Source organism: Sturnira hondurensis, unplaced genomic scaffold (genome assembly GCF_014824575.4).
Source record: "Sturnira hondurensis isolate 20B ecotype Veracruz unplaced genomic scaffold, ASM1482457v3 Scaffold0010581, whole genome shotgun sequence".
NCBI classification, from domain to species: domain Eukaryota; kingdom Metazoa; phylum Chordata; class Mammalia; order Chiroptera; family Phyllostomidae; genus Sturnira; species Sturnira hondurensis.
Genome location: NW_028083212.1, coordinates 38,369 through 110,457, shown reverse-complemented (window position 1 = coordinate 110,457; position 72,089 = coordinate 38,369). Strand labels below are relative to the sequence as shown.

At 42.9% G+C, this 72,089-nt stretch overlaps 1 gene segment (V, D, J or C); it reads left to right on the top strand.

The window, feature by feature from the left end:
• The first annotated feature begins 28,952 nt into the window (after positions 1-28,952).
• LOC118996019 (immunoglobulin heavy variable 3-11-like) lies at positions 28,953-68,659 on the top strand. The segment is given in 2 exon segments: positions 28,953-29,053; positions 68,205-68,659. Coding segments are annotated over 2 exon segments (501 nt in total).
• Positions 68,660-72,089: the final 3,430 nt, after the last annotated feature.

Here is a 72,089-nt window from a genome sequence, read left to right as displayed (position 1 = left end):
AAGGGGAAGAGTTGGTCAGGTATAAAGGACACATGAACAAAAGCAAGGTGGGGCTTGGAAATGGGAGGGAGGTGGAAAGGGCCTGGGGGTTGTAAAAGGCAAAAACCTGCACTTAAACAGCAATTAAATTTAAAATAATAAAAAAGAGCATGTTTTCCTGCAGGTGTGGGGTTGAATCTACATACAGCAGTTTCCCTCTAGGAACCGCACTCCCTTTATGGTTCTGAACTGACCTCTTCAGTATCTGAGTTACAGAGGCTTGTCCTCAGAGGAAAACATTCTCATATTCTCCAAAGTCAGAGTGTCACACACATTTGCTTACCCCTATCCTAATGAATCAGTGAACCAACTGACCCACATCAGCTGAATCCAACCAGAGGCTCTGGTGGGGCTGGAGCCAACAAGGAACCCATCCCCACCCAGCTCAGAGTCCAAGCTGACTAGCAGCAGGACACATGCATGCTGGACAATGGGCACCAAAGTTACAGGAATGCAGTCCCAGAGGGGAAAGCAAAACTTTAATTGTGCATTCATGACATCAATAGCAGTTGACATCATGTGGACATAGAGGGACTCCCCAATATATCTTGTTGTGGATGTCCAGGGTGACAATGTCACACACACAGAGGGGCTGTGAAAATTTCTGTCCCTTCATTGAGGAGTCTATTGAGAGCAGGGTACACTTTTTGGCTGGTCAGGAATCGCTGCACCATGTCAGGTAAAGGAGTCTGGTCAGGGATTTATTGTTCACACCTGAGGAGGGTCCTTCTCACAGGAGGGGTTTGTGTGGTTCTTATCTCCCTCCCACCTGCATAAAACTAGGGAGAATCCCCATTTCCACATCAGATTTCCCACATGTGCAGGAAGAGAGAGAGGGGTGAACCCCAACATGTCAGTATCAGACATCAAACATTAGAGCCTGGCCCCTTATTTCACAGAGCACATAGGGAAAATGAGTGAGAATGCACAGCTACATATTATTATGGATAGAAAATAATTTTAGTCCATAGAAAATAAGAATAATGGCTATATGTATGCAATAAGTGGGGAAATAAAAATTATATGGGCATGTTTGTTCAAAGTGTAGGGTGGAACCTGTGCACTCTACAAGGTCATCAGCTTGTTCTGAAGGATTTGGGTCCACTTCTTGCTTTTCCTGCTTACACAGGTGAGAAGCACCAACCAATTTATGGAGATCCTCAGTTTGGGGAGCTCTACTGAACCATCCTTCCAATTGGGTGGAGTCATAATTGAATTATATTGTTGTTGCTATGATCTGGTGTCACTCCCAAACTCCCAGGTTATTAAAACCTGAAGCTCATGTGATGGTGTAAAGACATGGGGCCTTGGGTCAAGTGATGGCCCTCGGGTAGAGCTGTCATGAATGGGATCAAGTCCTTTATAACAAAGGACAGAGGAAGTTCCCTTGCCCCATCCACCTTCTGAGATTACAGTGAGAGAAGAGTAATATAGGAATCTTTTCTATAACTGACATCAATCTGCCAGCAGCTGTTACTGCATTTCTCACCTCCAGATTATTGATAAATACATTTCTTTTGTGGGCCACTGACCCAGTTCACAGTAGATTGTTACAGCACCAAGAATGCAGTAGGGTTGTAGAGTGGCACGACCACAAGGGCTGCCTCCCTGCAGACTTCAGGCCATATGTGTTGTTAAAAGTACAGCATTGGTGTCTTCCCAGTGATATTCAAGGGTATTTTCTCTCTGGTGTTTTTTATATGCAAAATTTCCTGGTCAAAAGTCATGGGGGGTGGTAAATAGATGTAGTGAGAAGCCAGGATTAGAAGTGGGTATAATACATGAACACTTTTAGTATTAGTGACATCTTCATGGAGGAATGCCCACTATTCATTGGAGGTAAAATCCATAAATGCATGTTTCTTCCAATCACCAGGTCACAGGGACAAGTCTGATGTGCACTTGTAGGTGAGGGCATGAATGCCACCTGCATGTAACATTGAACAAGAAGGACTGAAGGTTTATGTAGGTTTTATGAATTTAACGAAGCATGTCATTTTTGAAATTTCCCAGAGATTGCATATGCCAATGACAGTGTGACATTTGATTATAATTACCCTTTACTGAATAATTATTAATGTGCTGTGTGTGCCTGAGTCTCTGGATGTGACAATTGTCAAGAGATTGGGGGGAGGGGGTGAAGAGGCTGAGCAGAGAGGGTGTCCAGGGCAGTTGAAATGCTCTTTAAGTGTTTGTTTCTTCTTCCCACTCTCTTTCTCTGCAATGATGGACTTTCCATGCACAGATGCACAATGGCCAGGGATTCTGACTTAAAAGCACAAGACGGCAGACATTGCAGTGCACACTGACTTCAGTCAGGAAGTCTGATGATGGGAATTAATGTCTCGGTATGTCCGCAGATGGATAACGTCATACAAAGAATTTATGCTGAGCTGAGTATCCTGAAACATTGTGCATGTTCAATATCACTGTAACTTACATCATGTTAAATTGCCAGATGATATAATTTAGCAATCGCTATAATAGCTCTACAGCACGTGCAGATACCACCCCCTCATAAAACTTTCCCTTGTTAGAATGGTTGTGCTTTGTCCTCCAGTCAAGTGGGGACCTTCACTCAGAGACTTGACTTATCTGTCACTAAGGAAAGAATAACATGTAAATGTACATCAATATGCGCAGATAAACCTAGATTTGCAGCTGTCCCTGACCCTTAGGGAGATCAGTTCCAACCCCAGGGTCTCTGCAGTTTGCAGTCACTGCAGCAGTTAAAACAAATGAAGCACCATGAAGTTTGAGCTGAGCTGGGCACTTGGTCTGAAGTTTTACATGGGAGCATTACAGAGAGACTGAGGTATTCAGTTTGTGTGTGTGTGTGTGTGTGTGTGTGTGTGTGTGTGTGTGTGCCTGCCGCCAATGAAAGTCGTTTGTCCACAGGTGTCAGATGTGAGGTGCAATTGGCAGAGTCTGGTACAGACATGAGGCAGCCTGGAGGGTCTCTGAGACTCTCTTGCAAAGATTCTGGATTCATATTCAGTGCCTGCTATATAAACTGGATCCCTCAGGCGCCAGAAAAGGAAATGGAGTGGATAGGTTTTATTAGAAAGAAAGCTAACAGTCATACAACAGAATATGCTGCATCTGTGAAAGGCAGATTTACCATCTCAAGAAATGATTCCCAAATCACTGCCTATTGCCGCAGCCCGCTGCAGCAAGGGTGGTCGCGAGGTGAGGCGAGGGACTGAAAGAAAGGAGAGGACCAAATGCTCTGCTGGCAAATGGCAACTTTATTCAAGGAACTACTGTCTTATATACGAAACTACAGTGGCCTGAAGCAAGACCGCAAGGAAATGGGAACAATGTTGTTTTTTCAAAAGTTCGTACACTCCCTAGAGTTATCAAGAGGGCTAGATGTTCTCATATCCTTGGAACATTAGCCCGAAGATAATAGTGTCCTCATTACCATCATTTCCTTGGAACATGACGCATATGCTACGATCTTATTATTTCCTTCAAGGCTGAGAACGAGAAGGTCAGGAAAATGTCAAGATACCCGCCGGCTCCAGGGACCAGAAACTAAGTTCCTCCACCATTTTCACAGTGGAGGACTCTGTCCTTGGTCCCCTGCGGCCTGGCGGGCTCCCACAGCCTATCTGCAAATGAACAGCTTGAAAGCTGAGGACTCTTCCCTGTATTACTGTGCAGAAGACACAGAGAGGTGAAATTATTGTGAGCTCAGACACAAGCCTCCTAACAGGTGGCATGACAAATAAGTGGGACATTCAAGGCCCACAAGTTATGCAGGGCATGGGGCACATGGAGGTTCATTAAGGTTTTGCTTCATTTCTGGCAGGGAGCTTCCTCTTCACCTGACATTCAATATTTAGGCACCTGCTGGGAACCACTGTGCCTGGTATGAGAAATTGTAACTACCCTCCATGGCTAAGGATGAGTGAGCAACCTCTGGATTGCAAGCCACAAAGAAGACAAAGCTTGCTTTTGGTAGCTAATGTTGCCTCAGTCTCCTCCCCCTGGCCCCAAAGCATGGCCAATGATTATGACAGATAAGACTCCTCACAGTGAGAGGCAACCTAAGCCAGACTTGAACACTTGGGAGGCCAGCATGGAAGATCTCAGGGGGGCTGTGACAAAGAGGGAGCAATGGACCCTTGCCACCCCAGCTATGTGGCATAGCCCCAGTCCCCATGTCCTCTCAGAGAAGGACTTTCTGGCTCTAATCCACTTAAGCCTGAAAACCTGATGGGGATGGATGCAGCTTTTTGCATTTTTAGAGCAGTATTTGGGAAAAATCTGGCATAAAAATAATTCCTAAAAAATCCTGTGAAACCTGCTTTATTAAGAGTGTTTTCATTCATATGATAAGGGTCCGAGCAGGGAATGAGTATGTCTCCCAAAGTTTTTGCAAACTCCCTTTCCTGACAGACACTGACTCAAAGAAAGCCCTCAGGTTTCTTTGAAATGTTATCTACTGTTTAATCCTTGCCACCCTGTATTCCTGTATATTACAACCCAATAAGGGGCCCTGGAGGAAGGGGCTCCTGGCCTTTTTCCTCTGAGAAACTGGCCACTTCTCCTCCCCAAGCAGAACATGTTTTGTTAAAGTTTACTTTCATCCATGGCAGATGGGGGGACTTGAGGGCAAAGTCGCCCCCACAGGTACCTAGGAAAGCATTCACCACAGTCTAAAGTGGTTGCTTCACACTATCTACATGCATTGGGTAGATGCATATTACCTTTGCCTTGGAACTCTTCCCCTGAATAGCTCTGTTGTGACTGTTGGTTTTGTTTTTGTTTGTGTATATTACAGGGTGCCTAAACATTCATCTGATGGTTAATCATGGGTTTCTTCTGTGTGATTAAAGGTGAACTTACCTTTGAAATGGTGGCTCAGAAAAGCAGATTGTTTTTCCCAATGCAAATGGACACCCTTCACACCACCAAGATACTGATTGAAACAAACTGAAGAGGATAAATTAACCCATTCCTGCCTGTGTGGTAGATTCTAGAGTTGAAGCAGAGATATTCTTCCTCCCTGGGTACCCTGGTCCTCAGCCAGGGTCCTCAGTGATTGATCTTGCAGGCAATTTTCTTCCAACATGATCTTGCAAAACCACCGACTGCAAATTGCCTTCATGTGGAAAAGCTCAGGACTAACATTTACTGAAATGATAGAGATATATCTGATTCCTTAGATTACTGTGAACATTTGCCCAAAAAGAATGCTCGATGCAGGTTCCAAAGTGGTTATACATGGTCATAGCAAGATTGACATAGAGGATAAATATGCAATGACATAAATGCCTTGGGGACACACATAAGTGATACATGCTTGATAAATAGAGCACTGACCCATTGTCCTAAAAAATGGAAACTTTCTCAGTGTTCTCCTCAATAGTAGGCACCTGGGACATTCCTTAGACAGCAAAATCTTAAACAGACATTCTTGTCTGTCCCTGGGACTAAGCAAGTACTCAGTTCCTACTGAACTGATAGCTTTGGAGAACTCAGAGCCCACGAGAGGAACATCACCACAGCTCCTTGGTGACCAGTCCTAGAGAATGTCTCCTTTTAGAGGAAGTCAGAGCAATGACCAGTTGTTTCTGAATTCTACCCATGATGCCTCAACCAGCATGGGCAAGTCCATGAGGATTGAACAAGAAACCCAAGTGCATGAAGACATGGTGATTCCTGAAGGGACTAACCAGTGAAGCTGTGGGTCACTGAACAGTGAGTCTGTCTCCACATGGGATGCAGAGTCTGAGGTATGCTCAGAAGGGAAGATAACCATATGGATATAGCACCGAGAGTAGAGAAAAACTTGGATGACACACACAGAGATGGCCTCACCTAGGAAGACAAACTCTGGCCTAGCATCCACTGGGGGCACTGCCCAGGTGATAAGTACAACAGAGAAAGGATACTTGGAGTGCATTAGCACAAAAATCATCACGGTGTATTTTTGTCATTCATTGAGCAGTAGAAGTGCAGTGGGATTTGGGCCACATGCAGGGACAATCAGATATGACCTTCCACCAGAGAAACCTGAGGACATTAGAGACTCCCAAGGCTCCCAATAGCTTTAGGTCTCAGGGGTGTTGTTTGTGTCAGTGCATCAGGCAGGTCCAGGGAAGGGGCTTCCTGGTGTCTTCACAGAACCCCAGCTATGAGGGCCTGCAGAATCCCTGAGGTTTAGTAAGTTTAGTTCTCTGTGTTCAGAGAATTGAAGCACACAGTGTCCCTGACGGAGTTTCTGGAAGTCAGGAAACATTTAAATCTGGACTAGAGATGCTGAGACATTCATGCTCTGTGATCCCTGACAGGAACCTCCCCACAATGATGCAGAGCTGGCATCAGGGGGAGGGTGGGTCTCACAAGCTCACAGCAGCTGCCCCAGAAGCAGGTGCAGGAGAAGCTGGGACAAGATTCCCTGTTTCCTGTGAGGGCCTGTGTCTTTTTCTTTTCATGAAAACCTCCAAAAGAAGAGTTGGTAATGTGGTTTCTGTAAATATCTTATCTGGGCTTTCGCCGAACTCCATAATACATGAGAAACACAATCAATGGACTTTGTGGGGATTCTGTATATCTGTATTGTGAGGAGCTGTGAATAGGAATGGCTTTATTGACTCACAAGATAGAGAATTTTGTAGACACACTGATCCAGAAATAATATATTCAGGCATTAAGTCCCAGAATTGGGAGCTTTCCATGTCTCTCAAAGTTGGGTTTGCAATGAGGAGCATGTCCTATTGGAGCTTGTTTCTCAGTGGGAGGAGCTATGTCTTCACAGAACTCAGAGATCTGCCAGTGCACCCATATCCTACAACACGGTGTAGGGCTTGAACCCTCAGACTCCTTTGGAGTATTGCCTCTGTGTCCTCTACTTTCTCTCAGGTGGGGTCATGTCTTCAGCTATGGAAAGCTCTTTCCTATGCTTAGGCAAATGAGAAGAAGTAGACTAGTTTGAATGTGGGTCTGTCTGTTCCCTGAGCATCACCCATAAACACCACCACTGATAAATTCCTAATGATATAGTCCCTCACCCTGAACTGAATCAGGAGAGTTTTCTTCCTGGTAGCAATTGCCAGAGGTAAGAGACTTTGAAGTTCCAGGTTTGAGGTGATCAGGTACATTGAAGTGAGATTTTTCTCCCACTCTCAACGCTGTTCATAAGTGTCCACTGCACGGTTCAGCAGGTGCAGGAGGGTGCTGAAGTGAGGACACCTGAGGCCTTAGTGAAGGTCTCCCGCAAGGCTTCTGGACACAACTTCACCAGGTATGCTGTGCACTGGGTGTGACAAATCCAAGAAAAAGAGCTGGATGTATGGGGCAAGTTGACCCTCAATATAGTGTTGCAATCTTTGCACAGAGGATCCAGGGCAGAGTCACCATGACCACAGACACATCCATGAACACAGCATGCACGGAGCTGGCACAGATTGAGAGCTGAGGGCACACCTGTGTATTACTGTACAAGACACATGGTGAAGGGAAGTTAGCACAAGCCTAGGCACACCCCATCCTGTGTGAGGAGCTTCAACCACTAGGAATCCCTCTGGATACCTAAACTCAAGGACCTTTCAGGAGCAGGTGAAGCTGAAGATTTGGGCTGGGTTTCTGCTGGTTTCTTCTTCATTAACAGTTTCCCTTAACAAAATTATCTGGGTCCCTGATTCTGTGTCACTAATGATGTTTCTGGGGTAGAAAATGTGTTGGAAACACAGCATTCTCAGGTGATCAATAGGAAGAGTCTCTTTTGGACACTGTTGTGAACAATTCAGAAGACACATCAAACCTACTGACCCATATCAGCTGAATGTAACCAGATTCAGGGGGTAAAATAATACAGAGACAATTTCCATCATATTTTCTTATCCTAATGCAGTAGGTCAGAGGCCAACTGTGAGTGAAAGTCACTGACTGCATGGTTCTTCCAGTTCCCCTGTCACAGAGGACAATTGATGTGTCTTGAGGGGAGAACAATGGGCCACCAGTGGTAGTGGGAGGACTTTGGGACTCGGCTGTTCAGGTTTCTGAGACTTTAAATAAGTTTTATGTAAAAATGCTGTTTTCAGTCTTTGCAGAGATTGTGAGTGGTGGTGACCTGGCCACATTGCACAGTGCTGGTTTGTGATGATGCTGTACTGTGAGCACCTCCTTCCCTGAATTCACAAGGGGGAAAATGCAAATTCAAGCAGCTTCTATCAGCTGAATGGGCAGTAGGATTTGTCAGGGGATGACCTGCAGGCATCATAGAAACCCCTGCACAAGAAATGCAACATATACACTCCCCATGGACACTGAAGCTGGATGAAATCATCTAAATGGTTCAAAGGGCCCTTGAGGACTGGTCTCTGGTCAGGTATTACCCTCACAGCTGCTGAGGATTAGCTGTTTCTGGTAACACAGGCACAGGAAACAATATCTGCTGTCTTTGGAAATTGTCACTGCAGCAGTGAATGCAGATAAAACCTGTGTGTCTATCCCACATGTGCAGTTTAATAGAGAGTTTAATAGGATTTGTTTGAAATATTCTGATTCCAAAAAGAACATTTCTTGAGGCCTCAAATATGTGAGTGAGATAAACAGCTATAATCTCTTCCATTCCTTTTCTTAATTTTTATTATTATTTAATTCTTGTTCAAGTACAGTGTTGTCTTATATTCCCAGCCCTGCTCCCCCAGTGCTCCCCGCCTCCCTCCAATTTCTGCCCCATCCTTAGTTGTTATCCATGTGTCCTTTATACTTGTTCAATGTGAGTCCATCCCCTTTTCCCCTATGATTCTCTCCCCTCTCCCCTCTGGACCCTGTCAGCCTGTTCTGTATTTGAGAGTCTTTGGATATATTTTGCTCGCTTGTTTGTCTTGTTGTTTAGATTCCTGTTAACAGTGATATCATACGGTATTTGTATTTCACCGCCTGACTTATTTCACTCAGAATAATGCTTTCCAGTTCCATCCATGATGCTGCAAAGGGTAGGGGCTCCTTCTTTAACTAAAATATTGAGCTACACTTTGACCTTTCATAGCACCTGCTTTGGATTTTTTTACATATATCCTTTGAAGTCTCAGATGGGATAATTAACCAGGATAAGTCTGCTCATTTGCACAATGAGTTGTTGCAGCATTTTTTTTTTTTTGCTTACATACTGTGCTTTGTACTTAGTTCCAACCTCACATTATCCCAGTTTCCAGGATGGATGAGTGAGTTCCTCAGGTTCTCACCTGTTGGGGTTTCCCAGAGAGGATAGAACCCACTTTGTAGCAAATAATAGAAATCATACACGGCTCTTCAGACCTGTGTTTCTTTTCTGTTCTCACCCTGATTGACAATACCTGGCATCTGCAGTGTCTTCTGATGTCTGGTCTGATTTTACATCAGGTGGAGAAATGGATGCGACTCAGGTTCTGTTATTATACTAGTCCTGGTCACCGAATTCCAGGTTTAATACTGATGTGTGATCCATCCAGAAATGATATGAGGTTCAGATTATCCATGAGAGTCACAAATAAATTGGAGGTTTGCCATGAATATACCCTGATGGAGACTAAATAATCGTGAGCCCAATCTTGGAAATTAGTCATGACACCTTTCTGTCCAAAATGAACAACAAAGATGCGTGGGCCTCACCTGGAATCTGGAATATGGATACATTTTGAAACCGGTGCTTTTTTACCTGAGTGAGTCTAAATAATATGTGTGGCTATTTCAGAAAAAAAAAAAGTGAAAAACTGAGCTGATTAAATGATGAGGAAAATCACAGTATAGAGGAATGACAATCCTGCATGCATGTTAGTTCAGATGAGCTTCACTCACCATGCATGTTAATGTATCCTCATGAACAGGCTTCCTCTTCCCATTAACACATTTATATACTCAGAACATCAGGTTCAAGTACAGTGGATGTGCATCATGTATGGCCATGGAGGCAGCACTACCAAGGGTCCTATACAGACATGGATAGGGACTGTGATGGAGAGGAGATGGTTCTTCTGAAATTAACTACAGACAAATCAGGGGAGTGAACCCTACTCTGTCTCCTGCTTCCTGATTGCAGCTACATCACATGTGCACAGACACAGATGCTGACCGTGAACTTAAGGCTGAGCCTCCAAGGATAAACAGTTTATACAAACTTAGATCCATCAGCCAGTAATGGAAGGTTACTTGAATAATTTTTCATCCTTTAATCAATGAACAAAGAAAATAATATTCTTATCAATCATATTGTACTGATATCTATTATTTCATATGAAATATTTCCTTGAAGATTCTCCATAGTAAAATTAAAACACAGTTACTCCTCGATTTCTACCTGCATCATCACCTAAGCAGATCTGGTCATGACTGAGTTTATTCTGTTTCCTCAATATCGGTACCTGGCTTTACCTCAGAATCTAGAAAAAAGATGAGGCATTGAGACTGCTGCACATTGAGTACCAAACTCTACTGAGTAAACATGACCTGGGAGCTCTGCCTTCTTCTCTGTAGAATTCACACTTCTCTCTCCTAATGATCTCCACACAGATGTTCCACGTACTCTAACACAGTGTTCCCACGCTCTAGGGTTACATTCTGTTCTCAGTTCACACCCTGATCACTTTGTAGGGGAAAATATTTCAGAAAGAATTTTCCATCTCCTGAACACAAACTTGTTCTGGCCATAAGGGTTAGATTCTCTTGGTGAATTCATTACTGGTGACTTTCAAAGGCATCTCTCATTTTAATCCCCTCCCCACTTATGAATATTTACTCTCCTAGGTTGTGTGTGTATCTCCTGGAAGAGGTGGGTAACTGGAGAGTACACAGGACCAAATGTAGAAAGGCATTATTTTATTTTTATTCCTATTTTTCTTTTCACCAGAATACATTTTTCATTGCTTTTATAGAAAAAAGGGGGGAGAGGAAATGCAGGAGAGAGAGAGAGAGAGAGAGAGAGAGAGAGAGAGAGAGAGAGATCAGCTTCTTCCCATACACACCCAGACAAGGAATCATATGCTCTTGAATATGGGATCAAAACCACATTCTCTTGGTTACAGGACAACACCCCAACCAACTGAACCAAACAGCACAAGGCAGGGAGGGGGTAATTCTTTTTTTAAACAATTCTTGTTCAAGTACAGTTTTCCAGACATGTGTGCTTAGAAATTACATACTCTGGGACCCTGTACTCCATGTCACTGTCCAACTACAGAGCTCCATAGATAGTAGAAATTCATGCAAATTGGGCCCCACTGCTCACAAAAAGAAGAGACAAGACCCTGCAGCATTAGGACCAGAACCCAGCCCAGGATTCCAGGGCTTCCCCAGCCTCTCCTCAGGACAGAACACAGACCACTTACCATGAGGTTTGGGATCAGCTGGGTTTTCCTTTTGTAATTTTAAGAGGCAATTTATGGAGAATGAGAGTCCCTGGGTATTTGTGTTGATGTGGCTGAGAGAAACATGATGGGACGTTCAGTCAAATAGAGAAAATAGTGTGATAAGTTTAAATCTGACTTGGGATTTTAATGCATTGAAGGAGGCTTGTTGCTGCATTTGTCTCATTAACCCTATGGCCAAGTCTGTTTCTTTATTTAAGTCAGTTTGGTGTTTGATACAAATTATGTCAGTCCACAGTGTATCTGAGGCAACTGTGGATAAATAATGGTAGCTGTGAGGTGTCAGAGTAGCCCCCGGGCCCATCATTCATCAGCTGAATTACCACTGCAGTGCACCATCTGCCTGCGTGCCTCTTTATTCATTTTTATGTATCATGTCTGCTGCCAGACACCTGAGATTTCTCTCATTGTGACCTTCTGTACCTGCCCTTCATTCTTCCTCCCATTTTGTCTGTCTATCTGCATACTCTATTTCCTCCTCAAGAATGTGGCTCTGAATCATTTTAGGGAAAAACAGCACCTGATCTTTATTGCAACTGCTGCTGAAGAGGAGTGACATTTCCCTTCAGAAGCAAATGGAGCCCTGTTCTTGGTCAGAGAGGAATTGAGCCCTGGGCACGGAATATGGTGGTCTTGATGCCTAGACATGGTACTTCGTGATTAGGAGTAGGGACTGTGACAGGGAGGAGTAAAATGTGTCACTAACCTCGGTATTATAAAAGAAATTCCAGAAAAAAATTAGGACCCAGTTCTGTTCATAAATGAACACTATTACTTTGCATACAATTCACTGAACTGGACCTTAATGTCCATAACTGTGTAGCACACTGTCTGTTCATATATCATTTCTCCTCATAGAACTACCCTCATTTCTTAACAAAAAGAGAACTTGACACTAATTCATAAACTGCATTAAGTCCAGTTTCAATCAGCCTGATTATTTGCATAAACATAACAGGAATAAAAATTGACTATGATGGTTCTCTCCAATGTGCTTTGCTTGACTCTTATAGAGAATTGCCACTTTGAGCTTTAATTGGCCCCATGATGCAGAGAAGTCAAACCTACATGTTTGCTAGTGGGCGTTACCTGATATACATATAGGTTTGGGTGGGTTTCACAACTTCTCAGGTCCTCCAAAATGTCTTGAGGTTCTTCCTTGCCATTTCCCAGAAAAGCAACCTTCACTCCTTGCCTGTAACTACCTGCATGAATTTCTAAATAAAAAAGGTACTACTCAATTCCTCCAGTCTGGATTTTTTTTTGGCTTAAAATCATTCTTTATTCCTTAAAGTGCTACTAATATCCAGAGTCTAGGAATATATTTCTCAGACATGGAATTACAAAGTCTTGATTAATAAAACCACATTTGGAAATTGGCTTTATGTGTCTTGTTATAAGTGCATTAGGTTCCTACTGGATCTACTCTACTATATTGCCATGGAAATAATAACATTATCCATAAGGGTACCAAAATTCCAGAGTGATCAAAGAAGGATAAAGGGATAATGCCCCAATATTGCTTATGTGAGTATAATATCCAAACTGCTTTAAGAATTATGAAAGCTTTCTTATATATGAAACAAAAAGATTAAAATCTAGCAATCTTTTCATCATAATTCACAAAACTGCAATCACCTTTACTTAATTCTATCTCATGATAAATTTGTTTGTACTTATTATTTTCCAGTATTGTTACAAATCCAGTTATTCCATGAAGTCATAGTAATCTTTATCTCATTAAAAATGGGATATGAAAATGTATTCTCAGAAATAAAAGACTTACAGTAAGTCATAGTTCTCCCCATAGATCTTTCCAAAGATGTAACATGTTTGTTAATGCACTAAGATCAAACAATGACTACCCCTAAACAACAAAGAAAGAAACTTAAAATGACATGGTTATAGTTCTGATTATAATGCAACTGACAAATAAATATGCATTTTAAGATATCTTAAAATCACAAATGAGGTTATACCAGGACTTTATAGACTCTTTGAGATTTTTATATGATCTGTAAATATCCATATTACTAATAAAGTTATGTGTATATAAATAAAACATATTTTTATTTGACAAAGTTTCCAATGCCTTATAACTACATCAAATAGGCATCATTGGCTCAAAATTTCTTCTTTTTTATTTTTTATTCTCATTTATATTTAAAGAAAGAAGAAGGGAAGGAGAGAAACACCAGTGTGTGGCTGCCACTTGTGTACCCCCAAGCAAGGACTTGGCCTGAAACCCAGGCATGTGCCCTGACTTGGAATTGAACCAGCGACACTTTAGTTTGCAACGTGTGCTCAATCCACTGAGCTAAGCCAGCCAGGGCCAAAACTCCTTCTTTATGAGAAGAATGTAAAACCTATGCAGCATTCAAGGAGCCATTGCAATGAACAAAAGCCAATTTTAGGTCTAGAAAAAGTCTCTTAAAAATTAAAAACTGGAAAATTGGTCAAACATGTTTGACCAAAAGGTTGTATACCAGTATGAAACATTATTAAATTACTGGTTATTATTTACATAGTGTAAAAATAAAAATATAAAACAAGAGTACAAGCTAGCACAGTTTTATTTGTTTAAATAAAGTATATCTGTTTGTAAATAAACAACTACCTGATTAACATAATATAACACATCACTCTTTTAAAAAGTACACAATTTCTTCTTTCCAAGAAAAAGTGAAAATGTTTTCCCCTTTTAAGTAACTGAAGAACAACCAAAAAATTCTGATTTAGCTACTTTTGATACTTAGATTCATTTACCTACTTGAATTCATGATTCGGCTGAATTATTTAATTTCCTCTCCAGAGCTTTTTAACATAACTTTAATTTGTGTAAGCTCTCTGTGTTGCATACAGTCCCCTTTATTTATTTTGAAAATTAGTTAAAAGTAATCAACTTTAGAACAAATTACTTTCTTCAACTTCTGTTTTCATACTCTATAGCCTCTACTGTTAAAAAAACAATTTCTTTCCAAATTAATTAGAATTGCTAATTATTAGAAACCATGATTTTTAGTGACAATTGAACATAAGTAATTAGCATTTTTAAATGGTTCTTACATAGACACTATGTAACTTTCAGGAACAGGTATTTTTCCCACTGCCAAACACATTCATATTTTCAAGGAACATATTTCAAATCATGAACAAGATGTATTCACTAACAGATCCAAATCCGGCTAACTTCTCTGCATTAAGAAGCCAAAGTAGGAAAATCAGATCAATTAACATTTAGTTTCCCATTACTTCAAAATATGGAGATATTTAACAATTTCAGCATTAAACTTACTGAAATGGCTATCATAAACAAAGCAATAAACAACAAATGTTGGAGAGGGTGTGGGGAAAAGGGGACTCTGGTCCACTGTTGGTGGGATTGCAGACTGGTACAACCATTATGGAAAACAGTATGGAATGTTCTCAGAAAACTAAAATTGGACTTGCCTTTTGACCCAGCAATTCCACTGCTGGGATTGTATCCTAAGAACCCTAAAACACCAATCCCAAAGAACCTATGCACCCCAATGTTCATAGCAGCACAATTTACAATAGCCAAGAGTTGGAAGCAACCTAGGTGCCCGTCAGTAAATGAATGGATCAAAAAACTATGGTACATATACACAATGGAATTTTATGCTGCAGAAAGAAAGAAGGAGCTCCTACCTTTTGCAACAACATGGATGGAACTGGAAAGCATTATGCTGAGTGAAATAAGCCAGGTGTTGAAGGACAAATACCATATGATCTCACCTCTAACAGGAAGCTAAACAACAAAGCAAACAAGCAAGCAAAATATAACCAAAGACACTGAAATAGAGAACAGGCTGACAGTGACCAGAGGGAAGAGGGGAGGGAATTTCAGGGGAAATAAGGGAGGGATTTAGAGGAACCTATATAAAAGATACATGGACAACAACTGAGAAGGGTGGAAATGGGAGGGAGGGGGGAGGATGGGGGTGGGATGGGATGGGAGTAATAGACAGAAAACTATACTTGGAAAATAATTAAATAAAAAAATTGAAAAAAATAAACTTACTGAAATTTCAAAGTTCCAAGTTACCAAAGGCCATATATATATATATATATTTTATTAAAACTTTTTATTTTAATTACCTCTATTTATTAGATCTTAGCGAGTATGGAAATTTAAAGTCAAATGTTACCAAAGCTCTTACCTTGACAGATTCTGTAACAGAATAAACAGCATGAATCATTATTAAGGTTTTGTTTATTTATTTAATTTTAGAGAGGAGAAGGGAAGAAATGAGAGAGGGAGAAAAACAGCAATGTGTGATTGTCTCTCAAGCACCCTCTACTATGAACATGGCCTGCAACCCATGCATGTGCTCTGAATGGGAATCAAATCCGTGACACTTTGGTTCAGAGGCCAATGCCCAGCCACTGAGCCACACAACCAAGACTGAATTTCTGTTTTTAAAATATATTTTATTGATTATGCCAATACAGTTGTCCCGTTCCCCCCTTCACTCCCCTCCACCCTGCACACCCCTCCCTCACCACCCCCCCTTTCATTCATGTCCATGTGTCACAAGTTCTTTAGATTCTGTTTTTCCCATAGTATTCCTGCCCTCCCCCTTTTTTCTATCTACCATCTATGCTACTTATTTCTTAATATCAATTATTTTTCCAGGCCATATCACACTGAAAAAAATCATTTTAGAGAATTCTCCTTTACCACACATATAAACAATATGATTGGTGATACTGGTTAAAAACAAGATTTCCTTTTTTTTTTCTAGCCTTGCCAATGTTAAGGAGGCTGGAGAAGAGGTGGGGGAGATATCAGGCCTGAATGGAGAGTGACTTGACTTAAAAAATATAAGTTCTTCCTTTTCCCATTGAAATGAGGCTGTTGTCCTTTCTATTTCTGCACCTTCACAGACATTGGGGGATTGAATTTTCTATCCCATTGTTACCTGGGCCACCACTGATCCCACCCCTCCAGGAAGAGGATTAAGAGTGTCTGGAAGATTTATCTTATCATTTCTCTTCTTTCTGAGCTTAGGCTCTGAGAAGGGAGTCAGGCCTTTCTCACCCTCTTTGAACCATTATCTAAATACTTTCTGAGTAGAATCTTTGGGAAAGAACAGCATGAAATCTTGCACCAAAGATATTGTATTCTGATTATTTCATCTTTTGCAAAATAATTATAAGTAGTAATTTCCTTATATCTGTAAGTTGAACAGTCAGCTGAAATGTACTTAATAGATTTTCTGATGGGATCAAGACACAGCCAGCCATTTACAAACAAACAAAAAACAACAAAAATAAGATCCAAATAAAATAAAAACGTAAACCACAAAATATTCTCAAACTAAATCTTCTAAAAGGAGAGACTGTAACATTAGCATGAATGACCTTCACAGTTTTCAATGGCACAACGCCCAGATGAAAATGACATAAATTTTCTGTGTGGACAAAACAGCAAATAGCAAGTGAAATCGTTAAAAGATAAGGAAGTAATCATGGAACCGCTGGAAACAAAGTTTCACCTGAGGGAGATAAATAGATCTCACAGAGGTCTCAACAGAACAGATGAGAGCTTTCACATCGGTCAAATATTCATAAACCAGAAGTCCATTAACCAGAACACCAAAAGTGCCACACATGGGAATCAGGACTTCTGTCAGTCACTGACCCATGTTTTTCACCATGCGACACGTATTGATTCATACAAAGTCGAAGATGGTTCAGAGAACACATATTCTGGGGTTGGAGTCTCATGGCTGTGCACATGAGGCACTGTATCCAGTTTGGAGTCACTCAACTCCCCAGAGATCTATTTCCTTTCTTCATCAGAGCTTTTAAAGTCAGCCGATGACTGGAGAGGGGGAGAAGGAAGGGTCCCTGAGATAAAGAACTATGAACAGCTGTGGGGAAATTGCTGTAACCCTTGCCATGTTGCCAGCCTTTCACAAGCAGCTGGGAGTTCAACCAGGGCCATCTGCACCTTACCAGGGATCCAGATTGTCCTGTCCAGCTTAGCAAAAACTGTAACCAAAGTCAGGTCTTATCTAAATGTCCTTCTTAACATCTCACTGCATGAAGGAGGGCTTAGAAGGAGGGAGAGAGGCAAGGAGACCAAGGGGATCAAGCAGAGAGGCCAGGTATGTGCAGACAGTGTCTTTATTGGTCCCAACATATATCTTTAATTAGAGCATCTTGGATTTGGTTAGCGCCAGCGAAATTCCTGCAGCTTGTTGACAAGTATTACCCAAAATTGTGGTCAAAGCCATTTTTGCATAAGCAGGACTGGAACTACTGGCACTTGCAATATGATTGCAAAAAAACTGTCCATATGAGTTATTTTAATGAGTTGTTTAGTACATCTTCTTGTGATTCTATTTCTTTGTAACACAGAGTAGTGTCAAGTTTATTTCCTGTTACACTAGCTCCTGGAGTCTGGACTTCCAGCTTCCAGGTCTGTGGGTCGTATGTGTTGTTATATACCAACTTCCAAGTCCATGGCACACTGTTACAGCAGCCTGAACAACCTCATATGTTGGAGTCTGTCAGTGTGTCTTTTCCTGCTTCTAGAGATGCATTATCACCCCAAGACCTCTCCCTCCTTCTCTGCATCCTTGAATAGGTCATTTTGGCATCAGTAGTCACATCACTTCCTTCTTGTCCTGTATTCTAATCCTCCTCTGCCTCCTTATGTTATATATACTTATCATACTACAACTCACCCAGATTACCTTGGAATAAACACCGAATCCCATGATCTTTGATGTAATCATACATAACAATGTCCTTTGGTCATAAAATAAGTCACGGTTACAAAAAAAATCAGACAGCCACAGCCAACATGACTGATTGTAGGTATTATGATTCATATTTATTTCAGGAAATATTATGTTCTATTATCTTTAAGATTGCTCTAATATTGATGCAGAAAGGCCTTCTTAAATAGCCTTTCATGTGGTTATAAACCAACAGCTTTCCCACCAGCCTCCTCCATGCATCTCCAACTTCTTAGTGTCTCCCAGTCCCAGTAACAGAAAAGCACATTCTCACCACTCAGTCTGCTTTGTCTGCTCACAGTCCTAGAAACCAGAGAAACCCCTATTAATAAATACCTCTGTATTCTCTAAGATGGTGTAATCTGCCTCATCCATACCCTGCACTTCCTAGAAGAGTCTTTAAACCCATAGGGCTAGTAACAATCTGTTCAAAAAAATCTGGAGTATTCATTTTATGTGACTCATACTATCTCCAGCATCGTCCCATTAGCCATATTCAAAGTCACTCCCAGGTTATGAGTAATTTTTCCAGCAATGATCCCCTCATGGATCCAGAGCCTGTTCTAGTTCTTATGGCCACTGTTACCAATCAGCATGGACAATGGAGGCTTGTCGGGAGGGGTATGCCCACAGAGCCCCCGTCCACCACAGATGAGAATAAGTCTATGAAGACATAATCTGTTTGGAGAGAAAAGGTGCTTGATCTCTCAAATGGGAAGAGCCAGAAGCCCATTCTTGAATGAGCTTTTATTGAGTTTAACTTGTATAAAAATACAGGGCTTCTATATAAAGCTCAACCATGGTCAGGCTGTAATGATCAAACGATAGATAACATTCAAAGAACTATGAGGGCTTATTTTGAATCAGTGTCAGTTGGCTAAAGGGCTATATAACTTTGGGGAAACAAACTCCTTCTGTAATTGGACCCATATCATTTAAATTGAGGGTATCAGCAAAGCAGGTTTCATAGGATTTTATGTATTTTTTTCTTAGGCTTGATCATCCCAGGGAACCACCCATTCCTGCCCAAGGCTGTACTACCATCTATCTTTGTTTAAGGCTTAAGTCCGGAAGGGTAAGTAAGGCAGCCAAGGGATTAGGAGACTTCTTGAAAATAGAATGAGGATGCAGGCTATGTCAAAACCAAGGTGTGAGGATCCATCACTTCCTATTTCTATAGCCCACCCCAGTTCTTCCTTGAGGCCCCCCTTGCAATTGTGACTGTGTTGGGTTTTCTCTCCCTTGCAGAATCTTGCCTGTCATTGGCTAACCAGTCATCTGCTGGGAGCCAAGCTGGGTAAAGTAAAAGGGGGCAGAGATGGCACCCCTACCAGGGAGATAAGCTTTATCTCCTTAGTGGCTTATGATACCAAGGTCTCTTTACTCAGCTATAGCCATGGGGGGTAGCTTCTGAAATCAGGCAGGGCAGTTCCCAAAAATGGCTGACCACTTTCTGAGAAGATTTTTTAACATCATGCAATAAAGAACCATAAAAATAGGGAGTAATTGCTCACTGTATAATTAAAAAATATATGTGCCAGCAAACCGAAAACAATTACATTAAGATAATTAAAAGACAAACTGAGACAGAGAATATATGTCCAAGTAATGTCTGATTGGAAAATGTGAGCATTGTACATTAACAACATTATATGTCCTGTGGGGGAGCCCAGCACCCTCTGACCATAGTGACCATCCCCAGAAACAGGATTCAGAGAGTCTGGAAGAGAGGGTATGATGTCAAGGTTGAAGGTCCCTTTCTTGTACACAAATCTTTGTGAAAATTATCCTCATTAACCTGCCTTTTCACGTTATCACTTACAACTCGATACTGAGAAAACAGATCAGTTAAACTACGCTATAAACGTTTCAACACATAAAAATTCTCCAAGGTTCCCACACATAATTGCTATTGTTATTTCTAATAATTTTTCCATGTAAAAATGTGACTATCTCTCATGTCATTAGTTTAGGATTTCTGTAATATGTCATGGGTGTGCAAAAGGAAAGATATTGCAAAGGAAGATGTGGACACAATCAAAATATTCTAAAAAATAAAAAAAATATTTAGCCTCGTTTGACTTTGATTGAGTTGAAGTGTCTCCGATAAAAAAAAAGTTTCAAATAAAGAAAATACAATATTGAAAACTACTTGCTTTCCTTTTAACTTTATACACCATGGTAGATTTTATTTACATTTCAAATTACTATTATACAATTTTGGGTCAATGGCTGATGTGGCTCAGTGGTGTGGCTCCATGCTGGACTGTGAACAAAAGAGTCACTGGTTTGATTTCCAGTCAGAATGCATGCCTGGGTTGTAAGCCAGGACCCCAGTGGTGGGTGCTCCAGAGGCAACCACACATTGATGTTTTTCTCCCTGTCATTATCTCTCCCTTACCCTCTCTAAAATAAATTAACGAAATATTTTAAAATAAAAAAAATGCTAATGGTACACATGTATCAGTGTTCGATTATATAAACTATCTGAATAAACGGTAATCCCATATGAATCTGTTTAGAGATGCATGAGAATTTAAAAGTGCTTTCTTCTCTACTAGTCAACCATTTCCTCTTATGCTCAGAAAAGTGAGACTGCCTTTCGATCATGTTTCAATGTTTCTCATAACAGAGGGGATCCCCTATCCCTGACACACATGGTGAGTGAGTTCGAGCAAAGTGGTGGCCCCACAGATCTCCAAGAATGACCAGGTACCTGACCTCAGTCTCACCACACTGGTATGGGAAAGACTGTCCCACATGCAAATTTCTCTCCCAGCTCCGGGGTTAGTCCTCCTCTGAGCTGTGGGTGTTCCTAGCTCTCTCCTTTCACATAGCTGAAATTTCTATGGAAGGCAGAGTTTAGTTCTAGAAGAAGGTGAGACTGCTGGGTCTCCTCCTTTGACCAGGACAGCCCACCAGGGTCAGTGTCTAAGATGACACACAGGGGTCTATAGGAAGGTGGTAATTGAATATTACTGACAGAGACCAATGTCCCTTGTCCCCAATGTCCTGTCTTATATGCAGGTGCAGGAGTTGGCCCCAGGTCTGGTGAAGGCCATGCAGACCGTCTCTGGAATCTCTGTATTCTCTTTAAGGAGATATTCTATGCAATGGACTGACAAAGCTCCGAAGGGTGTGCAGTGGGTCAGTGCTATAAATAGTGGTCGAACCACATACTCTAACCCAATTCTGAAATCTCGACTCAGCATCATTAGGGACACCTCCAATACCCAAATTTATTTAACACTGGACAGTCTGAGAAACAAGTCGTGTATTACTGTGTGAGATGCACAGCCAGGAGAAATCAGCATAAACCCAGACTCAAACTTCCTTGCAGGAGACAGGAGGGCTGGGCTGCAGGGTCACTCAGGACATCAGGGGATATGCAGTCCAGTGAACATAGTGAACAACACTAGGGGGAATTGTGTACTTTGGCGATTAAAAAGCTACTTTCTTTGGTAACAGAATTTTCCTCTCAAAACTCTCAACTCCAACTCTTCCCTTCTCTTTCCTCTTATCTGTAAATCTATTTCCACAGATTCTCACTGCAGACAATAAATAAGGAGGTGTGATAGTCCACGTGCAGATGCAAAATAAGCATGACTGTATACCTCTCCTTCATCAAGTCACTCTATGCCCCGTTATTCTTTCTTGACACAGTGAATCACAGTTTCCTGAGAAATTATATTTAACCCGAGTCCTTCATTTACCTCTATGGGTGTTTGCTTTAGAAGAATGACTTTTATGTACACACACACACACACACACACACACACACACACAGAGAGAGAGAGAGAGAGAGAGAGAGAGAGAGAGATATTTAAGCCTCTTTACTTGAATTTGAATCTATAAACAACACAAATGTCCTTATTTTATAGTGAGAAAACTAGGGAATATCTGTGAATATCTGAGTAGAATGTAATTCTACTCAGCAGTGACAATAATGATCAGCGGATGCAGACATCAATGGAGGTGACTCTCAATAATCACTCAGAATTGAAGTGGTCAGGCTCAGAGACTGCATAGTGGTATGTACTGGTGCTCACAGGGCCACTCCGGATAACAGTCATTGACTGAGCTTTCTGTCACTTTCTCATTGTTCTAGGTGGGGAGCTCCACTATGTGAAGACTGACTGTTCCCTGGTTTTCAGCAGGTCTTAAAAAATGAATGGCTCCCCATGGAAACAAACACCTCCAGGCTCCTGTGAATGCACAGTGTCCACCACCAGGTCTGCTGTTGGTAGCACAGCAGCTGTCTCCTCCAGGTACCTCCATCTTTGGTTCTCATACAAGTTCAGGACTCCAGGGCAGCTAACTTTCTTATGTTCCCTGTCACCTGCAAAGACCTACCACCAACCCAGACCTCCAGCACCTCCACTCGTTGGTGGAAGTGACAGCATCTGCATGGGAATAGGTCTGGAATTCCACATGTTTGATGATTACCAACCATTTTTCTGACCTAACGCTAAGGCAGGTTGGTTCACCTGCTGATGGGGACAAAGATGGGTTCTTTCCACACTCAGTAAGGAGCTGGGTGCTCAGATCTGGTTACATGGAAGCTAGTGACTCCATGACCACCTGTTCTGATGGGTGAACCCTGCCAGCAAGTCAGAGTGAGGCAGTCAGTGAACCAGAGTCCCAGGGTTGCTGGGTCCAGGACAAAGCCTCTATCCCAGGAGTGGGGTCAATTGGACAGAAGAAACCCTGTCACTTGGTGGCACCTGTCTGGATCTCAACATCATCAGCCAGCAGCTTGGGCTTGAATGAAGGACTCTTTATCTTTGTGTATGTCGTCCAGCTGTTGCCACTGTTGGTGTCTGCTCTGGTGTAAATCCTTCATCGTCCACATTCCAGTAGGACCATCTTCAGTCATGGTAAAACCTTTAAAAGTAGTTATCTTCATTCTGACTCTGACAGAAGCCCTTGTAACTCTTCATGCCCTCACACTTGAGGTGAAGTCCTGTCTGTCCTTTTGTGTTGTGGTGAGAACTCCATATTAGATATACCTTTGGCACAAACCAAATGCAAATACTTCTTGATAACCCCAGGTGCAGTGATGATCAAATGACCTCTAGAACTTAACCACCTACTTCACAGGATGGTTATTCCCTGGAAAGGCAAATCCCCATGCTCCCCCACAAGTTCTGGCCAACCACCATGCTGTCTTTTTCTGGTGCTTCTGCATTGCCTGCATCTCCAATGCATGAGGAACCATTCGTTGTTTGCTCAACTGTGCTCACTTCACTCAGCATGACTTCCTCAAGGTAGCTCTATGTAGTTGCTTAGAGCAGGATTTCCTTTGAATTATTGTAATGATATTGTAATACAAAAGACAAGTGAGCAGCAACCAGTGTTCATGTGAGATCACAAAGAAATGCCCTTTGGGATGCACAGATAATAAAGAATCCTTAATTCTGCTGTGACTGTTTTGAAGGCATGGGATGTGTGTGAGAAAGGGAGAGATGCAGGTGTAGGAATGATGGGGAGGACATTCTATCACAGCAGACAAGCTTTGTTCGTCTTTACCTCCACATGATGATGATGAAAATTTAGAAAGTTGTTTGCAACTTTCAGTCCCATTGTCAGGTTACCTCCTTCTGTTTTCTGTGCAAACAGTTGTGTGACATGCTGTGTTGGGGACCCAGTGTGAAGGTGACTGTGTTGAGTCTACACCCTGCACAGGATGGACAGCGAAGGTATGCCAAGCGATTTTTCTGTAATGGCTGCTCCCACTCTATTTTAACATGGCCCCTATCCAGACAACTTTTTACAGTAAGAACCCTTCACATGTGATGTGTCCACCACAAATTCCTGACAGTAAAACACACTGTGACTCATTCCATGCTTGAGCTCTACTGCAGACTACCAGCTGTGATTCCACCTCATGATGGAAACTGCCAGCCAGGAAACACCTCCCAATTTCCTCCTCCAACTCTGCAAGCACCACCCTGATGCCTGTGTTCATGAGCTATGCTGACTCAGAAACCTTGCTTAGTGCACATATTAGTGATGTATATTTTCTGAAATGATAGAGATTTATGTGATTTATCAGATTGCTGTGAATACTTCTTTAGAAATACCATTTACTTGATGCAGTTTCCAAGTTTGACAACACATGATGACAGCATCTACATGGAGGATAAACTTGCAGTGCCTGAACTGACTTTCAGATATGCTCCAGGTGGCAAACATACCTGAAACATCCTGGAGCAATCCATCATTGGTCCAAGGTCCTGTGAAAAATGCAGACTTCCTCAGTACACACAGTGAAAAGCAAAACTGATGCTCATGTCTGTCTCTGGAACTATGGAAGAATTCAGTGCCTGCTGGGCTGCTGAATTGGGAGGATGCAGAGACCGAATAGGGAGCATCACCATAGTGCTTCGATTGCCAGGCCTAGAGAATGGATCCTTTGAAAAGGAGTTTGAGTAACAACGGGGGGTGGGTCATAATCCTTTTTTTTTTAAATATAATCAGACAATTGGGAGTAGATTTACTGTTTATTTTTATTTTTTGTAAAAATTTTATTTATTTATCTTTAGAGGGGAAGGGAAGGATAGAGGGAGAGAAATATCAGTGTGTGGTTGCCTCTCATGCGTCCCCTCCTGGGAACTGGCCTACAACCCAGGCATGTGCCCTGACTGGGAATAAAACTGCAATTGTGTGGTTTGCAGGCCTGTGCTTAATCCACTGAGCTACACCAGCCAGGGCCAGTGGTGTCATAATTCTATTCCTGATGCCTTGACCATTGTTGACCTGTCAGGATTTAATCAGGAACCCAGGTGCAGGAGGAGATGGTGATTCCTGCAGGGACCAAGAGGTGCAGATGTGGGTCACTGTGCAGTGAGTCTGTCTCCATGTGGGATGCTGAGTCTGAGGTCCATGGGGTACATGTTCAGAAAGGAATAGAGTCATGTGAATGGAGCACCAAGAATAAATAAACAAACAAACAAACAAACAACTTGGGTGTCTCACACAGAGATAACCTCGAATCAAAAGACACACCGTGAAACCTGGAATCCATTGGGGGTACTTTCCAAGTGATAACTACAACAAAGAAGGAAGACTTGGAGGACATTTTCATGAAAACCAGCACAGTTAGTGTTTGTCATTCATTGAACAGTAGAAGTGCAGTGTGATTTGGACCACATGCAGAAAAACTCAAGTGGGACCTTCTCCCAGAGCAATTGAGAACATCAGAGACCTCCAAACCTCCCAAGAACTTCAAGGCCCAGGGGTGTTGGCTGTTTTAGTGCATCTGGCAGGTACAATAAGGTCAGTTCTTTCTGTACAGAGAATTAAAGCACACAGGGTCACTGAGGGAGTTTCCGGAAGTCAGGGCACAACACTGAATTCTGGACTAGGGATGCTGAGATGTTCATGCTGTTTGAGACTCAACAGGAACTGCCCCAGCATGATGCAAACCTGTCATCAGGGAGTGGGAAGGACCCAGAAGCTGGGATCAGCTGTCCCAGGAGCAGTTGTGGAGGGAGCTGGGAACGACTTTCCTGTGAGGACCTGTGTCTTTCTCTTTTTATGAAGGCCTCTAAAAAATGATTTGGACATGTGGTGACTGTAAATATCCTCTTCTATCAGGGTATTCACTGCACTCCATGATACATGAGAAACGGAGTCTATGGTATTTCTAGGGCTTCTTTACCTTTAAATGGTAAGGTAGTGTGAACAGAGATTGTTTTATTAACTCACTAGGTAGAGAATTTTTGAGATACACTGATCCAGGAAGAAGACATTCAGACAATAAAGCCCAGAATTGGTCCAGAAGTTCTCGATGTCTCTCAAATATGGGTGCACAGTGACAAGCTTGTTCCTCAGTGGGGGGAGTTATACAAGCACAGAGCTCAGAGGTCTGCCAGGGGACCCATATTCTATAACTCCGTGTAGGACGTGGACCCTTAGACTCCCTCAGATCATTGTCCCTGTGTCCTCTACCGTCTCTGAGGTGGGGTTAAGTCTTCAGCTATGAAGCACTCTACTGTCTGCATATGCAAATTAGAAGTAGACTATATTAAATGTGGGTCTTTCTGTACCCTGAGCATCAATTGCAAACACCCTCCCCTACATGAGTCCTGATGGTCCAGCCTCTCACCATAGACAGAAGCTGGAGAGGCTCTTCCTGGTGACAGTGACTACAGATAAAGAGCTCTCCAGTCCATGGATTTAGGGGGATCAGGGACATTCAATGAGCTTTTCTACAAACTCCTGTCTCCTCTTCATAGTTGTTCACTCCAAGGTGCAGTTGGTGTTGTCAGCAGCTGAGTAGATGAAACCTCAGTGCATATTTTCTGGAAGGATTCTGGATACACCTTCATCAGACACTGGATACAGTGGGTGTAAAAGGCCCAAGGACAAGTGCTTGAGTGGATGGGGAGAATCGCCCTCATGATAGTGAAGGAAAGTACACACAGAAGTGCCAGAGCAGAGTCACCAGGACTGCAGACATGTCCATGAGCACAGCCTACATGGGGCTGAGCAATCTCAAAGTCAAGGACTTGGCTGTGTTTTATTGTGTGAGAGACACAGTGTGATGACCCACATGCTGAGTGTGTTACAGACCACGATGCGTGGGATGATTTGGCTGAGCAGGGGAGATGGCAGGACGATTGGCTTCCTGGCTTCATCATATAGAGTGAGGATCTTAGACCAGGGCTGATGCTGCCATGGGCACATCAGAAACTAAGGGAAGGTTTCAGGAGACCAGATACACTGTGGGGAAGAGGCAGAGAAGATGCTGTAGAAAGGCCTCCTGTTGTTTGTTGTGATTGGGCAGGAGACCCACTTAGAGCCTCCTTGTCCTCTGAGTGAAGTGTTTCATTGAGGTGCCTTCTTGGAACCCTTGGTCAGGGTTACTTTTGGGGATTTGGACAAGGTGATGCCTACCAAGTTCTAGAACATTTGCTTATTTGTGAAAACTGGACTTGTGCTTGCGGAAAAGTACATACATGAAAGTAAAGGGAAATTTATGTTCTTGTCTCTGGCCCAGCATCACACATATGACATTCTGGAAGCAAAGTCCAGGTTCTAGCACAGTCTATGACATCACAGCCTTCATTCAGCCCTCCCTCAAGGTGAGATGCCTTTATCTCACCAGAAATGAAAGCCCTGTGAGTGCCCCTGTCTCTGGGCTAATACTCATGTAGTCTCACAGCAGAGAGCAGCATGGGGACACCCCTGACAAGGGAAAATCCATATTCAATCTGTGTTATGTTCCTATGTCAACTGATAGAATTACCAAATGCCTGGCATTGCAATCTACAAACATTTTTTTTTGTATATTCCGGAGGTCAGAATGAAAGAATCAGTTCAAACCAGGTTCACTCGACATCCATGTAATTCACCCTCATGCATGGAGTTTCTTTTTTCATTTTGCACATCTATACTATGAATGCATCAGGTTCAAGTTCAGAGGATGCCCATTATGTGTGGCCATGGTGACAAACTCCCACAGGTCGTGTGTAGACATGAATAGAGACTGTGAGAGAGAGGAGATGGTTCTTATGAAATTAACAATAAAAGAATCAGGGGGCTCCTTTATATCCTGTCCCCTGCTCTCTGATAACAACTATGCTTAACATCCATATAAACACAGATCCTAATAGAGAGAACTAGGCTGAAGCCACAATGAGGAACAGTTTAACATAACGTCAGATCCACAATGTCCCATAATGGGAGGTTATTTGAATGATGTATTCATTCTGTAATCAATAGATAAGTAAAATAATGCACTTCATCTCAATTACGATTATATATATGCTACTTTTTTTAATTTTATTTATTTATCTTTAGAGAGGAAGGGAAGGAGAGAAGGAGAGAAATATCAATGTGTGGTTGCCTCTCGTGAGTCCCCTGCTGGGAACTGGTCTGCAACCCAGGCATGTGCCCTGACTGGGAATCAAACCACAATCGTGTGGTTCGCAGGCCCGCGCTCAATCCACTGAGCTACACCATCCATGGCATATATCTGCTATTTTTATTAGTGGCTTGAAACAAGGTTTCCTATGATCTAATTTATAAAATTTCAACACACTTACTCCCCAATTTCTACATACATCTCCAGCTAATCACATCTAGTCACGAATGACTTTGTTCTGTATCCCAAATATTTGAACCTGGTTTTACCAGAAAATGTGGTAAATGAAAAATGAGGAAGCAATATGCTGCGCATTCAGCACCAAACTCCAGTTAAACAAATAAATAAATAAATAAAAACATGTCCCAAAATCTCTGCCCACTTTTCTATGGAGTTTGATCTCTTGTCTCCTAAAGAACAACCCAGATGCTCCACCTGTTCCAACACTGGGTCCACATGCTCTAGGGTCACGTTGTGTTCTGAGCTCATACTCTGATTGCTCTGTAGAAGAAACAGGACAAACGGAACTCCCTGTGATATGAACAGGATCCTCCTGCACTTTTAATGCTCCCTGTTGTCATGGGTATTGAATTTCCTAGGTGTGGTCATCATTTGAGATTTTCAAAGGCATATATCATTTTGAATACCTCTGATTTATGAAAGTTCACTTTCCTAGTTTATGTATGTACATCATGGAGCAGTTGGGTTACTGGGGATGACACTGGCTCAAATGTGGAGAATAATTGTTAAAGGACATGCACCCTTAGGCATGTCACATTCTGGGACCATGTCCTTCATGTCATCACCCAGTCCCAGGGCTCCGTATATAGTATAGGGCATGGAAATAGGACTCCTCTGCTCATGAAAAGCAGCTGAGCCACAACCCTGCAGGTCTGGAAGAAGAGACCAGACAAGGATTCCCACGTGTTCTCAGATCCTTCTCAGGAAAGAACACAGACCACTCACAATGGAGTTTGGGCTCAGCTGGGTTTTCTTTGTTGCTGTTTTAACAGGTAATCTCTAGAGAATAGGAGACACTGAATATGTGAGAGGGTGCCTCTGAAAGGTAAATGGACAGGCAAGAGTTTTCTGACCTGATATCTTTGTGTTTGCAGGTATCCAGTGTGAAGTGCAGTTGGTGGAGTCTGGGGGAGGCTTGGTGAAGCCTGGGGGTGGTTTCTGAGACACTTCTGTGCATCCTCTGGATTCACCTTCAGTAGCTACTAGATGAGCTGGGTCCACCAGGCTCCAGGGAAGGAGCCGGAGTGGGTCTCAGCAATTATTATTGATGGTGGTAGTACATAGTATGCCAACTCTGTGAAAGGCCAATTCACCATCTCCAGAGACAATGGCAAGAACAAGCTCTACGTGCAAATGAACAACCTGAGAGCTGAGGACAGAGCCGTGTATTACTGTGCAAGAGACACAGTGAGGGGAAGTCATTGTGAGTTCAGACACAAACCTTCCTGAAGAAGAAAAGCAGGTTGGGCTGCAGGGGATGCTCAGGACACCACGGGGCACGCAGGGCACATTGAGTACTGGGTTCAGTACAGGAAAAACTGCAAATGCATATTAACTGTTGGTTTCCTGGCAGGTGTGGGATTAATTCTCCACACAGCAGTTTCTCTCAGGGAGCCTGACTTCCTTCATGATTCCGTGCTTACTTCTTAGCTGTGTGAATTTCAGGGGCTTGCTATAATAGGACGAAAATATTTTCACACACAGGAGGCAGAAAGTCACAACATTTGCTTAATGTTACCCTAATGAATCATAGTTGAATCATCAAATCTTCATGACCCACATCAGTTAAATCCAACCAGATGTTCAGCTGGACTCAACACTGCAGCCCAGCCCCACACAGCTCCAGAGTTCAAGCTGGCCAGCAACATACACATGAATGATGAACAGTGAGCACAAAGGCATATGAGACCAATGAGAGAGGAAAAGTGCTCTGGGGGAGACCAGTGTTGACCCGACTCCATGTTCATGACACCAATAGCAGTTGACATCATGTAGGTGTAGAGTGACACCCTCCCTAACTTGATACAGGTGTCCAGGATGGTGATGTCACACACAAAAAGGGACTATGAAATAATTTGTCACTTTATTGTGGAGTCTGCTGAGAGCAAGGCAGACTTCAGCAAGTCAGGAATGGCTGTTTAACTTCAGGTAAGGATCCTCATTCTGGTTTTTATTGTTCATTCTTGACAAGGTTAAAAAGGATTCTGCTCAAAGGATGGGTTTGTGTGGTTCTGATATCACAACTGCATGGGACTAGAGAGAATCAGCAATTTCCCTACATATGTTCCACCTGTGCACAAGAGGAGAGATAAGGATGAATCTTACCATCTCAGCATCCAACATGAAAAAACTTATCCTTACTTCTTATTCCATAAAATTCCAGGAATTATGAGTGAAAACATGAAGCAAACAACCATCATGAGTAGAAAACAAATTCAGCCCCTAGAAAATGAGAATAGCTGTTATTTGTAAGCAACAAGAGGAAGTAATATTAAATTATATGGGCAACTTAGTTCAATTTTTTTTAAAAGAAATAAATTTAGGCTGGAACCTGTTTACTATACAAGGTATTCAGTTTGCTCTGAAGGACTTGCATCCTTTTTCTGCTCCCAAAGTTGGAAAGTTTCTACAAGACTATAGGGATCCTCAGTTTGGGGAGGTCTGCTGGAGTAGCCTTTCAGCTGAACAGAAACATGATTTTATTAGTTTGGTGTTTCTATGAGTTACTATGTCACTCAAAAACTCACACATTAAAATTTGAGTCTCATATTATGGTGTTAGAATGCCTGGCCTAAGGAGGAGAGTTGGTCCAAGAGTGGAGCTCTAATGAATGGAGTCAGTACCTTCATGAGAGAGGACTGAAGAAGCTGCCTTGCCCCATCTACACTCTGAGATTAGAGTGAACAGACGTCTACAAAGTGGAATCTTACCAGTCACCTAAATGATCAGCATCTATTCTTGTATTTTCACATCCAGATCTGTAACAGATTTCTTTTTTTGGCCAATGTCTCAGACCACATGACTCTGTTACAACAACCAGAATGGTTTTGGACTGTAGTGTAATATGACCACACGTGTTGACTGTCTAGAGTTTCACTGCTGTTTGTGTTGTAAAAGATACCGCATGGGTGTTCTTCCAGTGATTTTTCAGGGCAATTTTTCTCTGTTATTTTCTTCCACAGATAAAAGTGTTCAGATTGGACATTATGGTAGGCTCCTAAACAGATGTAGCAGGAAGGCAGCATTAGAAGTAGGTTTAATCCATGAACCCTTTCAGTATTTACCACATCAGCATAGAATGAGGTTGCACTGAAGGTGAAATTTGTTGTTCTCTCAGGCACCATGTCACAGGAACATGGCTGATGTGTGCTTGAAGGTGTGGACAGGAGGGACACTCAGGAGGAGCATTGGCTAAGGGTGTTAAAGGGTTCAATTAGGTTTGATTATTTGAACTAAGCACACCATGTTTTCAAACTTCCCAGACATTGTAAACAATAACAACAGTGTGGCAACTGGATCATAGTATCCCCTTACATATTCATTGTTTGGTGTGGTTTACATGACAGTCACTTGAGATGGCAGTTGATAAGTCATTAGGCACAGAAAGAGCAGATTAAGTACAGGGTATATCCAGGACAGTTAAAATACTCTACATGTGTTTGTTCCTTCTTCCCACTCCCTTTATCAACACTGATGGGTTCTCAGTGCACAGATACACAATGGACATGAATTCTATATTGGAATCACAAAGAGAAGCCCTTGATGTGACCACTTACCTCAGACCCAGGAGGCTGACAATGGGGACAGAACTTCCCTCTGTGTGTCCACACATGGACACGGTTGCAAAGGCCATTTATTCTGAGGTGAATAGCATGGAACATTGTGCATGTGAAATATATCAATGAATTAAGTTGTGTTACACTGATCAATGGTAGATATTAGCAACAACAATAACTCTATGGCACACAGACTAATTATCCTCTTATAAAGTTCCCTCTATCACAACAAGGATGCTTGTCCCTCTGAGTCGAATAGGGTCTCTCGCCCACGGACTTCACTTCTCTGTTCCTAATCAGAGGACTAAGTGTAAGTGGGGTGCTCCATGTGCTGGTAAACCCAGCCTCACTACTGTCCCTACACCTGAGAGAGCATCCCTAGCTCCCAAGTCTCTGCTGTTTGCACTCACTTCAGCAGTTAACACAGAGGGAGCACCATGAAGTTTGAGCTGAGCTGGGCACCTGTTCTGATGCTTTTACATGTAACATTATGAATAAAGTGGGGCTTGAGTATGTGAATGTGTGTGTACTCCTAATGAGAGATTCTTGTCTACAGGTGTCCAATGTGAGGTGCAGCTGATGGAGTCTGACGGGTACCTGAGACAGTCTGCAGGAGTCAGAAATTTTTCTGTAAAGGCTCTGGATTCAGTTTCGGTGAATATTCTATCACACATCCCCCAGGAAAGAGACTGGAGTCCGGAGGTGTTACTAGAAAGAAAGCTAACAGTCACACAACAGAATACAGTGCATCAGAGAATGTCAGTTTCACCATTTAAAGTGATTATTTCAAAAGCACTGCTTATTTCCACTGAAGAGAGATACATAAAGGAAAAAAGTAACAAATGGGACCTCAAAAACTTAAAAATCTTCTGCATGGCTACAGAAAACAACATTAAAATAAAAAGACAACCAACCATATAGGAAAGCATATTTGCCAGTGATACCTTGGAAAAAGTTTTGTTCTCCAAAATATATAAAGAACTCATACAGCTCCACTTCAGGAAGACAAAAAATCCAATTGAAAAATGGACAAAACACTTGAACAGACACTTCACCAGGGAGGACATACAAAGGGTCCAGCGATATACGAAAAGATGCTCAGCATCACTAGCAATCAGAGAGATGAACATGAAAACCACAATGAGATACCATTTCACACTGGTCGGAGTGACCATCATAAATTAATGAACAAACAAATGTTGGAGGGGATGTGGAGAAAAGGAAACCCTAGTGCACTGTTGGTGAGTCTGCAGGCTGGTGCAGCCACTGGGTAAAATAGTATGGCATTTCTTCAGAAAACTAAACATAAAATTTCTTTTTGACCCAGCGGTTTCACTCTAGGGATTTGAACCCTGAAACACCAAACCAAAATAACCCATGCACCTCAATGTTCACAGAAGCACAATTTACAATAGCCAAATGCTGGAAAAAACCTAAATGCCCATCAGTAAACGAGTGGATAAAAAACCATGGTACATTTACACAATGGAGTACTATGCAGCAGAAAGAAAGAATGGGCTCCTACCTTTTTGTGACAGCATGGATGGAATTGGAGAGCCTTATACTAAATGAAATAAGTCAGGCAGTGAGGAACAAATACCACATCTCACCTTTAACTGGAACTTAATCAACAAAATAAAAAAGTAAACAAAATATAACCAAAGAAATTGAAATTAAGAAAAATCTGACAGTAACCAGAGGAGACGTGTAAGGCTATAGTTGAGGAAGAGTATTCAGAAAGTACTATAAAAGACATAGGCAAAACCAAAGCAGGGTGGAAGCAAGGGAGGGAGGTTGGTTTGGTGGGGGTAGGAGGATGATAGGTAGAAAATGCAGACAAGTATAATTGAAAAACAATGAAATGATTTAAATTAAAGAAAGCACTGATTATCTACAGATGAACAGCTAGAAAGCTGAGGACACAGACATGCATTACTGAATGAAACACAAAGAGATCCAAACTCAGTGTGAGACAGGACTTACAACTTCGAGCAGAAGGATCTGTGACCATCAATGGGAACTGAGCATCTTTGAATGTGGACAACTGGGGGAGCAGCTGCAAGTGGAGGATTGGGCTAGTTTCTTGTGTGGTTTCCTCTTTCTGTAACAGTTTCCCTCAGGCAAGGTCTCTGGATTCCTGATTCTGTGCTTTCCTCTGAATTCTCTGAGTTAAAAGTGTTTATTGTAAAGACAGACAGCTTTCCGCGATGGACAAGGGGCAGAGTAATTTTCAGACACTCTTGTGTCCAATTACAATGAATAATCAAATTTTCTGACCCTTGTAGTTGAATATAATTAGAGGCTGGGCTAGACCCAACAGTGTGGCACAGTCCCACAGAGCTCAGTTTCTAACCTGGCCAGCTGCAGGATGCATGTCTGCTGGGCAGTGTTGAGCAGAGCATATGGACCAACACTGTGGAATAAAAGATAGTGTTGATGGTCATTGACTTGTCATCATGCTCACAGCACCATGTGTAGGTTGTCATGCAGAAGCAGATTGACCCACAAAGTTTTGTGTGGATGTCCAGGCTCATGAAAAACACAAACCAATGGGACGTAGAACATTTATCACACACATAGTTTAAAGCTCTGGAAAGAACAGGAAGGGCGCTTCACCAAGGTAAACATGCTTTGATGGCGCAAGAATATAAACTTCCTGAGGGTTTTTATTTTTTAGAGGTGTATGTGAGGGCAATGTGCTTTGGGGAACTGTGTGGTTTCAGTCTCCCAATGACATCAAAAGAGGGGACCTAGACTCATCAGATTTTCCGTGTGGGGCAGATGAAGAAGAGAGAGGAATATGATTTTATTTGACAAGACAAATATAAAATAATATAAATTGTGACTGCCTATTTTACTTAACCATAAAATGAGCAAAGCATGAGATAAATTTCATTATGTGTGAACAATATCCATGATTACAGAGAATGAAAGGAAGAATGATTATAAGAAAGCAGTTTATGTTGATGATGATGGTGATGATGATGGTAATGGTGATGGCAATGACTATGATGGTTATCTTTATGATGATGGTGATGGTAATGAAGATTATATTTATGGTAATAGTGAGGATGATGATGAACTTGGGTTGAGTCAATTTTCCTGCTTCAATGAAATGATGTTTCTCTGGACACACCATCACCATAGTTCCTCCAGTCAGAGGTGTCCTCTCTTCCCTATCAGTGTTGAGAGATTTTATAAATGGAGCCTCAGTGAATTATTCTGCTTGGGTGAGTCATGGTGTGACGAGACAATTAATGACTTGAATGTTTTCTAAGTCTTCATCCCCCACATCAACTGTAACAGAGAATTTGTTAAAATGTGAATGAGTAACAAGGAATCCCCTTTCCACTTTTATACTAATGATGTGTTCTTTGTTTCTCTTGATCTCTACCTGGATAATCTTCAATATTTTTACTTGTAACAAACTCCTCTTTTCAAAAATGATATAAACTATCTCTATTATACCCTGTATTTCTTTTTGTATCCTCTCCTACAAAAGTCTTTAAAAACATGTGTCTAATAAATTGTGTTCATGAAAATAAGGAATACTTCTGTTTGTGACTCTAACAGAAGCATCTTCCCCTTATTCATTTTCAAAGAGTCTGCTCTAATTCCTATATCTTCTGTAACCAATAAACATGGAAAATGGAGGCTTACCTTTTTCTGGGGAGATCTTTGGGGGAAAATGCCTAACAAAAGTTATATTTTAATGTTGATAAAGTACAATTCGCTAAAATTAAAGAAATTTATCTCAACAAAGACCCATTAAGCAAATAACTACAGAGAAGAACATGAAGACTATGTTTCCAAGTTGCATGTCTGATGGAAGAAAGTATTTATTATACATTAAGTACATTGTGTGTTTTGTGGAAGATCTCAGCATCTTCTGACCATAGAGATCATCCCCAGAAACAGGGCTTACAAAGGCTCAGAGTGAGGGTTTCCTGTGAGGGTAGATGTTCCCTTGTCCATGAGCTAATCTGTACTTAGAATTTACTTTATTCCCTGCCCCCTGAACCACAACATGACTGACAACACTAATTTGAGAAAAGAGGTCAGTTGAGCCACTGCCACAATCTTTTCAGCAAATGTAGATTTCTGGGTTGTAAACATAATTAATTGTGTGTTTTTTTTTTCTTATCTGGTTGTCCAATCATGTAAAATTGTGAGTATTTCTGCTGTGGTTATTTTTGGGTCTCTGCAATGTGCATAGGACCTGTATGAGAGAAGAGTTTTCACAGGGGGCTTAGACACCATCACAAAACATCCAACGTCAAGAATCCAGGCCCTGCCTGGTGTGGTTCAGTGGATTGAGTGCAGAACTGTGAAGTGGGGGATCACTGGTTTGGTTTCCTGTCATGACTCATGCCTTAGTTGTGGGCAGGGTCCCGGGTGAGGGATGTGTGAGAAGTCACACATTGATGTTCCTCTCCCTTATTTCCTCCCTTCCTTCTCCTCTCTCTAAAAATAAATGAATAAAAAACGTTTTAAAAAAGATTTCAGGATGTCCTACCTGTCTGTGTTAGGGAGAAAATTACTGAAAACAAAATGGCATCATAGATTAAGACACAAAGTCAGAAAACTGTCCTTGAACAATAATAAAAATGTTTAATAAAAAAGAAACAATACATAGAGAATGACTGATATATTCCCAAATTTCTTCGCCATAGTAGATATTTCTTGTTTGAAGTTATAATATTAATTTTTGTTAATTATAGATATACTAGAGTTTTGTGATTCAGAAACTGTACACAAATAGTATACCTTTTAAATCTGATTGGAAGATCGTTTAAAGTGTCTAATAAATGTCTAACATGTATTAGACACGTGCTTTTAAAGACACCTCGTCAACAATTTCTTCTTATGCTCAAAATACTGAGGGTGTCTGTTGATCTAATTCCAATGTGTCTCAGTAACCAGTTGATCCCCTATACCTGAATCACAGGTTGAGTGACTTCCAGAGGAAAAATGTCCTCATAGAGGTCCCTGAAGGACCCGGGAGTTCAAACTTAGTGCTGTCCCACTTACAGGGAAAAGACTGTCCAGCATGCAAATTTCTCTTCCAATTCCAAGTTAAAATTTCCCCTGGGATATGGGGACTCACAGCTCTCTCCTCACATGGGCCACGTCTCTGGGGAAGGTAGAGCTGTGGTCTGTGATCTTGAATAAGGTGAGACCACTGGGTCTCCTCCTGTGCTTGGTAACATGCCCACAGTGTGAGTGTCTCAGATATCAGACACTAATGTGGGAGATCCTGCCTGACCATTGAAGGCCTTCAGGGAATGAGTATGACAATCATGCTTGATGGCCTTGGAACTGGGGTGTCCACATGAGCTTTGGTCCTTCCTCCAGCATCTGTGGCAGTCGTGTTCCTCCTGGGACTGAGTCATAAATCCTTGGAGCAGAACTAACCTGGACACTCTTCTATGACCCTCACAGTACACTCTCTCTTTGATTTCCACGTGTTCCACAGATGTTCGCAGTCTCACAAATGCACTGCTGGCCTCATATAACCTATAAAATAATGGTACTTCAATGGATATTTTCTGTTTATGAATTATATGAGGTTTGGTGAAGTAAATCAGGATTTAAACATTTATCAGGCTGTTAAATCCCCTCATATGTTTCACTTCAGTTTAGTCATTTAATGCAAGATGACTAATCACTCTGTATATTGGCTTCCCTTCATCTGTAACCTTGGCCCATCATGGTCTCCCAGCCCCCTTTTCAGGACATCAGTCTCCAAATCCCCTGACCAGTGTCTCAGGGGGAGGTGGGGATGGCAGTTTCCAAATTGATCTGAATGAACAGCAAGAAGATTCTGTCATCTTCACACATCTCAGAATGTCTTCTGAGCCAAAGTCAATGACTTTGTGTCACTGGGAGTTGGTGACTCCAGGGTCTCAGCACCTCTTGTGGTTGAGGAACTTGGGAGGCCTCCTGATCAGGTCACCTAAGGAAAATGGTTACACTGCCCTGAGAGAAGTGAGCTGAAAGGAAGAAAAGGAAGAAGCATGTCTACACCTGCATCAGCTGCATAGCCTTGACTGGATTCTGGGCAGAAGGTCATGAGCAGCATGGCCGATTCACTAGAGCAGGTCTGGGACAGAGGCTTCACCCACACCACCAACTACAGGACCATGGTCCTCAACCAGGTCAAGGGAAAGGTTGTTCTTTATTTTACTATTAATTTAACATCAAAATTTACATCAAATGTTATTGTATTTGACATATGATTATCCAATCCAGCAATGATGACTCTACTTCACATGTTTCTTTGAACTTGGGAAGATGATTAGGTATAATGTTAATATTCTTTAATACTCAATTAAAATAGATGAGATTGAAATATTGGGACCCTCACATCCAGTCCAACCTTAAATTTTAAGTGTAGAAAGAAGGGCTGTCATTGACATTTTCCCAAGTTGTCTCATAACCCAGTTGTTCTTCCATCCCTTACCCATGCAATCAAGTCCAAGAGTAGAAATGTGCTCAGGGCGCAGAATGACATGGGACAGTGACTTCAGTCCATCCCCATTAATGAGAAGAGTCCCTCACAGACAACTTCTAGGCTCCATCTGGGTATCTTGGTCAGGGTCAAGATTGGGGATTTGAAATATAGTGTCTTTCCAGGGATTTCTAGACCTTACCCCTATAATCTGAACAGTGCAAGTGTGGTTGTGAAAATAAGTACATGAAAGTCAATGATGAAAGCCTATGTTATTTTGTCTGGCCAAGAATCACATACATGACATTCTGGCAACAAAGATGATTATTGACAGTGTTCCAGGATCCAGCACAATCTATGACATCACATTGTTCTATCAGTCATAAATTCTGGTGGGATTCTAAGGTGTCTCCTCATCTAGTACCACAGACTTGCAAGTGTCCCTGTCTCTGGGCAGTAGTGGTCACCATACAGCAACGAGTAGGGTGAGGACTTCCTTGAGAATGGGGGTGGCACATCCATTCTGTTTCTACTTCTCTATGACAACTCAATCAAATACCACACACCTGGGGATACCATTTCTACACATTTATTTCTGTACAATCTAAAGGTTGGAAAATGAAATCCCTTCACTGGATTGAGGACACGGTGGTGGAAGGACCACCTTTATTCCAGAGACTCTAGGAAACTGCTATGATAGAAAACAGTTGTTCCCCCAAGTTTATATGTTCAGCTCCTCCTTTCCAAAGAGGATAGTATTAAAATGGGTTTTTGGAGATGCTTAAGTCATGAGAGTGCCCCAAGAAAGGGGTTATTGTTTTTCTCAATGAGCTCAGAGAGCTCACCGAGCTCGCTGTTTTATACACTGCATGAGGACCTAACTAGAAATGACCTTCTGTGAACCAGGAAGGATCCCCTCACTTGAAGACACAATGGTGAGGGAATTGAAGGGAAATCTGACTGCCCACCACTTCAAAAGCCGATATTTGAGAGTCAGGAGCTTATATGACGGAACTTGGTTTTATGGAATGGTCAGCGACCAGGACGATGAGAGAATCTCATCTTAAAGTTCATTAACATCTCAGTGTAGGCAGTATTTTTATAAGCAGGTCACATGACAAAAAGAACAACGATATCATGAGGTGTGGCTGTGGCCATTCAGGCAGTGTCCATGGTGGTCCCAATATGGAATTTCCTGTCATAATTCTGGAACTGTTGGTGCCAATCAATGTTTCCAGCTGGGTCATCTGTATCATCTGAAACTGTGGTCAAAGTGGTTTCTTGTATAAGCCAGACTGGAACTGGTAGCACTTTAAATATTATTACTACGAAACTGTCAGTATGTGAGTCATTTACAAATTAGCATTCCTTAATATAATTTCTTTTCAGAGAAAGTAACGGAAAAACAAATTTTTGTTTTTGTGTTCCAATTTTCCTATGTTAATTCTTTCTTCACATCTATGGGGCTATTGATGTCCTCTGAATCTTTTGTGGGAATGAAAAGCCTGAGCCTTTTGGAAAGAAGATCTTGGGAGTTAAAAGGAGGTATATATTTTTAAAGGTCATTGTTTAGTATATTCTCTTTTCCTGGCATGGGAAAAGTAAGTCCTAAAGGGCTTCAAAACAATGAAGACAAGCACTATAAAGCAAAGAATATTAAAACTAAAATAAAAATTCCTTCCCTATGGACCTGAGTTTCTGTGGTATCCATGAATATAGCACCAATATCAAGTTGCTTCAAAGAGATGGATATGATAATTCAGTGATTGCTGATGCCAGGTAGCTTGTTTCCTGATTTCAGTGATGCTTGTTTCCATCTGAATTGAATTGCCAGTGTAAGAACAACAACAACAGTCGATGGTTATGCAAATTCCTTGTTTTGTTAGTATGTACTCTAAGGAAATGTCATTGTCTAAGACAAATCTAGCTAGAGAGTCCAGAGATTTCTGAATATTAGGAAGTGAGATGTTCATTTTATTGGCTAGTGATTTAAGTCTTGGAGACATTCTGAAACACATACCAGTGTGCAGCTGCTCCCTAGTAGGGTAATATAGTACATCTAAAAAAAAATATTCATCATTTTGTATTTGTCTGGGGAGATCTTTGACCATTGGTGTGCATGTTGATTGATCACTCGGTAGTCGCATATGACTGAAACATTTTAATTACTAGCTTGTAAATCTCAGGATTGATCATGACTCTCCTCTGCCCCCTGAATAGTTTAAAAGCACCTGGAGATGGGGTACATGCCCCATGGAGACTGAGGGAAAGCTGCTTCCTTTTAGAAGAAAAACATTGTTGTGTTGACAATTTATAGAATAATACAAGTTCCAGCAGAAGGATGAAATATTCATGTAAATAGAGAAAGCAGTTTGATAACTTTAATCTCTGAGTTGGCATTTTAATGGTTTTAGGCACGCTTTTTGCTGCACTTGTCTCATTACTCCTTTACCGATACTGAATTTTCATAGTTTGGTGTTATATACAGACTACATGGGTCCCAAGTATATCTTAGGCTCCTATGGGGAAATAATGATGGTTCAGGAGGGGTTGACAGGAGCCCCTGAGACTTGACATTCATTATCCTAGTCAACATTCCAGTTCACCCTCTGCCTATGTGCCCCTTTTTACTCATTTGTCTTCACATGCCTGCTGCCAGGCACCTGAGATTTATGCCTTGGTGAACATTGACACGTGGCCTCTCATTCTTGCTAGGATTTTGTCTAACTATCTACTTTATTTCCTGCTCAGGAATTTTGACTTTGAATCCTTTTAGGGAAAAAAATGGTGTCAAATTATTTCTGCAACTGCTTCCTGCTGATGAGGTATGGCATTTTCCTTCATAGCCAAAAAACCCTTGCTCTCAGAGGGGAAGTGTGGCTTGGGAATAGACGAAGGTGCACGTGGTGCCTGGAAGTGGTGTTCCCTGAGTAGAAGTAGGACTTTAAAATGGAAGAGTCAAATTGTGTGACTAATCACAATATTATTGAAGAAGCCATAAAAAGTAGTGTCTAGTTCTGTTTATAAGTTTAAAAAACTGAATGCTAGTCACTTACCCTGAGTTTAATGTCCATAACTGTGCCATACATAGTCTGCTGAAGTGTAATTTCTCCACGTAGAATCATTCATTTTATTTCAAAAAGCCAAATAAAGGCTAATTCATTTAAACAATTAAGTTTCAATTCTGCATCATTATTTGCATAAACATAACAGGAATAACCATTGATTATATAGGCTGTCTTAAATGTGCTTTACTGAACTCTTATAAAATATTGAAAGGATGACATTTATTTCACCCCATGAAGTAGTGAAGTCAAGCCATATGGTTGCCATTAGGTTTTACCTGCAATATCTGTAACATTGAGTGAGTTCCTTAAGTTCTTGGAGTTTTCCAAAATGTCCTGAGCTCTTCCTTGCCATCTCCCAGGAGAACAACCCTCATTCCTTGCCTGGAAAGACTGCCATGAACCTTCCAAATAAGCAACATACCAGGTTCTTACTCCAAGTTGCTTTTATTGGCTTCGGAGTCATTCTACATCCCTTAAAGCTTTTGCTGACATCCAGAGTGTAGTCAGTTCTCTCTCAGGCATGACATTCCATTCTAAGTCTTGGTTGATAAAATCCACAACTTGAAAATGGCTTTATGTGTCCTGTTATGAATAAAATAGTTTTATTCTTGATTTATTGAAACAAATGTATTGCCATGGAAATAATAACAATCATTCATTAAGTCTGTCCAAATTCCAGAGGAGTCACACAGGAGGAAACTATGGATGTCTCAATATTTATTATTAAAGTATCATTTACCAAACAGTTTTAAGAAAAATGCTAGGTTTCTTACATCTGAAAGACAACATGATTAAAAATTAGCGATATGTTCAGCAACAGTTACAAAACTATAATTGTCTTCAGTTCATGCTGTCTCATTTTCAATTTTGTTTGTGCTGGTTATTGGCTATTGTTTCTATAAATGTAGTTATTCCACAGAAGTCAGTTATCTTTTACTGTTCCAAAGTATGATCTGAAAATTTATTCTCAGAAATATGGAATTTACAAGAAGTCAGAGTCCTTTCAATGGTTGTCTCTGAAGATGTAACATATATAGAAAAGCATTAGGGTCAAACTGTGTCTAAGGGAGACAGTTTTCCATAACCTTGAGAGCAGGCCTGGTAAGTAGTGTTCTAATAGCCCTGAGACTGTGCCTGATAAAACATTCCCATAGCCTTGAGTGGGCTTGCATGCAGAGAATGAAGCTCTGTTGAACAATCTGTTGGCTCCCAGTCAGAGTTGTATATATTTTTGTATATAAGGAAGATGAGAACAACCAATGGGGACACAGAGACAAGGCAGGAGACACACAGGTGACATGCAGGGGCATGCAGGAAGACACACAACTAGCAGCCTACTTAGAGCTTGGCAGCAAGAGAGCCTAAGACCAATCCATGCATTTGCCTCCTATAGACCTATTGTGACTACTTACTTCCTCTTATGTCACAGGCTGTAAAAAAATGAGGAAGGTCGACTGGGATTGAGAAATGACAAAGCAGTGGGCCTCCTGACTCCCTCACACACAGTCAGGAACAGACCCAAGGTTGATGCTGCTACGGGAACATCACACATTCAGGGAAAGTTTGAGAAGACCAGATGCACTGCGAGGAAGCAGCGGGAAAGATTTTGCTGATTTGTGTTTCAACAAACACACTTATTTTTTGTGATTGTGCAAGGGACATATTTGGAGCCCCCTTATCTTCTTTTTTAAAAAAAAATATTTAACTCTTGTTCAAGTACAGTTTTCTTTCTTGTATTCCCAGCCCTGCCCCCCCAGTGCTCCCCACCTCCCTCCCATCTCCGCCCCCACCTTAGTTATTGTCCATGTGTCCTTTATACTTGTTCAGGTGAGTCCTTCCCCTTTTCCCCTGTGATTCTCTCCCCTCTCCCCTCTGGACCCTGTCAGCACCTTCTGTATTACAGTGTCTTTGGTTACATTTTGCTTGCTTGTTTGTTTTGTTGTTTAGAATCCTGTTAAAGGTGATATCATATGGTATTTGTCTTTCACAGCCTGGCTTGGAGCCCCCTCCAAGATCTCCCAGCAAGATCTAGGGCATCCCCTTCTTTCTGAACAATTGAATTGTTCTTCAGGAAAAGTAGCTATATGGAAGATCTCCCAGCAAGATCTAGGGCATCCCCTTCTTTCTGAACAATTGAATTGTTCTTCAGGAAAAGTAGCTATATGGAAGTCAAAGAGTAATTTCTATGTTCCTGCTTCAGGCTCAGCATCACACACATGATATTCTGGCATCAAAGTAGAGGGTGGATGAGTGTTCCATATTCCACCACAGTTTGTGACTTCATAGAATTTTTTCAGTTCTCCCTCAGGGTAAGGTCCTAAGAAGTTTACTCACTCGAGCCCACAACCCTGCATTGTCTCTGTCCCTTGGTCAGTACTGATGTTGTCACATGGCAAGGAGAAGCATGATGACTACCGTGACAATGGAAGACCCACAATTAACCTGTACTATATTCCTATGACAACTGAACCAACCAGAAACATAGCACTACCATCTACACACACTTATTTCTATAGAGTCTGGAGGTCAGAGAAAAAGTGTTAGCTTGAACCAGAATCATTCATCATCCATGGTAATTCTTCCTCGTGCATGCAGTTTGATTTCCCATGTTGCACATGGATACAACAGTACATCAGGTTCAAGTTTAGTGGATGCCCATCATGTACGGCCAGGGAGACAAACTCCCATGGATCAGGCACTGACATGAATAGAGACTGTGAAAGAGATGAAATGCTTCTTACGAAATTAACTGTCCAAGAACAAGGGGCCCCAACACACCCCATCTCCTGCTCCCCAATTAAAACTATGCCATACATTCATGTAAACATGCATCCTGATGGTGCACATCAGGTTAAACGGTCCAATGATGAACACTTTAATATAAAGACTAATCCAACAGCTCCATTAATAGGAGGTTATTTGAATTATTTATTCACCCTGTAATAAATAGGTAAAGAAAATAATGCTCTTCATATTAATTACAATTGTATTTATATGTGATATTTCCTATTAGTGGTTCATATCAAGGATTTCGGCAATCTGAAACTTCTAAAATTTCAACATACTTACTCTCCAATTTCTACATAAATATTCACCTTGGCAGACTAGTTATGACCGAGTTTCTTAAGTATCTCAAATGTTAGAACCTCGTTTTACTACAGAATCTAAGACATGAAAGAGGAGGCAGTGAACATGCTGCATATTCAGCTCCAAACTTGACTAAAGAAACATGTACCAGGAGCTCTGTCCACTTCTCTGAAGAGTTCACTCTCCTGTCTCCCAAGGCACCAGACAGATGCTTCACCCCCTCCAACACTGAGACAACATTCTCTAGATCCACACTCTCTTAGCTCCTACTATGATTGATTACAGGAAATAGAGACAGATGGAACTTCCTGTCATGTGAAGAGGAGGTTCCTGCACTTTTAATGCTCCATGTGGGTGTGAGCTTTGGATTTCCTTAATGGGTTCATTACTCGTGACTTTCAAGGACATCTGTCATTTTAAATACCTCTCTTCTGGGAAATGCATTCTCCTAGGTCATGCGCACTTCTTACAGACCATTTTGGCCAGTGGGGCATGGCACAGGCTCATTTTTAATACACATGACCCTTACACAAGTCACACTCTGGGACCATGTCCTTTATGTCACCGTCCAGCCCCAGAGCTCCCTATATAGTAAAAGGACGTGCAAAAAGGGCCCCTCTGTTCATGGAAAGCAGCCCAGCCCTGACTCTGAAGCTCTAGGACAGGATCCCAGACTTCGATTCTCAGGTGTTTCCAGTCCTTGGTAAGAACAGAGCACACACCAGTCATCATGGAGTTTGGGCTCAGCTGAGTTTTCCTTGTTGCAATTTTCAGAGGTAACATGTGGAGAATGAGAGACACTAAGTATGTGGCTGGATATGACTGAGAGAAACAGTGGACGGGTGTTTATATTTATAACTATCTTGAAATTAACCTATTACTAAACATAAAATTATAATTATAATCTTCCAATTTGTGTATATTTCCATGTTTTCAGTTTTGGAAAGAGTATGGACATTAAGCTAATCCAAGACCTTTTCTCAGCCTCCAGCACCCAGGGCACACAGGTTCCTCCTGCAGCTCAGGTCTGCCATGCTTGGACTGAAACTAAAGTTCAGACTCCTTTGTGACTGCCATGTCATCCTCACTTCTCAAAGTTTTCTGAATGAACCTTATTTCTCCCACAACATTTTATTTCCTCAAAGCCAAAGTGCAGGGGCAGGGTGAGAGCCCCAGTACCACGAACATCATGAGACAGCTGTGACTTTGAGATGGACCTGGTTCCCATCAGACCCAGGACCCCATCCACTCTACCTGTCACATAGGCTGTGTCTCCATGTCCCACTTTTTCCTCATTGTGCTGCTTCCAGGTTACGCAGGAGAATATGACAGAGGACCACAAACACACTATGGGAATATATTACTGTTTTCCCTAACTCAGCACAACCTCAGGTCACAGGTGCTTTCTGTCCATTTCACATGATCAAGTGTTGACTCCTTTCACCTGAGTCTGTTGTCGGCCTTCCTTGTGCTGTTTCCCCTCCTTCCTGATCAAGAAAACAGGAAGAGCACTTGTTTACAATCAACTGAGTCCTTATGTAAACGGGAGAGAAGAAGTAGGAAACTCAATGAGCAAGATGTGCTTCATTCTAACCACAAAATATCATTCCCCGTTAAAAAGAAGAGAAAGTGGGCAGATGCAAGGATGCAGATGAGCCATAGTGACCCAATGCCTGGAGAAACAAGCCACACTCAGAATCACAATGGTTGTGGGGGGTTCCACGTCTGTAAGAACCTGGAGTGGTGAAGGGCTTGGAGACAGAGCACAGAATGTTGTGGCTGGAGCAGGGACAGAAAAGCAGAAAAATATTATTTAATAGCCACTGAGCCAGTTTGGGAAAGTGAGCATTTCTGGATGTGGAAGGTGACATGGTGGCACAATGTTGTGAACATGCTTAATGTCACTTTGTTCATTTAAAATGGATTACCAGAGTGAGTGTTTGGGGCAAGACCTCAGAAGGGATGTGACTGCCCCATGAATGTTTGCAGTGAGTTGGAATCTGGAGATAGGAGCAGCCTTGTCCAGAATCTAGGCAACAGGGTTCCCTGAGCTGGCAGGAGTGTGTGAAGTAAATGTATGGGACAGGGACAATGGTGAGTCTTATTCTGAGTGGGTGCAAGGCATTACAAGTACTTAGTTTCTCTTCAAGAGAGATAGAGATGTGGTGTGGGTGGCCCATCATCAGGACTCAAAACCCTACGACTATGTGTGTTGTCAAGATGATGGCTAGGGATGCAGCGCTCTCCATTATGCACACCACACTGAGGACTGCTCTGCACAAAATGGACCGCCTTTTTTAGGATACAGTTTCCCCCCATGTATTTTCACTTGGACTTTTCCCTAAGCATGCAACCATCATTTCTCTCTGCCCTCACCTGGCATGGAAGTGAGAATAATGACAAGACCTAAAACAGCATCCACTTATTCATGCCTCACAGTCTCTAAATCCCCTTAAAAACTGGGAAAGAGACACCCAGGTATGATCTGAAATGTGTCTCTGGGCAGCATCACAGAGACATGTTAGGGAGGGCAGGGCATGTCCAGTTTGAGCCCCCTCTGAGGCAGAGGGGTAAATCCCTGGGCTCACCAGCTCTATGGAATGGGGGTCCCCTCCCCTTCTCCATGTTGGCAGAGGGGACAGGAGTGTTTTACAGAGCACAGGTGTTCCCCTGGGCATACCTGTGTTCTTTGCTATAAGAAGCTTTCTCACCACTTCTATCCCTCCTCATCCACCTCCCTTTCCTTCATGCTGGTGCAGTTGCCTGGTTCCCTGAACTCCTCAGAGATATCCTACATCACCTGCAGAACACTGGTGCCATCACTGTCACAGATGTCACCTCAACCCCACGTGGCTACACCATCTCCTCACTCTCAGCTCTCTTATCCACACAGGGGGAACCTACTATGACATTTGTCACTTGCAGAGATCTCACATCTGGTCCATGTGCCCTAGTCCTTGCTGTTTACTATTAAATAATGGGGAATTCAGTGGGGATTTTCTGGGTGTGGAGGGTGTGTGAGACTCAGGGAAGCAACTCCATTTTTACACTTCTACAAGTCTGCTAAATCCCATAATGTGTTTCACCTCAGTTTAGTGGTTTAATGAAAGATGTAACTACTTTGCACTTTGCTATCCTTCTATCTGTCACCCCGACCCATCATGACAGCCGCCCAGTGCCCTTCCCAGCATATCAGCCTCCAGATCCCCTTACCAGCACCTCAGGTGAATGTGGGAATGGCAGGTTCCAGAAAGACTCTCTGTGACAAGGAAGCGGATCCCATGGTTCACACACATCTCAAAACACCTGCTAGCTAAGAGTGAGTTCCTGTGACCCTTTGGAATAAGGTTAACTCAGGGCCTCTGCAGCTTGTGTGGACTTGGCCCCTAACAGGTCTCCTGATCAGCTCACCTGTGGGAAGGGGCTGCACTGCCCTTAGGGAAGTGAGATGAAAGGAAGAACACAACAGGTTTAACCCCTATCTCAACTGCAGGGCTTGGGCTGGACTCTGGGCAGCAGGAATTAATGAGCAAGGCTCATTCCCTACAGTTGGGCTGGGACAGAGGCTTCACCTGCACCACCAATTGCATGATCAGGGACCTTAGCCAGGTCATGGGGAAGAGGAATCTTCATTTTGTAATAATTTTACCTCAAATGCCATTTTATATAAAGTTATGATGATCCAATCTGGAAATGATGATTCTACTTCATGTGTTTCCTTGTACTTAGGTTGCTTCCCTGAGTCTCGGGGACTCATTTGTTTGGACTTAATTTTAGTTTGTTTAAATATGCACCTGAATAAATCATAGGATTAAAATAGTGTGATACACTCATCTTGATCAGTATTAATTTTTACATATAGAAAAATAAGGTGTCCTTTAACCTGATTCCAAGGTACCTCATTTCTCAAGCACTCTCCCATTTGAGACCCACTCCACTGAGTCCAAGACAAGAAATATGCTCAGGACACAGAAATCCATGGAACAGTAACCTCTGTCCCTCTCCACTTATGAGAACAGAGTCCCCCACATGCAAATTTATCTCCCAGCTCTAGGGTACATCCTCCCCTGGGCTTTCGGAACTCACAGCTCTTGCCTCAAATGGGGCTGAGGTTTCTGGAGACGACGGAGCTCTGCTCTAGAAAATGAGCTTCTGAGTCTCCTCCTGTGTCTGGTGACAGGCCCTCGGTGTGAGTGTCTCAGAAGTCAGACACATATCTCTGGGATGGGGATGATTTCATGTGCCTGAAAGAGTCTGATGCTCCTTGTCCCCAAACATCCTGCCCCAAGTGCAGCAGCATGAGTCAGGCCCAATAGTGGTGAAGACATTAAAGACCCTCTCCCTCATCTGCACTGTCACTGGATTCTCTTTAACAAGTAATTATGTGCACTGGACTTGCAAGACTCCAGGAAAGGGGCTGGAATGGGCTGGGGTTATATACAGAGATCGAAACACAAAGTACAAACCAGTGATGAAATCCCAACTCAGCATCACCAGGGACATTTCCAAGAACCAAGTTTACTTAACATTGAGAAGCCTGAGAGCTGAGAACACAGACATATATTACCGTGTGAGAGACATACAGTGAGAGGAAGTTGGCATGAGTCCAGCACAAACCTCCCTGAAGTTGACAGGGGCTGCTCTCAACACAATGGGGCACTTGGAATACCATGGGAATATATCCCACAAACCACAGAACACAAACTCAGGGGCAGGTGTGGGCCTAGTTGGGAAGGAAGGGGCTTCTCCTTGGGAGCAGTGATTTCCACTCAGAGATGTCAGCTGTATCTAGGGCACTTCCTTCTCTGTGAATCAGATTTTTCAGATTTTCACTGAAAAAAAAATGAACAAAGAAGTAAATCACTTCACATATGAAATACCACCAGGTACCACCAATCTATTCTTCACCAGTTCCTTTTTTTTCTTTCTCAAGAAAGTGCATCACATTTTATTATGTAATTATACTTAAAACAAGACCTATGAGTGTTTGATCCATAACAATAAATTCTATGTTCATACTAAAATACAAGTAAACATTTATAGCCAGTTTATTTGTGTTCGAAGCTAAAACAACCTACAAGTCCTTCTAAGCTTAGAATAAGCAAACTATGGGACATCCATGAATGGAATTCCACACAACCATGAAAATAATGATCAGTTGATACAGCCATCAATGCTGGTGAGTCTCAGGAATTACTCAGTGTGGAATGTGCCAAGCTCAGAGACGCCAAAGGGGTATATCCTGGGGCTCATAGGTCCACCCCAGGAGTACAGTAGGAGGCTGGGCTTTCTAACCCTTTCTCATTGTTACCACTTGAAAGATGAACTCTGTGTAGACTGTCTGCCCTCTCCTTCTCTGCAGGGCCTGGTGAATGCACAGCTCCACACACAGAAAGAAACACCTCCATTCTCCCCTAAATGCACAGTGTACACCACCAGGTCTTCTGTAGTCCTGACAACAGCTGTCTCCTCCAGGTGCTTCCATCTTTGGTTTGCCCACAGGCACAGGGTTTCAGGGAAGCCAACACTCCACTGATACACCATCTTCTCCCATTGCCTTTTCCTACACCCAGACCTCAAACATCTCCACATGTCACTGGAAGAGGTGTCATCTCCATGGGAAGACATCTGAAACTCTACATGATGATGATTCCCAGTCCTTTTCCTGACAAAATCAAGGACAGGTTCTTCAGCTGCTGCTGGAGAAAAACATGAAATGACACTCCATACTCAGTAAGGAGCTGAGTACTGGAATTTGATTATGTTTCAGCTCCCATCTCCATGACCCTACTGCTCAGGTGAGTGAATCCTGCCATGAAATTGAGGACAAAACTATGAAAAACCCAGGTTCCTAGGTGTGCAGTCTCCAGGACATGGTCTCAATCCCAAGAATGGGATGGAATGAAGGAGAGAGCCCTCTCTCTGTGTAGCACCAGCTGGGAGCTCAAATTCTGCAGCCAGCTGACTCCAGCTGAAGGAGGAACACTGATGTCTACTCCTCTGGAGGTGCATGACCAGGCAGCATATACTCCTTGCTATTACATGTGCCCTTCTGAGGAGTTCCCATTGCTGTGCTGGGACAGGGAAGAAAGTGTGTATATCTTCATTTATGTTGTTTAGTTGTGCCCACTGTTAGCATCTTTTCTAGAATAAGTTTTTCTTCATAATCATGTTCTAATAAGAGCATCTACAGTCACAGTAAAGACTTTTAGAAATGATATCTACCTGCTGACTGGGACTGACAACCTTGTAGCTCTGCATGCCCTCATGCTGGAGTTGAAATTCTGTCTGCCTTTTTTGTTGTTGTAGTGAGAACTCCACGTGAGATCTACCTTTGACACAAACCAAATGCATGGGCTGTTTGATAATCCCAGGTGCAGCAATGGACAACCAACCTCTGGAACCTAACCATCCTGTATCACAGGATGCATCTTCCTTGAGAAGGCATATTCCCTGTGCTTCTCCCACCAGTTCTAGGCAAACACCAAGCTTCCCTGTGTTGTTACATCTTGACTGGCTGGGAGTCCTGGCATAACAGGATCCATTTGGTGTTTGCTCAGCTGTGCCTGCACCATTTCATCAGCATGATGTCCTCATGATTGATCTGTGTGGTTTCATGCAGCAGGGTATTCTTGTAATTATTGAAATGACAATATGAAAACAAAAGAACAAATGAGCAGCAACCAGTGCTTATCTTAGATAAAATATAAAAGCTGCTTGGGAAGCATGCATTAGGCAGAGAAACTCTAATACTGCTCTGACTAGGAGTGAAAGAAAGGGGTGTTTTGAAACAGGGAGGCATGCAGGAACAGGACTAGAGGGCAGGCTCTTCTGTCACTGCTGACAAGATAAGTTAGTCATTACCTGCACAAGGTGATGCGAATTCAGAAGATTGTCTGCAATTTTTAGTCCTGTTGTCAGGATTAGTCTTCCCTATTGACTGTGCAAACAGTTGTGTGAAATTCAATGTTGGGACCTATTGCAAAGGTGATTATGCCGAGTCCATACCCTGCACAGGTTCTAGCCAGGGAATATAAGCTTCCCAAGTTCTTCCTCCAGTGCTGCAAGCACAAGCCTGCTGCCTGTGTTCCTGAGATGCACTGACTTAGGACCTCAGGTCTCTAGTGTCACACAGTGCTGGTTCCTTCTGGCGTGTTAGTGCACCTGGCCTGGCATCTGGCGGGGTCACTTCCATTGTGGTTTATGACATAATCACTTGTATTTCAAGGGTGAGTAGCAACTCTGCATTATGAGTATATAGCAGACATCATTTATTCATCCCCTGATAGGCATTCAGATTGCTCCCAAACCTTGGCCATGGTCGGTAACGTGGCAATGATAAGGAAATTCTCTTTTTCAAACCCAGACTGTGTTCTATAGGAAGAAAGCATTGGACACTAGGTTGCTGATCACAGACAGCATCTGTTTTCATTCTGGATGGAGGGGCACCACATTGATTTCCAGTCAGCTTCATCCTTTGAGCAGGGGTATGTTCTTATGACTAGCTTAGGTTTAGTTTGCTTTATTTCTTGTTTTGGCAAGTTTATTGCATGTTCATGACACTAGTCCTTTATCAAATATGCAATTTGATTGTATATTGTTGGAGTGTGTGGCCGGTCTTTCAGTTTAAGTTGTTATGGGTTATGGTATCAGTTGTGATGGCACATGTCCTAGGCACTGGAGCAAGTCACACCTGTGTCATGTGTGACCCCAGCAGCTGCTGACCCCAGGGTACCTCTAACAAGTCACACACTTTAGGTAACTGCTGGTGGTCTACTTCAGTGATGCACCAAACCAGCTGCAGGGCACTGTGATGGCTTAGCCCATGGATGGCCTCAGAAGATGACAGTCCATAGACAGGAAGGATAGCTGGCCACTCTCAATGCAGTCAAAGTCCCCAGTGACAACAAGCCAGCTATGCAGTCAATGTTTGAGCCCAGCATCATGGAATAGACTTACAGGAAGAAGAAGAGATTAATATACTCCTAGAAATAAGTTTATGGGAACATTGGAAAATAGCAAATGTCATGAGCTAAGAGTTGCACTTAACAAGCTGAAGAAAGTCAGGGAACATGGTTGAATTCAAAAGAACTCTTAGTAGATATTTGAATGAAGGATTCTGTGTTTTAATAAATTCTCTCAAACCGATAGTGTCAGGCCAATTTCTGGCTCCATTAAAGATCTACCATAAAAAGGAAAATCTTCAGAGAACCAGAGGTTGTTGTGTCCTTAACTCGAGTCTCATTCTGCAAAGGCTCCTCACAGCTCCATCCTTATTGACAGCTCAAATACCAGGAATTACACCTGCGCTTTCTCTGGGTTCTCTTTTTTTATTTTTAATACATTTTATTGATTGTGCCATTACAGGTGTCCCATTCTATCTTTTTCATTCCCCTTCACCCTGCACACCCCCTCCCCCAACATCCCCCCTTTCGTTCATGTCCATGTGTCACAAGTTCTTCAGATTCTATATTTCCCATACTATTCTTGCCCTCCCCCTGTCTATTTTCTACCTACTATCTATGCTACTTATTCTCTGTACCTTCTCCCCCCTTCTCCTCCTCCCACTCCCCTGTTGCTAACCCTCCACATGCACTCCATTTCTATGGCTCCACTCCTGATCAAGCTGTCCTCAGTTTGCTTTTGTTTCAGGTGTGGTTGTTAGTAACTGTGAGTTTGCTGTCCTATCACTGCTCATATTTTTATCCTCTTTTTCTTAAATAAGTCCCTTTAACATTTCATATAATAAGAGCTTGGTGATGGTGAACTTGAATTTTATCTTATCTGAGAAGCAATTTATCCTTCCATTCTAAATGAAAGCTTTGCTGGATAGAGCAATCTTGGATATAGGTCTTTGGATTTCATGACTTGGAATACTTCTTTCCAGCACCTTCTTGCCTGTAAGGTCTCATTTGAGAAATCAGCTGACAGTCTGATGGGAACTCCTTTGTAGGTGACTGCCCCCTTATCTCTTGCTGCTTCTAGGATTCTCTCCTTCATTTTAATCTCAGCTAATATAATTATGATGTGGCTTGGTGTGTTCCTTCTTGGGTCCAACTTCTTTGGGACTCTCTGAGCTTCCTGGATTTCCTGGAAGTCTATTTCCTTTGCCAGACTGGAGAATTTCTTCTTTATTATTTTTTCAAATAAGTTTTCCACTCATGGATGTTACTCTTCCCCTTCCGGTACCCCTATAATTCGGATGTTGGAATGTTTAAAGATGTCCTGGAGATTCCTAAGCCTCTCCTCATTTTTTTGAATTCTTGTTTCTTCCTTCTTTTCTGTTTTGTTGTTTCTTTCTTCCTTCTGGTCCACCCCCTTGATTTGAGTCCCAGTTTCCTTTCCATCACTCTTGGTTTCCTGTGCATTCCCGTTCATTTCAATTAGTGTAGTCTTCATTTGTTCTTCTAATTTGTGACTAAAATCAACCATTTTTGTGAGCATCCTGATCACCAATGTTTCAAACTCTGCATCTGATAGATTGGCTATCTCTTGGTGGCTTAAAAGTATTGGCTCTGGGGCTTTGATTTGTCCTTCTGTTTGAGCCATAATGGTTTTGTCTGTTCATGCCTGTTACATATGAGGGGTGGAGCCTTAGGTGTTCACGAGGGCAGGGTAGCCCAGGTCGCTGAGTTATGACGCTATATGTGGGGGTGGGGTCATAGAGGGGCAATGGCATTTGTTCCCCTTTCTCTTGGATTTTGGTTTCCTCTGCTGCTTCCCACAAGCAAATTGGGCCTCTCTGGTGCTCGCTCCTGAGTTTTTGGGTTTGTGAACCCTCCAGAATCCTATGGGTCTCTCCAACAAACTCTCTGTGAGCCTGGGAATTTCTCCCAGCACCTTGACCTCGAGAGACTTTCCAATTGGTGCTTTTAGGCTTTAATTTCTGTCGCTGGGGCCCTAGCCTGTGTGGTATGTCTCACTGCTTGCTCCTTTCCCTGGTCTCTCTGTGACCACATGTGTGATCTCAGTCAGCCAGTCGCCTTGTGCTCCGCGTCCCTGGTAGGTCCAGTCCTGCCACTTTTTCCTGCGCAAACCTGCTCCACCAGCTTCTGACTCCACCCCTCTTACCAGTCTGGATGAATGGTTTCTTGTTTTCAGACTTCAGTACAGTTCATTTTTCCATGTTTCGGTTGTGTTTTTGTTACTAAAACTTTGTTATCTTTAAACTTGGTTGTGCGAGGAGGCACAGTGATTCCACCTATGCCTCCATATTGGCTGGAAGTATCTGTCTTGGTTCTCTTTAGTGAGGTATAATGTGCACTGGACACAAAGGCTAAGGGGAATTGTCAGTAATGGGTCAGTACTATCTGGCTGGTGGAGGTAAAGACTACAAAACCACACTGAAATCCCATCTCATTATCAGTAGTGATACCTGAGAGAGCCAAGTTTATCTAACACTGGGCAGTCTCGCAGCTGATGACACAGCCATGTATGACTGCAGGACAGACACAGTGAGGGGAATCAGTGTGAGCCCAGATTCAAACCTCCCTGCAGGAGTCAAGTCAGCTGAGCAGCAGGGGGCACTCAGGGAAACAGATTGCATAGGTGCAGGAAACATGAAGGTCAAGGCTGTTTCATCTCTGGCCAGTGGCTTCCCCTCCATCAGACATGCCACATGTAGTTACCTAAGAAAGTGATCACTACAATGAATTTAGCATGGCTGCTTCTCCTCCATATAAATGCACTGGGCAGGTGCATATTGACTCTCACTTGGAACTCTTCCCTTAAATACTTTTGTTGTAACAGTTAGTGTTTGTTTTAGGTTGACTGGATCACAAGGGGCCTAAAGATTTGGCTGAAAGTCATTCCTGAGTTTGTCCAAGTATGTTTACAAGTAAACTTACCCTTGTACCGGTGTCTCAGAAAAATAGACTGTTTTCCCCAATACAGGTGGGCACTCTCCCCTCCAGTAAGGGACTAGCTGGAAGAATCAGTGAAGGAGAAAAAATAACCCTTTCAAGCCTGTGTGCTGGATTCTGAGGCTGGGAAAGAGGACTTCCCCTGCCCTGGGGGCAGGAAAGACCCACCAGGGTCTTCTCATGACCCTGGTCCACAGGTGTCACACCAGGCTCAGTTACAGCAACAGCTTTCCCCAAGTCTGATGCCTGCAACCCACACCTCATGAAGACTGTGACATTTGCCATTCTCCATAAATATAAGCACCAAGTCTATATAAAAACAAATGGAAATATAATTTTGGTTCTCATTCTCTGGAGGGCCATGCCCTCTGCTACCATAAATCAGGAAGCATGCAACCTTGTTCAGGTTTGCCCACCAGAGCCCACACATGTGTTTCCCTGGGAACTCAGTGAACAAAGGGAGGGTCTCATTAATGTCACATTATAATTTGCAAAGCTGATACCTAACATACCATGTGTACTAGACCCATGAGGCTCATGGGAAAAACAGACCCTCATGAAGACACAGAGGAGATTTCTGAGGATGGATAAAGCAGTATTGTGTGGCATCACAGCTTGTCGAGACTTTGGTAAACTATGTAGATGAGAAGCCACAGCAAACATGTCCTCAGTTATTGAGTTGCAAATAGTTTTATTCATCTTAGAAACTAACCAATAAACTAACCAACTGCAATTTGCCTTTAATGTGTTAACATCTCTGAGATACGTATGAAACAAAAAAAGATTATCTCACTCATCAGGTTACCCTGGGCATTTTCTAATGAATATGCTTGTTTAATGCAGGTCCCTTGTGCAATATGTGATAATGACAAGTTCAACACAGAGGATAAATATGCAGTGTCTTAAATGACATCATGACACCATAACTTACACATATTTGATAAACTCAACACAGGTCCATGGTGCTATGTAAATGGGAAAATTCTCATACTTTCCCACGTAAGATCTACATGTGGCATTTTCTAGACAGAGAAAACCAATCAGATGCTCTTCTTCATCTTTGGGACTAAGAGAGATCTCAGTGCCTGTGGGGCTGCTGGATTTAAAATGCAGAGTCCACATGTGGAACACTATAGGGGACTGTTGCACATGGCATGGGGAATGTAGCCAAGCCCCCACTTGGAAAGAACAGTGAGAGCAATTTGGCACACAGGACTCATGCCCATGGATATGTTCTCCCATGGAGAATTAGGCCTGCGCCATACCTAGGCTACTATGAGGCTTGCTTTTGCTAAAACTCCCTCACCCAGAATTGAGGCAGAAAACGTTTACTGCATATCTTTAAAGTATCTTCCTAAAACCTATGCTGAACCTCCCAGGGACAAGTGTAACCAGTCAACTGCTGTTGACTGTTCCCTTTGCATTTGCAAATATCCCTTTTCTTTGATGAAATTAACAATATCCTCTCATTTGTTTTCTGTAAAATGTAACTACCTAAAGCCAACATGTGCATAGTAAATGAGGACCATCCTTGACGTAATGTAACCAGAAAAACAATAAAAGCTTCTCCAGGTATAGGTTGTTGTCCTCTCTCACTTAGAGAGTGGCCATGCCATCCCTTTTTCTCCACAGGACTTCTCTAGTCCATGTGAATTTGTTCATCGCAGCCACAACACATGAACTCTGTGGGTCAGAATCCACATCAGAACATCACCACAGCTCCTTCGTGAGTGACCCTAGAGAAGACCACCTTTGAATGGGAGTCTAAGTAATGATCAGAATTGTCTGAGTTCTCACCTGTGACACCTTGTTCAGTGCAGGAATGTCCATGAGGGTTGAACCTGAAAATCAAATGAAAGAAGAGATAGGGGTCCTTGCAGTAAATGAAAGAAGCAGCTGTGAGTCACTGAGCAGTGATTCTGTCTCCCCGTATGATGTGGGGTCTGAAGTCCATCAGGAAGGTGGTAGAAGAAAAGATATTCATCACAATAGAGCATCTAGAAAGGACAAAAAGGCCAGCATGTCCCTCGCAGAGCAGCCTATCACTCACTCACACAGGAAGTCAAATCCAGGACTAGAATCCATGTAGGGGCCCTGCCCATGTGGAAGAAATAGACAATAAAGTGACCTGGAGTTCATTATCATGAAAATCTTCACTCTCTGTGTGTATGTAATTTATTGAGCAGTAAATATGGTGTAGGATTAGGGCCATAGGCAAGGATACTCAGATAGGACCCTCAATCACGTGGACTGGAGGACGTCAGATAACCTCAAAACCCCCGGGGACTCTGTACTCAGAGTTGTAAGCTGTGTAAGTTCATCTGGCAGCTCCAGGGAAGAGGTTCCCTGATGATTCATAGAGCCCTGGGTATGGGGCTCGCTGCAGTATCATTGAGGTTTAGTACAGGCAGTCTCTGTTCCAGGACATTGAAGCACATTGTGTCCCTGTGGCCACACCCTGAAGTCAGCACACAGCCATAAGAAGTCCATTCCCTGTGAGTCCAGAGAGAACCATCTTCTTCAGTGCATACTTGGAAGCAAGGGACACGTGGGAGTTAGAAGTGCAGGGCTCCTGCCCCAGGTGCAGGTGCACAAGGAGTTAAGGAAGGATTTCCTCTGGAAGACAGTGTCTTCCACTTCCCAGAAAACATCTAAAACAAAATAGGACCTGAAGTGACTGCAAACACCCTATTCTATCAGAACATTTACCAAACTGAATAAGACATGTGAACCACAGTCAATGTGGAAATGTCTAGGGCTTCTATTACCTGAAATGCAAGAGGCTGGGGAAAGGGAAGATTTTATTAACTCACTAGGGACACACTTTGAGAGACACACTGATCCAGCAATAAAACATGGAGGTATCAAGTTCAGACTTGTCCTTTTGGCCCCTCTGTCACCAAAAGTGACCTCAGAATGAGTAGCATGTCCTGTCAGGATTTGTTCTTCAGTGGGAGGAGCTATGTCTGCACAGAGTTCAGGGACCTGACAGGGGGCTTATATCAAATAACGTCAGTTAGGACTTATACCCTGAGTCCCCAACTAAGCATGGTATTCGTGTCCTCTACCCTATCACAGGTGGGGTCAAAAATCACTTGTGAAACCCTTGCCTCATGAATATACAAATTAGAAGAGGTAGAGTAAATTAAGATGGGTTAGTCTGTGCCCTAAGAGCATCCCCCAGAGCCACGCCTGTTGGGAACCACTCTGCCTGGTTTCAGGAGCTGAAACCCACCATGGCTAAGGCTGAGTGAGCGGCCTTCAGACCATAAGCCACTAAGGAGAAAAAGCTTATTTCCCTGGCAGGAGTGCAGCTTCTGCTCCTTTTCCCATAACTCTCCTGCAATGCTTGATCAGTTAGCCAATGACAGGTAAGATTCCCCAAGGGGGAAATCACCTAAGCCAGGCATGGTCACATGGAGACCCTAGGAAAGGTCTGTGGGGGCTATGGAGAAAGGGGGGTGATGGCCCCTCACCCCCCCAGCTTTGATGAAGCCCTAGTCCTCAGTCTGTCTGCGAGAAGTCTCCCAGAATTCCTTGGTTATCTGCCTGCTCTGCCTGATTTAAGCCTGGATACAATGACAGAGGGTGGTACAAGCCTTGTGCTGGGAATGGTGGGCTCCCTGGGTGATTAGGCCTGAGAAGAAATATATGAAATTCTCTGAGACCTGCTTTTTTTAAAGAATGCTTTAAGTTAGATAAAAAGGGCCTGAGCAGAAAAAGAGGTTATGTTCCCAAAGTTCTGGAGCCTTTTAGATGATAGACCCTGATTTAGAAGAAGCCCTAATGATTCTTTGTATACCATCTACTGTTTACTGCTTCACAATGATTAAAAAGCTCTACCTGAACTCCTGTGCAAAAATCCCAATAAAAGCCTAAGTAGGCAAGGGCCAGGGTGCTCTCTTTCCCATTGAGAGAGTTGCCCAGCCACTCCAAGCTGCTCTCCCCTTGAGAGTGTGGCAAGGCCATTCTGACGCTCACCCTCCTTGAGGGAGTAGCCTTGGAGGCCCTTTTCCTCCACAGGACTCGGTAGTTCGTGTGAATTTGTCTCATGTCTCATCCATGATTCCACAGGCACTGCTGGTCAGTGCCCACATCACATGTCCTCCCCTACAGAGGTCCTAAAGCCACATCTTCTAACCATGGACTAGAGCTGGATATCATTCTTCCTGGTGATGCTGGACACAGACAAGGGGTTCACCAGTGCCTGGATTGAAGAGGGAACCAGGGACAGTTAGGGGACATTTCGACCCATTCCTGTCTTCTCTGCACAGAGTGCCCTCTCCCAGGTGCAGCTGGTGCAGTCTGGGGCTGAGGTGAGGAAGCTTAGGGCCTCAGTGAAGCCCTCCTGCAAGGCTTCTGGATGCACCTTCACCAGCTATGAGAAGCAGTGGGTATTACAAACCACAGGGCAAGGCCTTGAATAGATGGGGTGGGTTTACTCTGACAGTGGGAACACAAAATTCTCAGTGAAGTTCCAGGGCAGAGTCACCATGACTACTGACAAGCCTGCAAGCACAGCTTTTATGGAGCTGAGCAGCCTGAGAGCTGAGGGCACAGGTTTGTATTGCTTTGTGAGATACACAGTGAGGGGAAGTCAGTGTGAAACCAGACACAAAACACTTTGCAGGAGACAGAATGCCTGGGCTAATGGATATAGGAAACTGACCCCTATGGCAGTGGCGGCTCAGCCCTAATTCAGAAAAAAAAACAGGCATGAGGCAGCTCACAGGAGCCAAGCCCACAGATTGGCTTTCCCAAGGGAACTAGCTGCTTTGAGGCTTGCTTTTTAAACACTCCCTCACATTCAATTGAGGCAGAAAATGTTTACTGCATATCTTTAAGGTAACTTCCTAAACTCTGTGCTAAATCACCTAAGGATGGAATGTAACCAGTTCAACCATTTTTCCCCTTGCATTTGCCACATCCTTTCCTTTTGTTATCTGTAAAATGTAATGGCCTACATGTAAAGTGTGCATGGTAAACAAGGACCATCTTTGATGTAATGTGCCCAGAAAAGCAACAAAAGCTTGTCCAGGCAAGAGTCAGGGTGCTCCCTCTCTGGGAGAGTGGTCGTGCTGTCTCTTTTCTCCATAGGACTTCTGCAGTCTTTGTGAGTTTGTTCATTGCAGCCACAACACACGGACCCCGCTGGTCATACTCCACATTTTCTTGAGCCCAAGGAACATGGACTCAGGGCCACAGTTGTGAACATCACACCAAGTTGGTTCCACTGTGTGCATCAGCTCGGATAAGGGCCAACTACTCTGAGTGCTTTTAGGTAAGGTCATAGTTTGTGTCAGATTTCAGAGGAAAAGGGATTTCTTCCAAGGTCGCCTTCCCTTGTGGCCACTTTGCACCTGCATCCTCTTTAGTCAAAAGGAGCCTTGCTCTCTGACAAGCATTTGCTGCATCTCATGGGCATTGGTCAAGCAGTTAAAACCCACAAGGGCCCTCTCTTCTAGAAGACACCCATGAGAGGATAAGGTAGAACATCGACTGGGACAGAGCACTAGGTTTCCTTTCAGCTGCAAGCAAAAGTCACACTGCACAAACACTCACAAGCCCATCCCTGAGACACAACCCCCAACTATGTTAGGTTTGGGAGAAAGAGCAAAGACTTTCCCTTTAATCGGCTTTAAAAACAGCAACTAGTTACAGGGCTATTTACAAGCTTCTAAGAAGATTCTTTCCTTCAGGTGATCTGTTGTGGCCCTTTCGATTTTGCCTTTTCTCTCTGTCCACCTGCATAAGGAAAAGCAGATAGAGAATGAGTGTTTCAGTTTTGACCAAACTCTGAAGATCACCTTCCAGAAGAATTTAGTGTTAGTCACAGGTTATGTATGAGAGCTTTTGGAATTTGCCAAGCTCCAAACACAAAAGACTTCCTCCCTCAACTCAAAAAATTGTGTGTTTCCATGTAAGCATGAAACTTGAGAGGGTGTCAAGAATCCATTCCTGAGCCCTGGCTGGTGTAGCTCAGTGGATTGAGCGCAGGCCTGCAAACCAAATTGAACCATGTTTCAATTCCCATTACAGGCAAATGCCTGGGTTCCAGGTCAGTTCCCAGCAGAGGACACACGAGAGGCAACCATACATTGATGCTTCTCTCCCTCTCTCCTTCCCTTCCCCTCTAAGGATAAATAAATAAAAGTAATACATTCCCCAGATGTTCAGGACTTTATAGGGAACTCCAAAACAACTTAATATAACTTCTGGCTCATCCAGGAAATTGTGATATAAAAGTTGGTAACCTACCACTTTGAACCCTCCCTCAAAGTCTTGGATGCTTGGAGGAGGTCCCAAAATCTATGAGCATGGTTAGGGCCAGCAGTGTCTGGTACACCTCCTTGACTGTCTGTCACCAACAGCACCTTTCTACCCACCACACCATATCCCTCAATAGATAACTAGCTAGTTTTCAGCACAGGTGGCAGAGTCTGAAAGGACAACAATCAAAAGTAAAAAGGAGCCTATTAATAGCAATAATGAACTCCGGTTTATCTAAAGATTAGGAAGAGTACCTGCACGTGTTACATCAACTCCTCCAGAGAGCGAGATGTAAGATACAGGAACAGCATCTCATTCAGCTTTACAACGTATAAAGGGATACTACCCTGCTTTTCACAAGGGAACCTTAGATATTGAGGTTTGAGAAAAGGCAGTGGATAAGCTAAAATCTGTACAGGACAGTGGTGTTTCTGTCAGAGTTCAGATTTACTACCTTGGGGACTAGTCAAGACTGCTCTCATACTTATATGGGCTAAGAAGCCAGAGCTAATCACAGAGGAGGATGAGGAGTCTAGTTCAGAGGAGGAAGTCATGTTTGATGTAGTAGAAGAACTAGCTATGAAAGTTCCACCTGCAGCCCCAAAGAAGTACCTGCCTCATAGGCATCGCTCCTTACTTTAACTCTGGGAGTGTTTTTCCTGGCAGGTTGTCTCACCACCAAGAAAGACAGAAAATTCAAGCAGATGTCTTGTCAGGGCTTTGTGATATTGCCTTTGGCAGGCAGCAGAGGCTGGGGATTTAGATGTCCATTCAGTCGTCCCTATTAGAGTCAAGGGTCAGAAAAATATTCATGAGTCCCTTCCCTTTTGTCTTTACAAAGACTTAAAGAGAACATTAAAGAAAATGAGCTTTAGTCTCCTTATACTAATGGGCTATTTCAAGCCATCACTGATAGGTATAAAATGGCCCCTTGTGACTGTATTGTCCTGGCCAGGAGAGTCTAAACCCCTGTTCTATTTACAGTCTGGTATTTGAAATATTCTCTGATAGCCAGTAACCAAGTGACCAAAAATGCATACATGAATGAACCTGTCACTCTCCTTATGCTGGGTCTGATGATCTTGCTACTACTGCAGATCAAGCCAGCCTTAATCCTCAAGCTTTCACTCAAAGTGCTCAAAGTGCTCTCAGAGCCATGAAAGGCTGTGCCTGATTCTCAGGCCAAGGAAACTTCTTCCTTCACCAATATCCATCAGGGTGCTATGAAGACATATATTGACTTTATTGATTTCCTCCAGGAATCCACTGAATGGCAAATTGATCATGATAAAGCATCCAAGACTCCTTTATGACAATTAGCTTATGACAATGCTAACAAAGGCTGCAGGGCCATTATAGGGCCCCTGCGAGTTATACCAGAGATATTAATGAGTTTATCAAGGCTTGTCAATATGTTGACATGGAGCAGGATAAGGATTCTTTCTTGCCTGCTGCAATTAAGGGATATCTGAAGTCTTATAACGGTAGAAAGCCCAGTCACCTGTGCAAGGAATGTCCGCCCACACTGAGATGGGGCGTAGGTATGCAAGCTTCCCCCCAAAGATTGCCACGCTGTGGCAAAGGCATACATTGGGGAAAGGAATTCCACTGTGAAGTTTACAAATATGGCCAGCCCGTTCAGGGGAACTTCCAAGGATGTGTCCACTCCAGTGCTCTCAAACCCAGGTGGAGCTTTCGAAATAGCAATCCATAGCAGGGAATTGAAGGGAATGCAGTTTCAGACCTTTGTGAAGCCACTGGCAGAAACACAGGGCTGGATTTGGTCACCACCAATGAGCTCATTTTAAAAGAACAGGATCAAGTAATTGTAGCTCCCACTGGTGTCTGGGGACCTCTACCCCAAGGAAGACTCAGTCTAATCTTAGGGATATCCAATATTACTACCAGAGGCATTTTTGTTCTGCCAGGGACCATTGACTCAGACTATCAGGGGAAATTAAAATCATGCTGAAAGTGTTTGGCTATCATATTATTCATGCACATTCTCAGCTGTTCCTATTCCCCTATGTGACCTCAAAGACTCAAATTGCAGTGAGGGGGGGAAGGAGGCTTCATTAGTACAATCAATCAGTTTTTTAACAGAATAAATTTAGTTAAATAAAGGATTGTTATTTGAAGTCAGAGCTTTGCCTTTACTTCTGCACTAGAGCCCCTGGGATGCCCATGCCCTATTAGTCCAGCAGCAGGATCCCCTGCAGTGTGCAGCCTGGGCAGCAGGGGGCACATGAGACTCATGAGCTCAGGGTGACTGCTTTCAGGATCAGGTGCAGAGGGAGCTGAGAGATTTCCTCTGAGAGCCTGCGTCTTCCTCTTGTCATAAAAACATCTAAAGTAAGAGTTGGGCATGAGGTTACTGCAATTACCCAATTCCGTCCGAGCATTTACCAAAGTCAATGAGACATGAGAAACAGTCATTAAGGGTATTTTTATGACTTCTTTATAGCTAAATTCTAAGGAGATAAAGATAGGGGATATTTAACTACCCCTCTATGTGGAAATTTTTGAAGACACATTGACCTAGTAATAAGACATTCAGTTATTAAAGTCAGACTGGTCCAGATGGATGCAGTGTCACTGAAAGTTGGAATCAGAATGAAGAGCATGTCTTGTGGGGCCTGGTTCCTCATTGGGAGAAATTGTTTGCCCAGAGCTCAGGGACGAGCCAGGGGACACATGTCCTAACATGTGGATTAGGACTTGATCCACCAGATTCCCACTCAGCATGATCCTTGTGCCCTCTGCCTTCTTTCAGGTGTGGTCAGGACTTCAGCTGTGAAACACTCTGCCACACACATATGCAAATGAGAAGAGGTAGACTAGGTTGAATGTGGGTTGTCTGTGTCCTGAAAGCATCACCCACAGCCACACCCTCCACTACAGAAACCCTGACTGCACACCCCCTCACCATGGACTGAAGCTGGAGAGCCCTCTTCCTGGTGGCTGTGGCTACAGATAAGGGGTTCCCTAGTACCTGGATTGAGGAAGGTACCTGGGACAGTCAAGGGGTACTTCCACCCATTCCTGCCTACTCTTCACAGGTATCCACACCCACATACAGATGGTACAGCTGAGGGCTGAACTGAGGAAGCCTGGATCCTCAGGGAAGGCTTCCTGTAAGGCTTCTGAATGCACCTACACCAACTACTGGGTGCACTGTCTATGACAGGCCCCAGAACAAGTGCTTGAGTAGAAGGGACAAACTTATACTGTAGATAACGAAACAAGTACACAGAGAAGTTCCACAGCAGAGTCACCATGGTTGCAGACAAGTCCCCGAGCAAAGCCTACATAGAGCTGGGTAGCCTGAGAAACGAAAAGATGGCTGTGTATTCCTGTGCAAGAGACTGAGTTTGATGACCCACATCCTGAGTGTGGGGTCACCCATCCTGACAGATGGGGCAGCTGGTTGGGCTGAGGAGATGACAGGGTAATGAGCCTCCTGACTCCAACCCTCATGGCAGTATCTGAGACCAGGACCAATGCTGTCATATACATATCAGACACTCAAGGAGACAGATGCACTGCAAGAAAGTGTCTGGGAAGATGCTCCTGAGAGAACTCCTGTTATTTACTGTGATTGTGCAGGGGGCACATGGGGAGCTTCCACATCCTTGGAATGAGGAGTGTTCATGGAGGTGTCATCTGGGAATCCTTGTGTTTTCAGCTTTGAGACTACACTGTAGTGTCTCCTAGAAAGTTCTAGGACACTATGCTATGTCTGAACAATAAAATGTGGTTGGGAAATTGAAAGTACTTTTTTTTATTTGTTCTTTTTAATTTAATTCTTGTTCAAGTACAGTTTTCTGTCTTATACTCCCAGCCCTGCCCCCCCCAGTGCTCCCCACCTCCCTCCCATTTCCACTCCCCACCTTAGTTATTGTACATGTGCCCTTTATACTTGTTCATGTGAATCCTTCCCCTTTCCCACTGTAATTCTCTCCATTCTCCCCTGTGGTCCCTGTCAGCCTGTTCTGTATTTCAGTGTCTTTGGTCATATTTTGCTTGCTTGCTTCTTTCGTTGTTTAGATTTTTGTTAAAGGTGAGATCATATGGTATTTGTCTTTCACCACCTGGCTTATTTCACTCAGCATAATGCTTTCCAGTTCCATCCATGATGTTGCAAAGGGTAGGAGCTCCTTCTTTCTTTCTTCTGCATAGAATTTCATTGTGTAAATGTACCATGGATTTTTTATCCAGTCATTTACCGATGGGCATCTAGGTTGCTTCCAACTCTTGGCTATCATAAATTGTGCTGCTATGAACATTGGGGTGCATAGGTTCTTTTGGATTGGTGTCAAAGGCACGTTCATTTTTAGTTTTCTTAGAAAATTCCATACTGTTTTCCATAGTGGTTGTACCAGTCTGAAATCCCACCAACAGTGAACTAGGGTCCCCTTTTCCCCAGAACCTCTCCAGCACTTGTTGTTTGTTTCTTTGTTTATGATGGCCATTCTGACTGGTGTTAAATGGTACCTCATTGTGGTTTTAATTTGCATCTCTCTGATCCGTAGCGCTATTGAGCATCTTTTCATGTGTCTCTGGATCCTCTGTATGTCCACCTTGGAGAAGTGTCTGCTCAAGTCCTTTGCCCATATTTTAATTGGGTTGCTCGTCTTCTTTGAGTGGAGTCATGTGAGTTCTTTGTATATTTTTTAGATTAAACCTTTGCCTGCGGTATCACTGGCAAATATGTTTTCCCAAACATTTGCTGCTCTTTTTTATCTTGATACTGTTTTCTTTCGCTATGCAGACACTTTTAATTTTGATGAGATCCCATTTGTTTATTCTTTCCTTTATGCCCCTTGCTCTAGGAGACGTATCAGTAAAAATATTGCTGCGTGGAAAATTTAAGTACTTTGAAGGCAAGAAAAAATGTATGTTCTTACCTCTGGCTGCGCATCACACAGATGACATTTTGGCAGGAAATTCAAGGGTTGGCAGGTGTTCCAGGTTCCAGCACTGTTTAAGATATCTCTGTGTTCCTTCAGTCTCCATCAGGGTGAGATCTTAAGATGCCTCCTCATCTGAGACTACAGCTGTGTTTGTGTCTCTGTCCCTTGGCCACTACTAATGTCATCACATAGCATGGAGCAGTGTGAGGACGCCCTCGACAACAGAAATCCCTCATCCAACCTGCACTATGTTCCTATGACAACTGAAACAATTATTTGCCTGGCACAGCCATCTACACACATTTATTCTTGAAGAATTTGGAGATGAAAGCAAGTGTGTCAGCTGAAATGAGGTTTGTTTACCATCCCTATTAATTAATCCTCATGCATGGAGTCCCTTTTTCTACGTTGTACATTGATACATTCAGTGTTCAAGTTCAGTGAACACCCAGCAGGGACAAACACAGTGATAGTTTCCCATGGGTCTACTGCAGACATGAATAGAGACAGAAAGAAATAGAGGAGATGATTCTTTTGACATTAACTACAGAAGAACCAGGGGGCCTAATTGACTCCCTCTCCTGCTCTCTGATTACAGCTACTTCACATGTGCATGTAAACACAGATCCTGAGAGTGAGTATCAGGCTAAACCAGCAATGCTGAACAGTTTTAATATAAAATTAGATCCACCAGCTGCAGTAATGGGAAGTGCTTTGAAGGACTTATTCATCCTGTAATCGTTGGATATATAAAAATAATGTTCTTCATATCAATTATGATTTTATTTACATCAGTTATTTTCTATTAGTGGTTTGTATCAAGATTTCCATAATCAAATTCCTCAAATGTCAACATACTTAGTACCCAATTTCTACCTACATCTTCAATAAAGCATATATGGTCAGGGCTGTGTTTCTTTTATATCCAAATATTTGAATCTGGATTTACTGCAGAGTCTAGAGACTAAAAACAAAATGAGGAGTGAGGCTGCTGCACATTCAGCACCAAACTCTACTGAATGAACCTGACCTGGGAGCACAGTCTGCTTCTCTGTGGAGTTCACACTTCTGTCTACAATGATCCACACAGATGCTCCACCTCCTTCAACACTAAGTCTATGTGCTCTAGGGTCACACTCTGTTCTGAGTTCATACTTTGATTGTTTTGTAGGGGAAACAAGATCAATTGTATCTCCCTGTGGCCTGAACAACAAACTCCTGCTCTTTTAATTCTCTCCTCTAAATTGTGAACATTGAATCCTCTTGGTGAGTTTATTATTGATGAATTTCAAAGGCATAACCCATTTTCAATCCCTCTATTTTGTGAAAATCCACTCTTCTTGGTCATGCAACATCTAGAATCTTGGACATGTCAAACACTGGGACCTTGTACTTTATGACAGTGCTCAACACCAGAGCTCCCTATATAGCAGTAAGACATGCAAATAGGGCTCCTCTGCTCATGAAAAGCAGCCCAGCCCTGACCCTGCAGCTTTGGAACCTGAGCGCAGCCCAGGATTCCCAGGTGTTCCTTGTCCCTGCTCAGGACAGAACACAGACCACTCACCATGGAGTTTGGGCTCAGCTGGATTTTCCTTGTTGCTATTTTTAGAGGTACTTTATGGAGAATAAAACACACTGAGTGTGTGAGTGGATATGACTGAGAGAAACAGTGGAAGGTGACAATTTCCTGACCTGTTATCTTTGTGTTTGCAGGTATCCAGTGTGAAGTGCAATTGGTGGAGTCTGGGGGAGGCTTGGTGAAGCCTGGGGGTGCCCTCAAACTCTCCTGCCTGGCTTCTGGATTCACCTTCAGTGACTATGCTATGCACTGGTTCCGCCAGGCTCCAGGGAAGGGGCTGGAATGGGTCTCATACATTAGTAGTCCTAGTGGTAGTAACACAAACTATGCGAGCTCTGTGAAGGGCCGATTCACCATCTCCAGAGACAATGGCAAGAACACGTTGTACCTGCAAATGAACAACCTGAGAGTCGAGGACACAGCCATGTATTACTGTGCGAGAGACACAGTGAGAGGAAGTCAGTGTGAGTCCAGACACAAACCCCCTGGAGACAAGAGGGCTGGGCTGCAGGAGACACTCCGGACACCAGAGGGCGTTCAGGGCACACAGTTCAGGGATCTGCTTGGGAGCAGCTTCAGATGGAATTAAGGGCTGGTTTCCTGGCAGGTGTGGGATTAGCTCTCCACACAGCAGTTTCCCTCTGAGAGCCCCCCTCCCTTTATGGCTCTGTGCTGACCTTTTCCATATATGAATTACAGAGGATTGTTGTCATAGGAGGATAACCCTCTCACATGCTCCAAAGTCAGAGAGACGCATGCATTTATTTTCCCTTATAATAAGGAAACATCAATGAATCATCAAACCTCCTGACCCAAATCAGCTGAATCCAACCAGAGGCTCTGCTGATCCCAACAGCCATCCCATCTCCACACAGCTCAGTGTCCAAGCTGATCAGAAGCAATACATGCTCCTGTTTGACAGCGGGCACCAGAAGTGTAGGAAGTAAACACCAGAGAACAAAGACTCCCAGAGATGGCACTCACTGTCTTGGCATCATTCTCACAGCCCCAAGTGGAGGTGACACCACACAGAGGCAGAGGGACTCACACAGCTTTCTGTGGGTGTCAAAGCTGAGGACAACATTTACCCCAAGGGGACATGGAGCATTTATCATGTAGAGTTGATATCTCTAGGAGGAACAGGACTGGCCCTTCAGCAAGTAAGCTTATTGTACTAAGTACTGATGAGCAGCCCCCAGGTTGTTTAGTGAATTATGACCCACCAGTGATTAATATTAGGCTGTGGTTCTCGACTGGAGTCTGATAATAAACAGAATGTTTTCTGAATTTCCCCAGTAATGGTGACATGTGTAAGCACAGACCTAAATTCAGCCACTTCTCATTTCTGTCACACTCTGACCCATGTGCTTGATTTAGCCTCATGGAATTAGGGATAATTTTCTTTTTCTCCTTTTCAATTCCTGTTGATATTCTACATATTATTTTATATGAGCTTCTAGTTTACAGCAAAATGGTCAGACATTTACACAATGTGTGGTGTGATGTCCTGATTGACCCAGTACCCCCACCTGGTACCACACATGGTATTTGCAATGTTATTGACTGTGCAGTACTTTACATCCTTGTGCTTAATCTTTAACTGCTGATTTTTACTTCTCAATCCCTTTATATTGTTCACCCAGGCTCTCAAACTTCCTCCCCTCTAGAAATCCTTACTATGTTTTCAGGGTCTATGTGTCTGTTTCTGCCCTACTTGCTTATTTATTTTGTTCTTTAGACTTCACATATCAGCAAGATGGTGGTGTACTTCTCTATATCTGTCACACTAACTTCACTCAGCATAATACTTTGTACATCCATCCACGTTGTTACAAATATAAATATTTTTATGGCTCAGTAAACATGATGGATTAATTTTAAAATTGGTAGCTTGGCCAAGAAGACTTCTTTTTTCATTTTCACCAATAATTTTATCACCTGTGTGGGGTAACACTGATTGTTCTCATTTAATGTGTCAACTGGTCTACTTGACCATGGAGCATCATTCAGAGAGAAATCTCCATGATGTAATTTCACAAAACACTTTTGACACATTGTGTTAATTGCAGCATCTTCTTCATACACTATATATATATATATATATATATATATATATATATATATATATATAAATTTCTCAGTCACCCATGCCCTGCAAGCTGAGATGTGACCTTCCTGTTCAGAGCATGTGTTGGGCAGCAGAAGTCACAGGGAATGACCAAATCCAGGGCTGTTGCCACAGGAGCAAGTCTAGAAGTATCTGGAGAGAATTTTTTTCTGAGAGATGGGTCTTCCTGTTCATAAAAAAATATATAAAGTAAGAGTTAGAAAACAGATAACTTTAAATATCCTATTTACAAAACTTGGTAAGAATAAAAAAAAACACAGCCAATGTGGGTATTTCTAAGAAATATTTATAGGTGAATGTTAAGGAGCTAGGTACAGTGATGGATTTATTGACAAACTACATGCAGCATTCTGAAGATACACTGACCCATGTATAAGACGCTCAGGCATTAAAGCCCAGAACCAGTAGAAGTTGTCTCTGTGTCACTTAAAGGTGGGATCCCAATGAGGGTATTGTCCTGTGGGGGCCTGTTCCTCAGTGTGAGCTGCTACGTGTGCACAGAGCTCAGGGACTTGAAGGGGAGACATACCTTACTGCATGGATTAGCATTTAGACTCTGATTCCTTATGAGCACGATCCCTGTGTCCTCTATCTTCTCTCAGGTAGGGTCAAGTTTTCAGCTATGAAATACTCTGCCTCATGAATATGAAAATGAGAAGAGGTAGTCTAGATTAAATATGCGTCAGTCTGTGGCCTGAGAGCATCACCCACAGCCACATCCTCCCCAACAGATGTCCTGATGGCACAGCCCCTCATAATAGATTGGAGCTGGAGAGCCCTCTTTCTGGTGGCAGTGGCTACAGGCAAGAGGCAATCCAGTACCTGAGTTAAGGAGGGGGCCTGGGACAGCTGAGGGGTATTTACATCCACTCATGTCTCCTCTCCACAGGTGACCACTCCCAGGTGCAGCTGGTGCGATCTGAGGCTGAAATGAGGAAGCCAGGGGCTTCAGTGAAGGTCTCCTGCAAGGCTTCTGGTTGTACCTTAACCAGCTACTATATGAACTGGGCATGACAGGCCCTGGGACAATAGTGTGAGGGGAGGGGGTGGTTGTTAACCCATAACAATGGTGGCAAAATGTATGAACAGAAGTTCCAGAGCAGAGTCACCACGACAGCAGACAATTCTGTGAACCCAGCCTACATGGAGATGAGCAGCCTCAGAGCCCAGGACACGGCCGTGGAGTACTGTGTGAGAGACGCACAGAGTGCCAAAGTCAGTGTGAGCCCAGACATGAACTACTTTGGGTGAAACAGGAGGGCTGAGCTGCAGGAGGTGATAGGGCCACTAGGGGGCACTTGGGACACTAGGCTGTGCTCAGCTCTCTTTGACCACAGAGACCAAATCCAGGAGCACCTGTGTGGATCTGGTGGGAATACTTTATTTGAGGGGGCTTTATCTTAGGAGCAGAGAATTCCTCTTAAATCTCTCAGTTGCATCCAGGGACAGTTCTCCATTCTTTGTGGCTCTGGTTTCCTACATTCTCATTGCAGAAAGCAAAGGAAGAAGTGATGTCGTCTGTTTGCAGCTGATATTCCACCCTTTGCCTGGGATCTTTCCTTCACCACTCCCCTGTATGACCATTTTCCTCCTTGGCAATGAACCTCCCTGAGTGCTCTTGTATTCCCTGTGGTTGGAAACCTGTCCCAAATCAGGAGTCCAGCCCTGGCCAGCCTCCTGTGTGCTGAGCTCAGGCTCTCTGTGCCACAACATGCACACAATGTCCTCACAGGTCTCCTTCCTTCTGACAGGGCCCCTCACCCTACGGGGGTTGTGATTATCCCTCCTCATCTCCACTCCCTAGGTCTCTGTCCTCCCTGCCACACTTTACCCTCCTGCCCCTCTTTTACTTGGTGGGTGTAGAAATGCACTTGAACATAAGTTTCAACAA